Source organism: Leucopleurus acutus (genome assembly GCF_964270905.1).
Source record: "Leucopleurus acutus genome assembly, chromosome: 10".
NCBI classification, from domain to species: Eukaryota; Metazoa; Chordata; class Mammalia; order Artiodactyla; family Delphinidae; genus Leucopleurus; species Leucopleurus acutus.
Window position 1 is genome coordinate 103431208 of NC_139153.1, and position 69749 is coordinate 103500956.

General features: G+C 50.0%; 3 protein-coding genes across 4 annotated transcripts in view; all 3 read left to right on the forward strand.

Moving 5' to 3' along the window:
* Positions 1 to 3236: 3236 nt before the first annotated feature.
* On the forward strand, positions 3237 to 15559 carry LOC309967587 (serpin B6-like). Of its 2 annotated transcripts, none has more exons than XM_082848368.1 (7): positions 3237 to 3317; positions 8993 to 9167; positions 11075 to 11224; positions 11954 to 12071; positions 13220 to 13362; positions 14710 to 14865; positions 15078 to 15559. In XM_082848368.1, the coding sequence occupies exons 2-7, from the start codon at positions 9003 to 9005 to the stop codon at positions 15480 to 15482; spliced, it is 1137 nt and encodes a 378-aa protein (XP_082704494.1). In that variant the 5' UTR covers positions 3237 to 3317; positions 8993 to 9002; the 3' UTR covers positions 15483 to 15559. The 2 variants fall into 2 exon arrangements, with proteins under 2 accessions (XP_082704494.1, XP_082704493.1); XM_082848367.1 differs by lacking the exon at positions 3237 to 3317 and adding an exon at positions 3323 to 3431.
* A 34812-nt stretch (positions 15560 to 50371) lies between these two features.
* Positions 50372 to 59044, forward strand: LOC309967588 (leukocyte elastase inhibitor-like). Its single transcript, XM_082848369.1, has 7 exons — positions 50372 to 50448; positions 51692 to 51866; positions 53545 to 53682; positions 54356 to 54473; positions 55955 to 56097; positions 56183 to 56350; positions 58461 to 59044. Exons 2-7 carry the CDS (start codon positions 51699 to 51701, stop codon positions 58860 to 58862), a joined length of 1137 nt encoding a protein of 378 aa, XP_082704495.1. The 5' UTR covers positions 50372 to 50448; positions 51692 to 51698; the 3' UTR covers positions 58863 to 59044.
* A 9284-nt stretch (positions 59045 to 68328) lies between these two features.
* LOC309967590 (leukocyte elastase inhibitor-like) overlaps positions 68329 to 69749 on the forward strand; it is a 7569-nt gene continuing 6148 nt past the window's right edge. Inside the window, exon 1 of the mRNA XM_082848371.1 lies at positions 68329 to 68508. Coding sequence (XP_082704497.1) covers positions 68341 to 68508 — 168 coding nt within the window. The 5' untranslated portion in view covers positions 68329 to 68340. The remainder of the gene's footprint in view (positions 68509 to 69749) is intronic.

Consider the following 69749-nt stretch of genomic DNA (forward strand, 5'->3'; position numbering starts at 1 on the left):
TCTGGAGCCTGTGCTCCGCAACAGGAGAGGCCGTGACAGTGAGAGGCCCGCGCACCGCGATGAAGAGTGGCCCCCGCTTGCCACAACTAGAGAAAGCCCTCGCACGGAAACGAAGACCCAACACAGCAAAAATTAATTAATTAATTAATAAACTCCTACCCGCAACATCCAAAAAAAAAAAAAAAAGCCTTAAAAAAAAAACAGAAAAACAAAAAAAACCATACAAATACTGCAAGAAAACACTGGTGAACTCTATAATCTGGAGAAAGACTTAATTATGATGCAAAAATCTATAGGCCATAAAGGAAAAATCATTAAATTTGACTACATAAAAAAGATATATGCTAAAATCACCAGAAGCAATGTCAGAAGACAGATGAGAAGCTGGGAGAAAATATGTGTGACATATCACAAAGACTAATTATGCTAATATATAAAGAGCACTTAAGAACCAAGAAGAAAAAGACCAAACAATTTTTAAAAACGAACAGAAGTCATGAGCAGGTCACAGGGTAAAAAATAAATCAGAAAGAGGCAATGGCTTTTAAACATATGAAAAGCATATGATGTTCAACCTCACTCACAGTAAGGGAAATGCTAATTAAACTACCTGAGACAATATTTTTCTGACCTATCAGATGGGTAAAAATCCAAAGATATCCAGGCATCACTGTTAGTAAGTCTGTGAAGAAGCACTCGGATATAGCTGGTGAGAGGAAACAATTCCTAACAATTCCAATTTGACAATAACTAATAAAAATATATCTGTATTTAACTTCTGATCTAGCAATCCCATTCCTAAGAATCTAGGAATCATACAAAACAATATTCACACCAAGTTCTTGCTACTGAACATGTGGTCTGTGACCCAGCAGCATCAGCCAGCAGAGAGCATGTTAGAAATGCAGCACCTCAGGATCTAGTGAACTGGAAGCTTCATTTTCTTTTAACATCTTTGTTGGAGTATAATTGCTTTACATTGTTGTGTTAGTTGCTGCTGTATAACAAAGTGAATCAGTTATACATATACATATGTCCCCATATCTCCTCCCTCTTGCATCTCCCTCCCACCCTCCCCATCCCACCCCTCTAGGTGGTCACAAAGCACCGAGCTGATCTCCCTGTGCTATGTGGCTGCTTCCCACTAGCTATCTATTTTAGGTTTGGTAGCGTATATATGTCCATGCCACTCTCTCGCTTTGTACCAGCTTACCCTTCCCCCTCCCCGTGTCCTCAAGTCTGTTCTCTAGTAGGTCTGCGTCTTTGTTCCCGTCCTGCCCCTAGGTTCTTCAGAACCATTTTTTTTTTAGATTCCATATATAGGTGTTAGCATACGGTATTTGTTTTCTCTTTCTGACATACTTCGCTCTGTATGACAGTCTCTTACAATCATTATCTACAAATAACTCAATTTTGTTTCTTTTTATGGCTAATATTCCATTGTATAAATGTGCCACATCTTCTTTATCCATTCATCTGGCGATGGACACTTAGGTTGCTTCCATGTCCTGGCTATTGTAAATAGTGGAAGCTGCATTTCAACAACACCCTCAGACCGTTTGCACGTGCATTACAGTTTGAGAAGCCCCGCACTAGGTTTTATATGGCAGCGTTATTTGCAATGACGTAAGACTGGAAACAACCCAAATGGCCATCAGCGGCACACAATGAAATACAGTGCAGCCTTGAAAAAGAATAAGGATGATCTCTATGTGCCAAATTAAAAAGAGCTCCAAAATTTAGTGTTAAGTGAAAAAAGCAAGTTGCAGAACTATCGACAGATAACGGATGGACAGATGGAGAGACAGAATGCTACCCTTTTGATAAGAAAGGAGTGGAATATATATACATATATATATATATATATATATTTTTTAACCTGAAGAAACCTTGGAGGCAAGAACCAAACCAAAAGTGATAATCTGAGATCACAGTATTGCAATTTGGGGCACACAGATTCGGGTAGGAACGCAAACCGAGTCACACTGGGAGTAGTAAAAGGAGTCAGGGGCTTTTAAAGGCACGGAAGGCAGGTTGCCGTACTAAGAATTTCAGCTGCCGATGGTGGCAGTAGCTAGTCTTGGCTGACCCTGACTGATCGCTAAGGCTATCACTAGAGGGAGGGGAAGGTCTTACTGTGACAAGTTGCAGGTTGTTCTTGCAGACTCCTTGGAGCTTTTGTGGTTCCGCCCAGTTCAAAGGTTTGTCGTTCTACCTGGTGAGGCCGTGCATAAGTCCACCTCCGTGATGGCCTTCCAGCTCCATTTAAAACCCGGTGACATAGTGACTCAATTTTATTTCTCATGTCACAATATATTTATGTTGCTTATTTCTGCAAGAAGATAAGCTGGAAGGATAAAGCTCAGCTAATAAACTTGGGGTGAAAAGGACTGGAGAAGATAAGGGTAGAAGCGAGATATCTCGAACCTTCGTCAATGTTTACTACTCCAAAAATAAAATTAAAACAGTCACTCTGGGGGAGGGATGGCAGGGTTTGCTGCCGGCATCTAGTGGGTAGAGGGGCCAGGACAGCCCTCCTGCAACAAAGACTTACCCGGCTCAGAGGTAAATATAGTGTCGATATTGAGAGCCCCTGGCTTAGGCTAAGGGCAGAAGAGGCACTAAACTACCTGTGGTTTACAAAATTGAACTTATCATTTTGAAGACGAGGATAGCATTTTCCCCACTGCAGTCACCCGAGCCCTTTCCGTTCTCCAAGACTGCTCCGAGGTGGCAGACCAGGATTCCATAGCATTTGTGTAATCTGTCGGTTCCCTGGAGTCCGATTCACACGGGTCGGATAACTGGGCCCTCTGCACACCCAGGAAGAGCGCGCTCTGCTCTGCGCTGTGCGACTCAAGCCCACGTGCCAGGGGGGGCACTTTTCTGGACTAAGACACAGCGACACCCTGGTCGCCCCACTGAAAGCCTCCGGAGAGCCGGGCCTTCGTTCCATCCACGCCCCAGGCGGCCCCGGGTACGCAGTCACCACCCTGGGAGCGGAAAGGACTCGGCGGCGCACCTGACGCACCTGGAGCCCCGCGCGGCCCCGCCCCGCCCCGCCCCTCCCGCGCGGCCGCGCCTCCTGGCCGCGGTATTTGGGGCCCCCGGGGCCGTTGTCACCTCCGCTGCCGCCCCGCCCGCTCCGGCCGCGCGCCCGGTGAGTGTCCGGGGCGCTCGGGCCCTGGCGTTGGGCCTGCGCGCGAGGCGGGGAGGCGGGCGGGCGGCCGGGTCGTGACCGCTGAGGACCGGAGGGGTGGACGGGGGCGCGGGTCCAGCTGGGGTTCCCTTTCGGATCCGGCGGAAGTGACGGCGTGGTGAGTGTGGCGGCCGCCGCCGCCCGGGACGCAGAGGACCCTCGGTCTCGCGCACGCTCTCATGGGGGCGGCGCCGAGCCTCCCCGGGGGCCACTCCGGGCCCCGCGCGCACAGGTGACCCCCCGCGGGCGGGCGCCGCAGGGCGCCGGGCGTTGGGAGCCCGGGCGTGGGTGGGGCTGGGGCCCGAGAGAAGCCCGGGTGGCTGCCCAGGCGGCCCGGCTGCCCAGCGGTCTCCCGCCCACCGGGTGGCCGGCGCTCAGGCGCTTTCGGGGGCCTCAGTGAGGACCGTTCCGGATCCTGGCACGTGTGTTGTTTGTTAAACTCGCTGCAGGCACGGTGTTGCAAGGTTCGGCATCTTCAGGGCTAAGAGGACCACCGGGGAGAGGTTTTAGTCATACCTGGGGTTGCGCGTGCTGGGTGAGGTCGGCTCTTCAGTTGCTTTCTTCCCCTTACCCCCCCCCCCCCCCCCCGCCATAAAGCTCAGTTTTGAGGGAGAGAGTATGGAAAATTAGTCCTCACATGCCGCCAGGAATACGCGGGTGCTGGGGGAAGCTGGGTCAGCGTTGGCACGGCCCCTCCCGGCCCAGCTGGTGTACCTTACGGCCGAGTGGGGAGGGGGAGTGTGCAAAGTAGCCTCTGGACTGAGGTCCTGTGGCTGCGTGGCCGAGACTCAGAGATGTGCCCCGGCATCAGCAGGAAGGGCTGTGGTTCTCAGGGTTCTCGGCGTGTCCGGCTCTTCCCCACCGCGCGTGAGTGCCTGCATCCCCGGCTTTAGGCCACCCCAGAGAAGGACCACAGTTTTAGTCATACTTGGTCATGTAAGCTGAGTATTTAAAAGCAATATATGAGGCCAGTTCCAATCCACGGCATTTTGTTACAGTTGAGCTTATTGTGGGTAGCTCCAGCCAGCAACCATAGAGTGAAATTAGAGTGAATGGAATCACCATTCTTTTCTGTTTATACAAAGAGTGGCCTCCATCGCACCCAGTGTTTGTCGTTAGACCCCAGGGAAGCCACACACCTTACACTGCCAAGCTTGCTGGACCTGAGATCAGGCCTGGACATCAGCAGAGAGAAAGGAACGTGTAGTTCTACCACCGTTTATTGAATATACCCGCTTGTGCCTCACAGTAAACCTGTAAAGTGGAAGGAATCATCCCGTTTATGTATTAGGCAACACACACACACACACACACACACACACTGCCCCAGAGACCAGGTGGGGACCAAGCAGGAGCCCAGGTCTCCATTAAACCAATCTTTAATAGTAAATCCTCTAGGAAATTAAGGCATCCTAATCCAAGAAGACAAGAAGCACAATTAAATAGTGACACCTTAAAAAATTATTAAGATTTGATCAGTTGAATTAAACCAATTACGTACATTAACTGCCGAAGGTTACTGATGGTGCCACGGGGAAAAAATGGTGCCAAAGGTAGATTGGTTAGACTTGTTTTACACACACACACACACACACACACACACACACACGGCATAGTTCATTAATGAAACCTTAATGCTGGTTTTTATGTTCATGATTAAATATATTTTAAAAGGCATATTGTTATTGAAGCTGTAAATAATTTGGAAATAGATGATGAATTTAGCAAGTGTGTGTGTGCATGTGTGTATACGAAGGACACTCTTGGCTGTCTTATCTACGGAAGCTAAAATGTAGGGGCTCGGAAAGCTGTTGATAGGTGTTGTGTTTGCTGTGTGATCCTGTGAAATGTGTATCGTTGTTACTGGCATGTGCATTGAATGGAGAAGAGCTATCCCTCCATATAAAAACCCCACTAGATTGTCTATAATTTTCTTTGATATCTGGAGTGTCTTCGTGGTAAACTGTTTGAATTTGGTCCTATTTTTCTTTATTTTTTAGGATTAATACCTCTTTAATCTTTTTATGATTATTGTTAAGGATTTCTATATTATCGCAAAGTGATATGAGAATCAGTTTATGATTATGTGGCAGGTTATTATCAAACAGACAAGAAGGATCTTGATAAATGGGACTCGGAGTTTGGACGTTTATTTCACAATTAACAGAGGAACCGGGTAGTGGGCGAAGAAATGGCTTTTAATGTTTTTCTCTTGCTCACAAAAATAGTTTGTGGGTTTGTGACCATGTGGTTAGCATCTTCCTTTCATAAAACCCTGCTAAAACGACAATGAAGGAACCTTGTGAAGCATGAAAAACACAAGGACAGAGAAGGGAGAGAGGAGACAGAGAGTGGACAAGAGAGGTCAGAGGTTTCGGAGGAGGGAAGTGACCAGGGGAGGGGCTGAGTGCCGAGGAGGGGAAACAGACCAGAAGGGGCGGACAGGCTCAACGTTGGGGCCCGAGCGCCAGCAAAGGCAGGGGTGGAGTGCAGGGCTGCAAATGGGGCCTGGGTAGAAAGCGTGTCCACAGACTGATGTGACCCCCGCAGGCCATCTACTCTGCAGCGGACAGCCACCCTCCCTGCCTTACCCAGAGCCCAGTAGGAGAGCAGGTCTCACCCCGGCAGGATCTGATGCGCAAACTCAGGGACCCCCAGGCATCGGACTGAGAGGAGGGGATTATGGGTCCCGCAGAACCCCCAGCCCCTCCCCTGCCTGCAGCCAGACCGGGGGCGCCTCCATTTGCTGGTTGCCCAGTAAAGAAAGCTACTGAGCCCTGTGTCGCACACATCCTGCCATGTGAGCAGATTCCAACCGCGTTTTGTGTTTCCCTCTTAAATATGACTGACATCCCAGGATTGTCAAGCATTTGTGGAAAGCCTGTGTGTGAAAGAGGCCCAAATAATATAAACACCAGCACAATAGCAGAAGACCCCAGGAGAAGAGAGACGATACAGGGCGCAGAAGACAACACCACAGACCGTGATTGACGTTCTCCAGGGAACTGGCGGGGGGGAGGCAGTAAAGAAGGAACAGCAGAGAACAAGGAGTCTTTAGGAATTAAAGATACGATGGCTGAGACTGGAAAAAATCAGTAGAAAGATTGCAAGAGAAAATCATGAGTATCTTCCAGAAAATGGAACAAAACGTCATTGTGATGGAAAATGCAAGGGAGGGGGGTAGAGGAGAGCAGAGCTCTCTACTGCACGCAGAGAGCAGAGAGGAGCCGTGCGATCCCAAGTGCCCGACAGATATCACCTGTGCCTGCCACTCGTGCAGGTACGAGGCCCAGAAAAAGAGAACAGTCGGTCTGCAGGGAACTGACAAGTGCCTTAAAAGTTCCCAGAGAGGGACTTCCCTGGCAGTCCAGCGGTTAAGACTCTGCACTTCCAATGCAGGGGGCCCAGGTTCGATCCCTGGTTGGGGAGCTAAGATCCCACATACCTCACGGTGTGGCCAAAAAGTGGGGAAAAAAAAAAGTTCAGTTCCCAGAGAGGAACGGAAATTTTCTTGATTTGCTAGACTGAAAGGGCCCACCAAGTGCACGGCAAAATGAGTGAACGGGGCCCATCGATGGAGGCTGCCAAACTGGCAATCATATGGGATGGTAGGATAAAGACATTTTCAGACATGCGAGAAGTCAGAATATGTGCATTCTGTCTTAGAAAGCTATTGGACGATTCGCTTCATCAAAGAAGGGAGTAAACCGTGAAGCAGGAAGACGTTGGGCCCAAAGGAGTGTCTGGGGGCTCAGCAGTGCTCAGGCTGAAGAGCAGTGAGTGCACAGTGGAACCGTGGGGAGGGCGTGGCTGGCAGACAGTGGGATCCACTCATCGGTACAACCGAATAGGAGGCTGGGACCACTGCAGCCCGGGTGGGCGTCTCTGAGTCCAGCTGTGTTTGAGGAAAGTCGGGGGCGGGGTGGTGGAGGAAAAGGTGACGTGCTGTCTCCCCTTCACAGCGCGGTGTGTGAGGGGCTTGGGAGGAAGCATCTGCCCAGCTTCGCCGCAGCAGCACCAAGACTCACGCGCTCCTTGAGGAGTCAAGGGTTCGGTTTTGTGCTTTACAACTTTTCCATGAAGCCAAGAGAGGGCCTGACACTTGGTGTCTTTGGACTGGGAAAAAAATTCAAAATGGATGTAAGACCTTGTTGTTGCTGTAAAGGGAGGGTGTTGGAGATCAACATCTCAAAATAAAGTAGATTAAAGAGAAGCCCCCACTTGTGACGATTTGAGCACCAAGAAGAAAACAGACATCGACTCATTGAAATACCTCGTTTGTAAAAGATCATGAGTCTATTAATAAGCTCAGGTGAGGCAAACAAGGTGAGCTTAAAAAGGCACACGAGAGCTTCAGTCCTGTTTCAGTATTTTGGGGTGGCCTGCCCCAACCCCATCAGAACACAGATTATCTGGTGTATCCCCTTCCTCATGGAGGGAGCGGAAATCAGGTAACTGACCCGGGGTGCCAGAGCTGGGGCTGTGAGCCTGGCCTCCGTGCCTTTCCCTCTCAGTCTCCTGCTTTGGTTTTCCCAGTTCAGTGTTGAAGACCAGAGCTGCTTTCTGTGGAAGAACTATTGATCTTTCACCTCCAGTTCCCTTCACACAATACACAGAAGTACACTGATTTCTCCGCGGCCCCAGTAGATGCCGTGGGCTGGCCAGGCCAGTGCTTTCCTGCGGGGGTGGGGGTGGGGGGGGGTGGCGGCGATGAGGGCAGGTGTGCTTTTCGAGATCAGTGACAGAAGTCAGAGCCTGAAACAGGTTTGCTGGACGTTACCAGAGACAGGGTGCTTTGTTCATGGCGTCTCTCAGGCTGGCATTTCCGTTTGAATCAACACTCCTTCGACATCTGAGGGAGAAATGCGTGCAGATGGCAAAATAGAGTCTTGGGTGGGTGGGGAGGGGGCTCGTGGGACATCTCCTTGGCCAGGTGACCTTGCAGCAGACCTAACACACACAGGGCCCTACAGCCCTGTCCTTCCTCAGTTCATGGAGGGCCCTGGGGCTGCAGCGTCTCCTGGTAGACTGGCCGTCTTGGTGGCCCTGTCCCCAGGCCAGAGGATGACCTGTGCGGTGTGTGTATGTTGGGGGCGGGGGGGCCTGAGTCGTGACGTCTGACTGCATAAGGGATGCTGAAGGCGGTGCTTCTTGTGTGAGTCCCCAAGTGCCCTCGTCCAGAGCCGGGCAAGGAGGGCCTGGGCCTGGGGGGCAGCAAGGGCCTGGGGACAGGGCCTTTGATTTGGGCCTTGGCACAAGCTGAGGCCGCATAGAAGGAGCACTGGACGTCAGAGGTGTTTGTTTTTAAGGCTTTCGTGCCTCTTTGTATGTGATGTGATCTGTCTTTTACCTTAAGGCTTCAGGTTACCCTAAATGGGGGCCTTGCTCCCGCATTACAGAAACGTTCAACCATCTTTTCTTGTGTAACTGTGTCGTTGGATTATCATTTTGAATGACTTCTAAATTATGAAATGATACATATAGGCCCTTAAACACACCAGACAATACAGAAATGAAAGCAAAGGCGAATAGCTCCTTCCCCGATCCCGCCCCCAGCAGGTACCCAGGATGGGGGCCCTCCCGCTCCCTCGCTGTGCTATCAGCGTCACTGTTCACTAAGTGTTAGAAACCCACAAAATAATGCTGAGGGCCCCCGCAAGAGACATCGAGTTTTGTGCCTGTACCTATTTGCTCGCTGAACCAGTGTCAGTGGTAACTTTTAACAGCAGAGTGAGACACGGCCGACGCGTAGCCTAGATTTACGCGACGCTGATTTTAAATCCATCGTTTCAGACTCGCCGCCATGGATGCTCTGTTGGAAGCGAACGGCACGTTTGCCTTGACCCTTCTGAAACATCTGGGTGAAGACAGCTCGCAAAATGTGTTTATCTCACCCATCAGCATCTCCTCTGCCCTGGCCATGGTCCTCATGGGGGCACAGGGAGACACCGCGGCCCAGATGTCCCAGGTACGTACCTGAAACCAGTTCCGGGCGATGGCAAATGCTGTTACTTTCTCAGTTGAGTTGGTCCTCCGTGTTTCAAATCCCAAAGGCCTTGCTCTTGACACATAACCCCTCTGTGCTGCCCCGTCCCCTGGGCCTCCCACACCATGTCTCTTTGGCAGGTGGCCGGGCCTTCCTGACAGCTCAGTACCTGACTTCCAGGAGGAGCTAGTGCTCATCCAGCCTCTGCTCTGATGCGCGGGCCAAGGCCCGGCTGGCGAGGCCAGCCCTGCAGTGAAGCCCAGACCAGCCCGAGGCAGGCTGCGCGGGGCATGAAGGTCCAGCTCCTGCGGCCACCGATGGCAGCCATAGTGTGTCCTCTGGCCCCGCCCAGCATTCACAGCCCGCCCAAGGCCCAGGGTCTCATCCCTTCTTGGGGCCGGGCTTGGGCTCCAAGTCCAGGAGGAACAGGGCTGTTGAGGCTCCTGGGTGCAGAGCTCTGCGAACTAAAGGCCGCCCCACTCCTGGCACACCCTGGAGAGACGGGGAGGGATCACCCTGCGCCGTGGGGAGGTGCCAGCGTGCTCAGGCTGACGAGGCCCACACTGAGTGGCCTAGGCAGGAGCCGTTTCCTTCCTCACAGCTCTGGAGGCTGGGTGTCTGGGATCCAGGCTGCTTCTGAACCGTGTGGGTCTCTAACAGCAGCTTAAATTCTGCTTCCCTGAGCAGGGGCACGGGCACAAGCTCGTGAGGCAGGGCTCCGTTGGGCTGGGGGACGATGTCCTGAAGCCCGTTGTCTGGCTGAGAGGCTCTCGGGGCCCTGCCTCAATCTCCAAGGTTTAACCAAGTGTCCTGATCCTGCCCGAGGCCTGTGCTTTGCGTTTGACCTTTGCCCTGAGGCCACCACTTACTTTCAGAATCATTTGCTGGCTGGAGAGGCTGGGAGGGAGAAGCATTCTCTCTTTCCACCCAGCAAGTCCTGGGTTGCAAATATTTCCTTCAATTCTGCTTGACAAAGAAATAGCTCCCTCTTCAGCTCGTCTTTCTCTTCCCTCACGCTTTCCCAGGCGGCTACCGACGCCGCATTCTTCCCGGGCATCTCCTTACGATTCCCCGGGGAGAGGGCCAGCCTTCCCGCGGCTGCAGGTGGCAGTGGTGTCCGCACTGTCCTCCCAGCCTCGGCCAGCTGCTGGGTCCAAAGCCAGCACCCACGTTCTAGCTTTGTGTTACAGGAGAACCATGCCTGGACGGCTGCCTGGACCTTCTATGGCTGCAAAAGAAACAGCCCCGCAGCTGAGTGGCTGCGAATGACGACGGTAGCTTTTCAGCCTCTGGCCTGGCCCCATGGTGCCCGCTGGGCTCACTCGTGATCTAGGAAGGGCCCTGGTGCTGGCTGTTGGCTGGGGCCTCCGTCCTCCCACAAGGAGCTCTCCCCGAGCAGTGTCAGCTCCCCAGGGCTGTCCGCGACGCCCCCAACGGGTAGCGGGGACTTTCCTAGACCGTAAGGGCTGGGGGACGAGACAGCGAACGTGGAGCTGCCGGGCCGTTTTCGGCCCAGGCCTGGAAGAGTCACCTCTGCTGTGTTCTGCTGGTCAGAGCACGTCCCAGGGCCAGCCCAGACCCGAGGACGTGGCGTGTGTGTGCGGAGACGGGAGGCCTGGCGGGCAGCCTTGTCTGCAGACAGACCACAGGAGTGGGCGCACGGAACTGAGCTTGCAAAGGGCCATTTCCGCTCCTGCCGTCACTGCTCGGACTCCCTGCGGGAGGGAGGCCGGGTGGCTTCCAGGAAGCATTGTGTCTTTAACTGGGTGAATCTCGTTTTAAGCTGCAGTGAGGGTCAGTGTGGCCCTTGGGCTGACTTTAGTGTTGCATCCATTTCCTGTGGTCAGGGCACACGGAAGTTGTGTATTTTTATCTGTTTTTGATTTCAGGCACTTTCTCTAAGCAGAAGCAGCGGCGGAGGTGGAGACGTCCACCAGGGTTTCCAGAACCTCCTCGCCGAAGTTAACAGGACCGGCACACAGTACTTGCTCAGAACCGCCAACAGGCTCTTTGGAGAGAAGACTTATGATTTCCTCCCAGTAAGTCATACTCGCTGCTTTTACTAAGAAGGTAGAGACCAAGGCGGCGGGGAGGTGGCTGGGGGGACCTTGTGGTGCAGCAGAGGGCCCGTGGGCTGAGACACACACGGGTGGGGTGACGCAGGACCCCGCGCACTGCCGTCCGCGATGGCAGCCACTGGACACGCAGCTACTTATGTCCCAGTGTCGTTAATTCAGTGCAGGTGAAGTGAAGGATTCAGTCCCCCAGTGGCACCGGCTGCAGTTCAGGTGCCCGTAGCCGCAGGTGGCGCCCTTCTGAACGGTGTGGATTTAACACCTCACCACGAGCGCTGAGGAAGTGGTGGCGTGGGGTGCAGGTTTCCCATGTTACTGTGGGACAACGGGCCCTGGTTCACGGCCGGCGGTTCCGAAACACCGAGGGAGCAGTGGCCCTCACCACGGTAGGAGCCCGCTGGGCACGGCCGTGGCCCTGCAGTTGCTGCGTCTCAGTGTCAGCGTCCTGACCTCGCTGGTGCGGCGTCCATGGCATTTATTTGGCATCTAGACCATGACTTTTCTTAGTTTGTATTTATTATTAAATGGAGCTGAAGACTGAGAAAGGATTTGAGGTTAATTCCTCGCGTTCATTTGTACATTCCTATGTAAACCATAAAATTATCAACGTTCTGATTTGGGGTGGTGAGGAAGTAGGCTCTTGGCGTTGATTGTTTTTGTAGCCACGCGACTATGTTGCTCTGTGTCTCCTAGTCTTTCAAAGATTCCTGCCGCAAGTTCTACCAAGCGGAGATGGAAGAGCTGGACTTTATCAGCGCTGCGGAGGAATCCAGGAAACACATAAACACCTGGGTGGCCCAAAGGACAGAAGGTGAAGATACGTTGTTATTTCTGCTTTCCTGCTATTTTCTAATTAATTTTATTGGAGTAGAGTTGATTTACAGCGTGGTGGTAGTTTCAGGGGTACAGCAAAGCGAATCAGTTATACCTATACATAGATCCACTCTTTTTTAGATTCTTTTCCCATATAGGTCATTACAGAGTATTCAGTCGAGTTCCCTGTGCTGTACAGGAGATGTTTTCATAGTATTTTTATTAATCTTATTGTCAGTTCCTTCACAAGAGCATCAAATGTAAACAGGAATGATTTTTTCTCTGAATAACTGTAAACTTTAAAAATCTACTTTTGAAATACAGTCAGTGTCTAATTATTTTCTCTAGCGTTTTCCCTCTCCTCATCAATGTTTGGTGCACCTCTTCCAGAACAATCTTTTTTTTTTTTTTTTTTGCGGTACGCGGGCCTCTCACTGTTGTGGCCCCTCCCGCCGCGGAGCACAGGCTCCGGACGCGCAGGCTCAGCGGCCATGGCTCACGGGCCCAGCCGCTCCACGGCACGTGGGATCTTCCCAGACCGGGGCACGAACCCGTGTCCCCTGCATCGGCAGGCGGACTCTCAACCACTGCGCCACCAGGGAAGCCCCAGAACAGTCTTCACTTTAATTTTGTTGTTGTCGTTGTTAATGTTAATATAATCTTTATCTTCACAAATAGTGTAAAGAAAAATTTGGTTGCGGGTCTCAAGCTGCCTGCCTGTCCATCACCGCTTATGCTCTGCGGGTGACTAAGTGTCATTGCAGGACACTTGGTTAAGTCCTCAGCCACCTGCGGCTCTTAATTTAAATGTTCTCCACACAAGCTACAGCCTCTCACCTTCAGGACAATCCCTGAAGCGCAGGCATCCAACATTCCTTTCTCTCCCCCTGGGAATTATCCTGCACATATTACTTGGTTCATTTTTATGTTTTATTCAACCGGTGGTGTTTTTCTGACCAGAGCTTTAAAAGCTTTTGTCGCTGCCTTTGTTTTAGGGGCCAGTCTCCCTGTACATGGTTGTTTGGAGGACGGCGAGCCCCTTGGTCTGTGCACTTGACCCCTCAAGAAGACGGCCCAGTGAATGTCGTCCCGATGCCTCCGTCAGGAAGCCCTTTAGCTAACTGGTTCTTTAATTCTTCTTTTCAGGAAACATTATAGACCTGCTGTCTCCAGGTTCAGTGGACTCCATGACTTCTCTGGTTCTCGTGAACGCCATCTACTTCAAAGGAAACTGGGAGAATCAGTTTAACAAACAGCACACCAAGGAAAGGCCGTTCAAAGTCAGCAAGGTGAATATGGGTATTTCGCAATAACAGAGGAGGTTCTTGGAAACAGTCCCTGTGTTCACATTGGTTTATAGAACGTGCGAGAAGGCTGACCTCAAGTAACTGGTGCTTCGTGTGGCCTTAGGCAGCCCAGCATCCGGTCTCCCAGCAAACCTGGGGCCTTCTTCTCGCCCTGCCCGCCCCCCGCACTGTGTCATCGAACGTGGTCCATGCTGCCGCTGGGCATTCTGTCTGTATCGCACATCCCACGGTGTAGCTCTCAGGCTGAGGGGCCTTCCTGGCTTCCCAGAACTTTTGAGATCAAGTTCAAACTCCAGACTATGGCATGTGAAGCTCTTTGTGGCCCTGGATCCTACCCATGTCTCTGTCTTCATTCTGTCAGTACCTGTATATCCCCCTTTCCTCTCCAGCGGCGTCTGGAAGCCCCCCTAGCAGTGCCCCCAGCCCGGTTTCTGTACCCCTCCTCTGAGCTCTCACAGAGAGCTGTGGCACCGATCTCCCGGGACCCCTCTAGCCCCTGTGCAAATGCAGGACCAGAGAGGTCACTTGGGAGTTGTCACGATGACCAGGGCTGGGCTGACAGCAGCGGGGGTGGGAAGCACAAGCTTTGTGTCTTAAAGGTGGAGCCAGGGCTTCCCTGGTGGCGCAGTGGTTGAGAGTCCGCCTGCCGATGCAGGGGACATGGGTTCGTGCCCCGGTCCGGGAGGATCCCACATGCCGCAGAGCGGCTGGGCCCGTGAGCCATGGCCGCTGAGCCTGCGCGTCCGGAGCCTGTGCTCCGCGGCGGGAGGGGCCGCAACAGTGAGAGGCCCGCGTACCGCAAAAAAAAAAAAAAAAAAAAAAAAAGTGGAGCCAGCGCGGTTTGTAATGAGTCAGATGTGAGTGTGAAGGACGGGGGCCAAGGACACTCCAGGGTTTTTGACCCCGGGATGAATGGTGTTGCCATCAGCCGAGATGGGGAAAATTATAGATGGAGCAGCCGTGGAGGGGAACACGAGGAGCCAGCGTGAGAGGTGACGCTGGAGGTTTCTGTTATGTCCAGATGCACGTGTTGAGTAGGCAGTAAAATTTATGCCTCTGGAGTATCGGGGGGAGGTCCCGGCCAGGAATATAAACGTGGGAATTCTGTTTAAAGTCACGGGACTGAGATCACCGCAGAAAAGCAGCACGAGGCCTGAGCCCTGGGTGCCCCAGGGTTTGGAGGCGGAAGCAGTGAAGGTGAGCTGGCAAGAGGGAGGGGACTGGTGTGGTGTCTGGAAGCCACCAAAGTGTTCCTGGGCCCAGAGGGGCCGGCTCTGCTGACTCGTCCAGTGTCTTGTTTCAACTTCTTGTTTATCCATTCCTTTACAGAATGTGGAGAAGCCTGTGCAAATGATGTTTAAGAAATCCACCTTTAAGATGACCTACATCGAAGAGATATCCACGAAGATTCTCGTGCTTCCCTACGTCGGCAGCGAGCTCAGTATGATCATCATGCTTCCCGATGAAAGCACCGATTTGAAAACGGTAACTAAGCGGTAACCGCGCCGTGGGGGAAGGGGGTCCCGTCTGAATCCCCGCCCGGCAGGCTCCCCGCCTCCCAGCAGGAACCCTTTCTGCAGCCAGCACAGCTCCCCTGGCCGCCCCCTCGAACCCACGGTGCGGTGCGTGTGGGCCACGGCAGACGGTCCCACTGAGCGTTGCTCTGGACCCGAAGCCCTTCTACTCACCTCTTCTAGGTGGAAAAGGAACTCACTTATGAGAAATTCGTCGAGTGGACGAGGCCGGACCTGCTGGATGAGGAGGAGGTGGAGGTATCCCTGCCCAGGTTTAAGCTGCGGGAGAGCTACGACCTGGAGGGCGTGCTCCGCGCCCTGGGCGTCACCGACGCCTTCGAGGGCGCCAGGGCCGACTTCTCCGCGATGTCGGCCCAGAGCAACCTGTGCCTGTCCCGGGTCGTGCACAAGGCCTTTGTGGAGGTCGACGAGCAGGGCACGGAGGCAGCCGCCGCCACCGCCGCAGTCCTGATGCTGCGCTGCGCCAGGATCACCCCCAGGTTCTGTGCCGACCACCCTTTCCTCTTCTTTATCCAGCACAGCAAGACCCGCGGGCTTCTGTTCTGCGGCCGGCTCAGCTGCCCGTGAGGAGGCGGCGGCCGCGGGCAGCCCCGCTGGGTCCTGCCGGCCCGCTTTCCCGGGTGCTCCGTGACGCGCCTGCGACCCAAAGTAGCCTTGGCGACAGTCCAGAAATAAAGGGGCTGATCGAGAAGGCCTGTGTCTGTGTGTTCGCATGTCCCGTGCCCCCTAGGACCTGCATTGCCATTCGGGGGAGGGCGGTCACGCCCGGCAAGTGCCCCTGCTCTGAGGGGCGCCCCTCGCCCTCCACGTCCAGGCCCTCAGGGAGCGCAGGCGCTTCCTCCCTCCTCTGCTCAGGGGCCCCTGTTTGCGAGAGAACAGAGGGAAGCAGAGGCTGCGGCAGCCACGGGGAGCAGGCTGCAGAGACCCTCAGCGGGGTTCTGTTCCAAGAACCCCGCTGTTGTGAGCCCTCCAGAAACCAGCATAGAGGTGGGGAGAGCCAGTGACCCAGACCCATGAGAAGTCAGTCCCATTTCCCACTGTGTCTGCACTTCGAGGGGTCTGCGGTCACAGACCTCTTCAGATGCACAGCCACCCACTTTCCCTGAAAATGCTTAATTGCCACCAGGGGCCAGAGACGAGCAGACAAGTCCTGTTCACAGTAGCGGAAGAGTTTGAGACCGCTTTACGGATACACGCCAGGTGACTTTCTATCCTGCTGCAAGTACTAGGGATAAAGAGGGGGCTAAGGTTTCTGCGGCCACTTGTGTTACCTGCTGGAGACGCGATCCCGGCTCTCAGCTGACGCTGTGGTTCAGGTGGAGAGCTGTGCCGTGTTCCAGGCGAGCCACCAGGCCTCCTCCGCTGCCCTGACTGCCATCATTAGGAGCTGGGCTCCCGCTAACATAACGATGCGATGCATATTTCATTCTGCCTCCAGTCTGCTTTCCCTGTTGAGCCCAAGCCAGCGACTTAGCCGTGGGGAGAGACAGACTGAGGAGACGTTGCCATTTTGAGTGGGATGTGTGAGAAGGGGAAGGGCCGTGTCGTCAGCGCCATCTCCCTGCCCCGCACAGCTCTGTTTGTACCTGCGGCGTGTAGCGCAGTGGTCTGACCATCCAGGTATCGAGGCATCTGTCCTTCCTTTCCCTGGATGAGAACCCTCGGGCCCATCAGCAGGAAGTTGTGAAAACGAACGCAGTGGTCCCGTCTGTCGCAGACCTATAATACAGGTAGACCTCTGCCAGGTGAAGTCCTAACTCGCGTGGAATAAACCATGTGCTGCTGCTCGAAGGGGCTCTTGGGTCCCGCTGAGTTGTTCCACTTTGTCTGTCGGTCAAATGGCCTTTGAAAAGTTATCCCCCAACGTATGATTTTAGTAAAAGGCACAGCCGCCTGAATAATGCTCCCACGTCTTTTATGAAATTCCACCAGAAGACAGTTCCATTACGTTGTGCAATGTTTCTTGTAAAGACCTAGAGAATAGAATCCTCCCGGGATTTAAGTCTGGGAAAGAGCTGGTCTCACCCCTTCACAAATGTTTACTGAGCAGCTGCTTAGCATTGACGATTTTATTTAATCCTCAGCAAGGAGTAAGCCCGGGGGGGTCTGAGGTCCAGGGGGCGTCAAGTAACTTGAACAAATTCTTGCAGCTGGCAAAGCGGTAGAGCCAAGGTCTCAGGCCAGTACTGACAGCTCCACATCTGACCTTCTTTCAGAGGGGCCACAGGACCACGGTCACAGAGGGGTCCAGGCAGGGGATTCGTGGAGGCCCAGGGCCTGTAGGCAGTGGCTGGACGCCAGAGCCTGGGTGGAAGGGGATGGAGGAGGGGGGCTTGTGCACAAGATGACCCTAATCTCACACTGACTAGTGGGCAGCACGGGGCCGGGGCCCCAGGACTTGCCTAGGGCATCCCTGCCAGGTGGGGACGGGGAACAGGGAGGGGTTGGGGAGTCCCGGGAAGGGCGGGCACAGGAGCTGGGGTTTGGGTGCCCCTGCAGAGGGCTCTGGGGTCTGTGCCCAGCTGGACTCCCTCACTGGGGTTTCTGAAGGCCTGTCCACAGTGACAGGACTGAGCATCGGGCCGTTGGGACCATCGCGAGCACTGATCCAAAATCCTCTTGGGTCCCGGGTGAGTAGAAAAGCTGCAAAAAAATTAAACAACTTTTTGAGGAAACTTCACACTGTTCTCCATAGTGGCTGCACCAATTTACACTCCCACCAACAGGGCAGGAGGGTTCCCTTCTCTCCACACCCTCTCCAGCATTTATTCCTTATAGACTGTTCGATGATGGCCATTGAGAGATGTACTTTTAAACCCCATCCACCCACTTTGCTGCACCCCTTCCCCACTTCCGGTAACCGCCAATCTGTGTATCCAGGAGCTTGGTGTTCTTTCTTTGTTTTTGTTATTTTAGATTCCACACGTAAGTGAGATCACACAGTATTTGTCTTTCTCTGTCTAATTTACTTCACTTAGCATAATGCTCTCAAAGCCTGTCTTGTTACAAATAGCGGGATTTCCTTCTTTATACGGCTAAGTAATATTCTATTGCATATGTACCACATTTTCTTTATCCATTCATCCATCTTGTTTCCATGTCTTGGCTATTATAAAAAATGCTGCAGTGAAGATAGGGGTGCAGATATCTTTTTGAGGCAGTAATTTCCTTTCCTTCAGATAAATACCCAGAAGTGGAATTGCTGGGTCATATGGTAGTTCTATTTTTAATTTTTTTGAGGAACCTCCATACTGTTTTCTATAGTGGCTGCACCAACTTACATTCCCACCAACAGTGCACAATGATTCCCCTTTCCCTATATCCTTGCCAATACTTGTTATTTCTTGTCTTTTTGATAATAGCCATTCTAAAGGTGTGGGGTGCTAGCTCACTGTGGTTTTGATTTGCGTTCCCTGATGATCCGTGATGCTGAGCACCTTTCCATGTCCCTATTGACCATCTGTGTGTCTTCTTTGGAAAAATGTCTATTGAGATCCTCTGCCCATTTTTTAATCAGGCTGTTTGTATTATTTTTTTTTTTGTAATTGAGTTGTGTAAGTTCTTCATACATTTTGAATATTAACCCCTTATGAAATATGTGATTTTCAAATATTTTTCTTCCATTCCATAGGTTGTCTTTTCATTTTTCTGGTGGTTTCTTTTGCTGTATGGAAACTTTTTAGTTTGATGTAGTCCCACTTGTTTATTTTTGGCTTTTGTTGCCTTTGCTTTTGGTGTCAGTTCCAAAAAATCATTGCCAAGACCAATGTCAAGGAGCTTACCACCTATGTTTTCTTCTAGGAGTTTTATAATTTCAGGTCTTAGGTTCAAGTCTTTAATCCATTTTAAGTTAATTTCTGGGTATGGTGTAAGGTAGTGGTCCAGTTTCCCCAACACCATTTATTAAAGAGACTATCCTTTCCCTATTGTATATTCTTGGCTCCTTTGTTGTAAGGGAACCATATATCTGTGGGTTTATTCCTGGGCTCTCTATTCTGTCCATTGATCTATGTGTCTGCTTTTATGCCAATGTTATACAGTTTTGATTACCACAGCTTTGTAATATAGCTTGAAATCAGAAAGTGTGATGACTCCGGCTCTGTTCTTCCTCAGGATTTGTTTGGCTATTCAGTGTCTTTCGTGGTTCCATACAAATTGAGGATTGTTTGTTCTTTTTCTGGGAGAAAGTGCCATTGGGATTTTGACAGGGATTGCATTGAATCTCTAGATTGCTGTGGGTAGTGTGGACATTTTAACCATATTAATTCTTCCAATCCATGAGCATGGAATGTGTTTTCATTTATGTGTCTTCTTCAGTTTCTTTCATCAGTTATAGTTTTCAGTGGACAGGTCTTTCACCTCTTTGGTGACATTTATTCCTAGGTATTTTATTCTTTATGATGCAATGGTAAATGGGACTGTTTTCTTACTTTCTCTTTCTGATAATCTGTTATTAGTGTTTAGTTCCATTCAGGGACCTTGCTGAGGACTGTAGCTTGGGAGACTGCCTCTCAGAAGCTTCGAGGGAATTTTTCTGAAGAGGGAGGGGAAGAGATGTTTTCTAAACAATTTTTGGCTACAGGGAATGCATGCAGCAAGCACACATCTTGGTGAAAGTCACGAAGAACAGATATTTCGAGCTAATGATTTTAGTGCTTTTCTCTGTGTGGGAAGATGCAGGAATCTGGGGTCATTACAATTCCTCCTGAGGTATGTGTCTATCTAGGGGGCCAGTTTTCCAAAGCACAGAGTGCCCACCCCGTTTTCCCCCTGAGCCCCTCTCAGGGTGCACGGTGGTGGGTCGGCCAGGGGTGCAGTGTCTGACGATTTAACCCTTGTAGACCTGGTGGGGAGCAAGCTCCCTGTTCTTTATTTGCACCTTCTCCCTGCAGCCCGCGGTCCCTAGGCTCCAGCACTGGTCTGCAGACAGGCTCCCAGCTGCTCTTCCTAAAACTCCAAAGTGCTCACCTCCAACTTGGTTTAAACTCTGCCTGGCCTTCCAGGTGGCAGATCAAAGGGCCTCGTTGGTGTCAGCACATCTCTTGCAGGAAACCATGCAGACTCCCTTCTGGCCACCCCAGGCCAGAAGACGCAGAGTGCTGGCTCCCTGGCAGCTTGTACTCACCTACCTGGCCTCACCGGGGGTCTGAGCTCCAGGTCAGGACCTATGGCATCTAGCTTTCATTTTCTTCCCCTTAAACATATAAGGAGAGCTCTACGTGTGCTCTTTATTCAAACTTCCCCACAAGTTTGTATTCTACATCTGTGAGTCTGTTTCTTTTTTTTTTTTTTTTGCTGTACACGGGCCTCTCACTATTGGGGCCTCTCCCGTCACGGAGCACAGGCTCCGGAAGCACAGGCTCAGCGGCCATGGCTCAGCGACCATGGCTCATGGGCCCAGCCGCTCCGCGGCATGTGGGACCTTCCCGGACCGGGGCACAAACCCGTGTCCCCTGCATCGGCAGGCGGACTCTCAACCACTGCGCCACCAGGGAAGCCCTGTTTCTCTTTTGTAACTAAGTTTGTGTCCTTTTTTAGATTCCACATGTAAGTGTGTCAACTGAAAAAATACGCACAACCTAAAAGTTGAGAGTTATGTTTTATTGGGCGGAAATGTTTAGGACTTAAGCCCGGGAGGCAGCATCTCAAGTAACCCTGGGAGAACTGCAAGGCAAGGAGAGACCAGACGTGGGCAACCGCGAGGGACTGACAGCAGTTAAAACGTGAAGCTGAGATGGACGGGATCCTGCAGCTCAGCCCCTTACCTGTTGGACAGGACGATCTCACATGTACGCGCACATATGCACACACACGGGCACACGCACGCACACACCGGCCCAGGTCTGTGCCTGCCTCATCCGGGTGGCAAGGCGCTCACGCTCAGGTAGGTCAATGCACATTCCGTCTGTGTCTCTGTCATCTCTATTTTGCTGAATCCTCTCCCTCTTTGGGTCTCTTCAGTTGCTGTCACACAGCTGGTGGGCCCAGTGCTTCCAGTTTGACTCTGCCTCTCTGGCCCCAGCCCTTTATTTCCTGAAGTATCTTCCAGTGTAAGGTGAGGTGGGAGTTCCCAGGGCCCTCAGGCCAGCCTTCCAGTTGCTGCAACACCCTCTCCCCAACCCCGACCAGGCCCCGCTCACCCCGAGCAGCCAGGGGCTCCAGAGAGGCTTAGTGCCCCGAGGACACCGAGGAGCTGACCGATTACTGGCGGGCGCAGCCGTGCAAACAGTGCCGCCATTGTGCTCTCTTGGTTGACATTTACACACACTTTTGTAAAACTTAAAACAATTTGCACTGGTTTGGGCTGCTGTTATATATTTAGAGAGTGGCCTTTACACTTTATTTTTCTAATGCGAGACACTCCCTCTCAAACTATTTTAGGAGGAAGCTTAAAATAAAACATTGAACAGCGGAGATGCTCTGGTTGAAACAGTTGTGCCCCAGCCCCCAGTCGTACCCGTCCAGCTCTGCTCTCCTCCCATGCGGCCCCCAGAGATGCAGAAGGCCCTCCCCAGGCTTAAAGGAGCAGTTCCAAAACTGCAGTGCCAAGCGCCTTGCTGTCCACGGGGAAACTAGAAGAAAGATCAGATGACGATCCATCTGCTTATGAAAACGAATCTATAACAGTACGGCAGTTCCTCAAAAAATTAAACACAGAAGTACCATGTGAGCCACAATTCCACTTCTGGGTATGTTCCCAGAAGAATTAAAAGCAGGGTCTTAAAGAGATATCTGGGGCTTCCCTGGTGATGCAGTGGTTGAGAATCCGCCTGCCGATGCAGGGGACGTGGGTTTCTGCCCCGGTCCGGGAAGATCCCACATGCCGCAGAGTGGCTGGGCCCGTGAGCCATGGCCGCTGAGCCTGCGCGTCCGGAGCCTGTGCTCTGCAATGAGAGGGGCCACAACAGTGAGAGGCCCGCGTACCACAAAAAAAAAAAAAAAAAAAAAAAAAGTAAAAGAGATATCTGTGCACCCGTGTTCATAGCAGCATTAGTTGCAAGAGCCAAGAGGTGGAAGCAACCCATGTGTCCTTCAAACGGTGAATGGGTTAGACAAAATGTAGTCTACACATACAGTGGAAACTCATTCAGCCTTAAGAAAGGAAGGTGAATCTGACACCGGCTGTAACGTGGATGAACCGTGAGGACATGATGCTCCGTGAACTAAGCCGGTCACAAAAGGACAAACACCGTGTGATTCCACCTATGTTAGTATGTAGAGTAGTCAAATCCAGAGACAGAAAGTCGAGGCTGGTTTCCAGGGTCTGGGGAAAGGGAAATGGGGAGTAAGTTTTTTTTTTTTAATAAATTTATTTATTTATTTTTGGCTGCATTGGGTCTTTGTTGCTGCGCGCAGGCTTTCTCTAGTTGCGGCGAGCGGGGGCTACTCTTCGTTGTGGTGCGCGGGCTTCTCATTGCGGTGGCTTCTCTTGCTGCAGAGCACGGGTTCTAGGCGCGTGGACTTCAGTAGTTGTGGCACGTGGGCTCAGTAGTTGTGGCATGTGGGCTTAGCTGCTCCGCGGCATGTGGGATCTTCCCGGACCGGGGCACGAACCCGTGTCCCCTGCATTGGCAGGCGGACTTTCAACCACTGCGCCACCAGAGAAGTCCCGGGAGTTAGTTTTTAATGAGGACAGATTTTAAGTTTTGCAGGATGGAAAGACTTCTGGAGAGGCTGGAGGTGATGGTTGCACAACACCGGGAATGTACCTAATGCTACAGTGTCTCAAACTGTGTACTTTCAATGGTTACGGTGATAACTTTTGTTATGTGTATTTTACCACAATCTAAAAAAATAAAAAATAAATGAATCTGTGTGTGATGATCCTTGTCTCTGGGTGAAGTTTCCAGTAACTTTGTTTTGCTTATCTTCTAAATTCCCAAGCGGGAACATGTATTTCTTACCTGGCTTTAAAACTATGAGCTAAAAATATGTCTCTGCATATAAAAAAGGATCAAATAATAGAGAAAAACAGCTTGTAGGTTTATGGGATTATGGGTGATTTGTCTCTTCATTTCCCAAAACGCCCTCAAAAGCAAGGTGACTCACGGAAACAGGAGGGCATTGATGAAATTCAATATTTTATCGAGCTGTAGCCCAGTCAAAAAAACACCTTACTCTTATTAAGTAAGGTTAATGGAAATAAACATTAGTGTTGGACTTACCGTAATTTGCTAAGCTTATAATAACCAAGAGTAAACTGTAATAACTTTTGAGTTAGTAACAAAGCTTCTTTCGGGGCACCTTCTCCCCTTTTCCTATTCTCCAGGGTACATACACAGATGGGTCCTTTGCTTCTTACCTGGGCGCATGCATCAGAGCTGCCAGGAGAGTGCTGGCGGCCGGACCCCGATCAGCACCTCTAGAGGAAGCGCCCTCCCCAGTGTTGCAGATTCGAGCTTGGCTTTTGTCATCCCTGCCAGGCGCCCCGGAGGCCACCCAGCCCAGTTTCAGCCCCTCGAGCAAAAAACGTATGTCTCTACGGGGTCCCCCAGATTCAAAGTAAAGTTTATCTTTTCCTTGTAGCCCCATTTTACGTTGGACTGGCTCAAACCTACCCTCCAGGTTTGGTGAAATCTGCCCAGCTGGTGACATGGGGATCAAAATGTAGTTTTTATTTGCAGAGAGCGATATTCTTTATTTGTAGAACACTGTTGATGATGATAACCCAGACACCAAAGTGAAGGCGAGCCAGCCACTCGTGGGTTTTATGTCATGGTTTGGGCTCTGGAATCACATGGCAGGTTCATTACTGACATCTCCCCGTAGCTAAAGCAGGGTCACCCCTGCACCGCCCCCAGTGTGTGCTTATAGGGGTCCAAGAGATGAGCATGTACGACGCTGGCACAGAGGAGTGCTATAAAGGGAAGGGGGTCTCCAGTCCACAGGTGTCCTGTTGCCCAGGGTCACCAGTCATGAGCCCAGGCAGCTAGGATTGGCTGCTTGTGAATGAACAGGTATATTAGTTTCCTGTAACAAATTACTGCAAACTTCCTGGCTGAAAACCACTGAAGTGTATCATCTTACAATCCTGGAGCTCAGACAGTCAGAACAGCCTCCTTCTGGGGGCTCCCGGGGACGAGAACCCATTTCCTTGCCTTCACTGGCTTTTAGAGGCTGCCTGATTTACTCACGTCACTCTGACCTTTCCTGCTGTCCTCACGTCTCCTTCTCTGCCTCTGACCCTCCTGCTTCTCTCTCATAAGGACTCCGTGACTGTATCAAGCCCCCCAGACAGTGCAGGACCATCTCCCGCTCTCCAGATCCTTGACCACATCCACAAAGCCCCTCTTGCCACGTAAGGTGACCCAGTCACAGGTTTGGGGGGTCAGGATGTGGACATCCTTGAGGGGCCCTTATTCTGCTGGCCACGCCCCGCGTCCACTGGCAGGGGTACTGATGGCCAGGCGACCACAGCAAAGCATGGCTCCAGACCTTTCCTGCTGGTCCTCAGGGTCACTGACGTGCCTGTGTGGCAGGCGAGTGCCGTCAGTTTCTGAAGAATGCTGGGTAGAGAGGACAACTCAGGAAACCTGTTTTCCCTGCCCCTGAGTCTCTCCTCCGCCCTGGCCGTGGTCTTCCTGGGAACAAACGGAGACAAGTCTGCCCAGATGGCCCAGAAGTGTGTACCCATCACACAGGAAGAACCAGGTATGTTTTTTCCTGTGATTCCATAGGGCTGATCTTTTCACACTTTCACACCAGCTCGTGAAAGCCAGTGGGGCCTGCAGGTGGCAGGAGGGGCACCGTGGTCATGAAGAAAGGGCAGCCTTGGGTGGAAAACTGAGCTGTGGAGGACAGGGCATTTCCCGGTGTCACGGGAGAAATCAAGTCACAAGTTACTTTCTCTGGACCAGAACCTCAATGTATTATATAGCAAATTGCATCTCTGATAAGGAAGGTAAGAGTACAATTCTGTTTCACAAAAAGGCCAAGGATTTCAACCTTGTTTTATTTTAAACTTTGGCTAAAAGTGTACTTAAAACTGAAATGCAGCTGTCCAAGTGAACTTTTTGAAAAATGGGTCATTTTTTGTGTGTGATTGTGCAATAGTGAAAGAAGAACACAACACAAACGGGACCTTACGTCTTCTGGAATTATTTAGGGGGAATATAGCTCATTGCTCTGAAGGGTTATGTGGCCTTATGTACAAAGGAAGTAGTGGATCCTACTTTAGGGAAGTGGTCCTTAGCGTCTTTCTGTTTCAGGTTTCTTTGACGATCTGGTAAAAGTGTCCTGGAACATTGCCATCTGTACAACGTTAATATAATTAATATATGATATATATAATTAATATGGAATATAATTAATAATAACAATAATATGGGGGGGGCACTCCCCCCTGAAGTGCATCCGTGGATCCCAGTCGGGCTTCCTTCCGGCTCGCTGGAGCACGTAGTCTCTGGGCTGGTGTGGGATCAGGGAGGGTGGGATCCAGGAACAACGTAAATTCTCGTTCTGACTTGACACATACTCACAGTCGGGTCTGGAGAACTTCTGTAAAATTGCTCGTGAAACATTTGCATTTTTATTCATGCTCTCTCCTGTATTCCCTGGGCCGTGGTAGATTCAATCCCAAAGGCTTGTTTTTTTCTCTCTCTCTCTCTGTCTCCTGCTATCAAGCTCTCCTGGCCTGAATAAGTCTGCTACACTGGGTCTCAGCTGGGGGCCACTCTCCCCCCTTGAAGGCAAGTGGCGATCTCCGGAGTCATTTTTGGTTGTCATAATTCAGGGAAGTGCAACTGGTATCTAGTGGGCGGATGCTAACCGGCCTGGTCTTGCAGAGGCAGCAGTGAGCGGCGGCGTGAGGCGAGACCTTGATTCCCTGCCCAGGAATTGAACCTGGGGAGCCTGGATGGAAACCAGGAATCCCAGCCACCAGACCCCCTGGCTCTTGCCCCAAGTGAAAAAGGCATTTCTCACGGAGGCAAAAACTGCAAAAACAGGTACAGAGTTTATTATTAAAGACATAGCACAACAACAGGTGGGAGAGCACACAGAGAAACAGTTTGTTTAGTTAAGACAGAAGCAGGGCAGGGATGCACACGGGGAGAGCAAGGGTGTGGGCGCCCCCTCTAGCGACGAGGACCCCAGTGAAGAGGCGGTGAAGTCATTCATATAGGTCGGTTCTTCCGGGTCTCTGTTCACCTTTGGCCAATCACCTGGTTTCTTTTTCCACACCTGCCCTGCCCTAGGACCCTCCCCAGCATGTGTGCCCAACTTTTTTCCAAGATGGGATTTCAGCCCAGAGGCCTATGGGACAGCCTTAGCATCACCTATTCTGGGGTGGTGCCCCCTCCTTTGTGACCCCCAAGGAGCCTTTCTGCACATGTGCAGTGTCTCCCTTGCCCCAAGGATGGGAATTATGTGACCTGTTGATCTATTACTCAAACAAGGGTTAGCCCCTCTCTGCTCCTGCCACGACTGCTATCTTAAGGCATCCACAGGAGACAGAGCCTGGCTACTTACCCTGTTTCTGTTGTTACTTCCATTTTGGAGAGCAAACAGGAGGCTGATTGTAAATGTCTAAGCTGGAGCCCATCTATCTCCTGTCTCAGGAAATGCAAACAGATGGCTAGTTGTGTCTGGCCTGAAGCCCACTTTTTCCTGCCCCATGAAATGTAAACGGGAGGCCAGTGGTAAATGCCTAGCATGGGGCCCATCTGTCTCCTTCCTCTGTCCTACAGTGCACAGGGCAGCCCCTTCAAGGAAGGGTCATCGGACCCCAAATATCAATAGTGCTGCTGTTGAGAAAGGCTGAGCTGGACAATTAAATCAATCCCCTATTCACGTAGGAACCCACCAAGTCTTCAGTACAGAGACCTGTTTGGAGGCTGCTCTTTGGGGGATTAGCGGGCGATGCTCAAAGCCGGTGGTGGTATTTTCTGTTAACAAAGGTGGAGACGGTCACCAAGGTCCCCATCATTTCTCAATGAAGTTAACAAACGCAACACGCAGCATTTTCTTAGAACTGCTGACTGGCTCTGTGAAGCAAGTACGTGGAGCTGCTGTCGGGAAGTAGTGTTCACACATTCCTGAAAAGGAAGACAAAGGAAGAGAAGAGAATGAAGCAATACTCTACTGCCTTAAGCATGTACTTGGAGACACACATCTGCAATTACAATTTTGAATTTTAATATTGTTTCTCAACTATGTCTTCTCTTTCTTTTTTATTGTTTCTGTCTCCCTGGTATCAATCCCAATATGTCCATCCTCCTGCACCCAAACCTGCATCTCCCCCTTGACTCCCTGTCACCCACCGTGCTGGAGAAGGACCACCCTGGATGCCCCCCAATCTTACCTCAGTTGTTGGGCAGGTTCCCCGCCAAGATGTCGTAAATGTGCCCCCTTCGGAGCTGCACTGCTACTGCCTGGATTCAGAGTCTCACTGTACCTTCTCCACTACCATTTTAACTGCTTCTTAACTGGTCTCTCCAGGTCCAGTCTGGTCCTCTCCTGTGTCTCATAAATCCACACTCTGACAGAATAGTCTTTCTAAATAAAAATCTCTTCATGAAACTGAAGCTTTAAGTCTGCATAGCTTCTATGAAATTCCTTAGTCCAGAGAAACCCCTCCATAAGGCAATACTTGAAGTCACCACATTTTGGCCGTGGAATACACGGGGTGGTGCTGCTGTGAGATCAGCGAGCTGACGGGGGGCTCCCGGCCCTCCGACTGGTCAGCACTGCCAAGCGTTCCTCTGCGGGACTCAGACACACCCTTCATCACGGCTCTTGGTACCATCCCGTGGAGGTCACCTGCTCTGGGCTTGATCTCACTGGGGTGATGCTGGGCCCTTTGGTTGGCTGGGTCTTCCTGGACAAGTGCTGGTGATCCCAGGAATCTCCTGGTTAATTGATGTTCATTTTTGAACACCAGCCTGATCTTTCTTTCAACGTTGGGGAACATTGGGACGCAGGGAGCCTCCCGCCACCTTCTTGGTCACATGGCTCCTCCTTCCCGCCACCTCCTGTTTCTTCTACGGAAGCTAAACGATTTGAAAGCACGAGGTGCGCAGAGGACGGGAGCTGACCGCCACGCACTTTACATCGGAAACCAAGGAATCGCGGGGCGCTTCTCTCTCGGTTTCAGTGTGTTGGGTACCCTTCCTGATTTGGCCCAACTTACGTGTCGAGGCTCCTTCCCTGCCCCTGTGCTCTCCCCAAGCCCCTCCCTGAGAGGCGTCCCCCCGAAACCTCCAGGCCGTTCGCAGAGGAGCTTCCTTGCTCCCTGTGCTCTTCAGTTACCGGGAAGAGCTCTCTTTCCGACTGAAGAGCTACAGCGTTATTTGATGATCACATCCCCCCTGAGTCCTCTCAGTCATTTAACAAATACCTTTCGGACACTGTGGTTGATGCTGTGGACACAAAAACGAGTCAAGGAGAGTTAGGCTGTCCTCAGGCTGGGCATCTCGTGCGGAAGACAGAAGATTCTCCAGAAAGTCCCTCTGGAGTTAAGTGTCTGACGGGGATTTTCTTGGGGGGTGTTTGGGTGTGGCTGCCACCGTCTGTTTTCTCATAACATCTAGAAAGTACCTCTGAGCGTGTGTCTCATCAGACTGTGAGCCACCTCAGGTCCCAGGTCACGTCCTCAGCTGGGACTCAGCCAGCGCCCGGCACATGGGAGGGGCTGAGACTCCTCTGCTCACTGAGTTAACGAGTCTTCATTATGACAGGACGCAGCCCGACTTGGGGAAGCACTCATGGAAGAAACATGTTAAGAGGGGCAAAGAGGTCTTCAACATTACGGAAACCTTTGCAGAATAGGGCCAGACTCAGTGTGTGTGCTTCGTAGGCTGCTGAGAAATCCTGTCTGAGTGCCTGCGGAGCTGTGATTTGCTAACAGTACCTGTAAAGGACACAGGAAAGGCTGCCAGTGCGACATGTCAGCCTCACTGGACATTACAAGGGAAAGAGGGACTGACCTTGGCTGTGGTCTCCCGGCGGCTGCTGCTGTGACCTAGTTACCGAGGCCTGTTTGTGGGCGCTTGCCAGATTTTCAGGCCAGCAACACAATTGTTATCTCTCTTGGGCCTGTCAGATCATGAAACAGGTACTTTGAGAAACACGTAAACCTCCTCCCTTCTGGACAGTGCTGGAAAATTCCCGAAAAATGCTTCCTTTGGGGGGGCCTTGTTTTTCCCTTATCTGGCAGGATCCTTAACATTCAACCGGATAGGGAAATACTTTTCAGATACAATCGTACTTTCTTAAAATAATAAGACGGGGAAGATTTTGACGGGAAAAATAAATAGCATTTCAAAATCTCTCCACTGTTAATCTATCGCTGAAAGGACTTCACATCCCCTATGTATCTTTTATTGGGAGGAGAGGGAGAAGAAACGAAAAGCGTTTTCATATTGAGAGTTCTGTTTTTTTGTCCTTGGTTAAATCCATCTTCTATCCCTGGGGATAGTATCTGTATGGGAGGGAAGGTTCCTCGGGTCTTGGCGCACAGAGGCTGCCCGCATCTGTGTTAGAGGAGAGAAAAGGCAGAGAGCTGAGAAGGAGAGAGGAAGCTTGCAGGAGGGGCTGCAGGCTCCAGGGCAAACTGGCTCTGCAAAACCGGAGCAGGTAGGGGTGTGGGCCGGGGAGGATGCCCGATTCGTGTTTGCTGGTTCCGGGTGTAAATGAGCTCACCGCGGCTGACTTGAGGTTACCACATGTTTAACAGCTCGCCTGCGGGAGCCAGGTCCAGCTCATCACTGCACAGGACGCTGCAGCGGGCCTGCCGATTTCCCTGACCCTCCTCCTGGGATCAGAGGCACTTCCCTCATGGGAGCACGGATGAGATCTGCCCTGGCTGTTTAGGAGAGGCTGGGACTAGAGTTAGTGTCCAAGCAGTTGTCACTGGGAGAAGCGCTCACCTGGACTCCAGGTGGCAGGAGACGCCCAGAAGAAAGGTCCTCTGGGAATGGCCTGGGAGGTCTGGGGGGCAGGGGAGGGGGTGCCTCAAGGAGGGAACTGGGGAGAGCACAGTGGCAGGGAAGGAGCCTCGAAATGCAAGAAATAGCCCCCTCTCTCCTTTCTTCCTTCCTCGTGGACGGTAGAACAAGGCAGGGCTCAGACGGCTGGACGCTAACTCGCGGGCAGGCTGTTAGTTGGTGTGTGTGGGCAAACAGGGATGGCAGAAGCTGCACCCTGTCCTTCCTGTTCCGGGGATCCCCGAGGCCCTTCTCTTCCTCAGTCAGAGACCTGCGTCTGTCCTCTATCAGACCATCCTCTGACTCACAGTGATGTGTATGACACGAATATAAATACAGCAATTGGCTATGAGAATACTTGAAATTAAAAAACATTTTAAATGAGTTTAGGGCAAATCGTTCTTTTTAAAATCTCTGCTTGTCTCGGGTGTTTTCTACCTGTTTTACTCCTGTGTCCATAGGGCAGGGAAAACCCCAGAATTGGGGCAGAGTCTTGGTGTATTTATACAAAGAAAAAGAAGTCTGTGGATTTTCTTGAACCAGAACTCAGTGCCTAAGCGCTCTGGGGCACGGGCATGAGGAGTGGGGTGAGGGTAATAGGTGCGTGTGTAGGCTCACCTAAAGTTCAAGTTTTCCTTCCCAGATTAAAGCTGGAGGAGAGCTGTGCCTTGGAGTCTTTCCTCTGCAGTTCAAGAATGACTGGTGTGTTTGAGAAGGCCAAGGCCGACTTTCCTGGGATGTTCACTAGGGAGCGTCACCCAAGGTTGCGCACAGCGCTCAGTGGAGGCCAGCGAGGGAGGCAGCGCTCAGCACCTGGGTGCTCGGCTTCCCTCCCTCCATCAGGTGCCGCAAACCAGCAGCGTTTCGCTCTGCGGCAGGTTCTCTTCTCCAGAAAGAGGTACACTGGCTATCCACACACCTTCCCCTCTGCCCACCTTGCCTTAATTGAAATCAGGGATCCAATGAGTGCAGCAATTGAAATGGCCCAAAAAGTGTGTGCTCAGTGCTTTCTGAACGTTCGTGCTGAGCAACCCGCAGCTGCTGGGAGTAGCCGAGGCGTCAGAGGTGTGACGGGTGTGGCTGAAAAGGTTGTGTCTGTCTTGCAGCATCTGGGGCACCCCTGAGTGGTCCTGCCCTCCCCACATACCCTGGGAAGGCTCCCTTCCCAGGCTGTGCCCACCGTTTTGGGGCGTCCTTGGAGCGCCTCAGTGGTCCGTAGGAGCTTATGACAAATGCAGGGTCTGGGCCTCACCCTCAATCTAATACACTTTGATGAGACGCCAGGTGAATCACAGGCACATCAAAGTCTGGGAAGCGCTGTCCTGAAGGAAGCAGCATTGTCTTCCCCTTGGTTGAAGCCCTGAGCCTCTCCGGGCGGTAGCTGCTTGGAAAAACTGTTTCCCCTGCCCCTCGCATTGAGGCCGGCTTCAGACTGTCCTTGGAATTTGTGAAACGTCCACACCTATACTTTATGGGCTGTTCCTCAAATTTGCGAAGTGTTCTCAGCAGGGAACAGCTACGGCTTCATATTGTCTGAAAGGCAGTGGCTGCCTTTACAGTGCTGGGGGGACGGGTCCCCCACTGGGAGGCATGGGAGGGGGGCTGGGCTGGAACCGGCCCCTGCTTTAGCAGGATGGGGAAGAATGGATGAGTAATGCTGTTTCATTTCCCCTCGTAATCTGACATTTCTCCCCAGTTCCTTCCCTATGCTGCTCACCAGCCCCCCCAAAACACACACACTCCCAGCAGTTCTGATTTGCCCCATCTTCTTCACGGCGCGGCTTCTCCTTTCTGTAGAGACACGGAGCCAAGTAAGTAAGCAGAGGGTGAGCTGCTGAATCTTATTTACATGTGATGTATTTATTGTCTTCCATGTCCTGTAGGACTTTTAAAATATATAACACTTTATGCCACTTTTAAATGAATCATTGGGAATTCATGTCATGCTGGGTCCTGTAATCACAGGTTTTCTAGCTCAACTTTTTGTCCAAGACCTTATGGAGATGGAGAAAGGGAAAGGCGGGAACTAGAAACACGTGATTAGAACATAAGCAATGATTTTAAAGCATTGTTAATGTGTGATAACTGATATGCATTCAAAACACTGAAACCCTGAAGTTTGTAACCCCTTCATATTCTGGAATGATGCTGGAATCAGAAGACAGGAGTGATACCTAAAAGGATAATATGCAAAGCGATATTTTAGCCTTGTGCATGATTTTATGTTTTCAATGTACTACATACGTATAGAACTGTTCAAGTTGTTATTTCCAATATTTATATTAGAAAAATTATATAGACACTTGATAATTTTCACCAGCTTTTTAAATAACACTTGTACTTACTGTATTGTAATAAATTTCACTTTTAACAGAAAAAAAGAAAGAAAGAAAGATATCATCCTGTCAACATGCTTCTGGTGGCTGGGGCCTCTGGCCGCCGGCCTGGGGTGAAGCTGACACAGGAGGCATGGGAGGAGTGTGGGCCCTGATGACCCTGAACCACTGAGACCCGCTGGAAGCCTGCCCCCCTCGGAGGCCCCGGCCGAGCCCCTCTGACTCCGTATCTGTTCTGCCGCTCGGCTTACAAGCCAGCACCACAGCCCAAGCCCGGCGGTGGGCAAGGGCTCGGACCCCAGGGACGCTGGCCTCTGCAAGTGGGCTCGGGTCCGCTGATGAGCGGCGGGCCCTGGAGGACAGGAGTCCTCCGTCCTGGCTGAATCGGCCCCGCTACAAAGAGCCCCAGGCCCTCCGCACCTACAGCAGAAGCGCGCCTCTGCACCTGTGTCCGCTTCGTGCAAGTGCAAGAACCCAGGGGTTCGGGTCCTCTTCGCCCCTCTGCACGCGCCCCTGGTGTCCCTTCTCACTGGACACAGAGCCACCGGCAGCCGCGCTTTCCCTTTCAGAACCTCGCCTGTCTCTGCCGCCGTCCCCGTCCCCGGTCCCGTCCCAGCGGTCGGGGTCCCAGCGGAACCTTGCGTCCCGGCGGTGCGGGGCTGGGCGGGGCGCGGTGCGGGCGGTGCGGGCTGGGCGGGGCGCGGTGCGGGCGGGGCGGGGCACGGCCGCCCGCGGCGCCAGTTCCCGGCCGCGCCCCGCCCCGCCCCGCCCGCGGAGCCGGGAAGTCCTGGGCGGTGGGCGGCACTGGGCGCTGCAGCGGCGGGGTCTGCGCCTCGGGCGGTCGGGGTCCCGCGGAGCAGAGGAGGCAGGTGGGCCAGCGCGCGCGTGGGGGCCCCTCCCGCAGAGCGCGGGGCGGGCGGGGCGGCCTGTTTACCGGAGCGCTGGCTGTGCGGCTCGGGCCGGGGCGCGCATCCGGGGCGCAGGGTCTGGGAGAGTCGCGCAGGGTGGGGACTCAGACGCCGCCTCAGGCCGTGATGCTTGCGTGGAGAGGGAAGGGTGAGCGCCCTTAACCGGAGTCGGGCAAACAGTGCTTTCGGAGGCTCACACGTGGCTTGGAGGGGCTGCAGGGGTTCCAGAGGCCGGGGCAGGAGGCTGGGTCGTTTAGGGCAAGTGCTCTTTGAGCTGATCCCAGGGGCCGTGGGCGGGTTAAGAGCTGCGTGGAGGGCCAGGACGACGCCTTCCTCTGCGCAGAGTGTATGTGGGGAGAGGTGGGGGACCCGTTCTGTCCTGAGGCTCTCAACCGGCGGCGCGGAGGCAGCAGGCAAGGCTTGGTGGTGACGCGTGTGATGGATGAAGGGGGCCTGAGGCCATTGGTTGGGTGAGAGAGGGTCTCATTTCCAAGGTGGGCCGGAGAAATGTGGGCTGGGGGACGATGGCCGTGCCTCGTTCAGTTTCAGATGTGCCCCCAGTTTCAGACGACCTGCCCACCAGCGCGAACACCGCCGACCTCCCTGCTTCACAGACACAGCCTCCCCGTTCTCGCTGGCTGTACCCCGTCACCCCGACTGTCCTTTCCTGGACCCCCCCCCCTTCCTCCTCGCCTTTCCACTCCGATGTCTCCCAGGCACTCGTTTCCCCTGTCATGCTCAGCCTACTCTGGAGGCTTTGGGTGGGAGGAATGAGGGAAGCTTCCAAATCCGTGTTTCTGAGTCAAAAACAAAAAAAACAGAACAAAACAATGCACACTGTCTCGGCCCCATTTCCAGTGACCAAGAGTCACCGGAGGTCTGGAGAACAGGAAGGGCAGGCGCTCTGAGCTGGGTTATGGGTTATGGGATAATGCTTGGCCAGAGGGAGCCGAGGGCCGTCCCCAGACTGAGCAGCCACTGTAGGTGAAAGTTGTTTGCCTCCCAGCCCATTTTATACCCGTTTCCAGGCTGTCTGGATACAGTTCGGCATCTCATACATTTTTCAAGTATCAGCTGGCACATGGGGAGACCATGGCCTGAGTCACAACTGAAAATCTCACGAGGAGTCTTCACGTCTGCAAGAAGAGACGTGGTGGGCTTCCCTGGTGGCGCAGTGGTTGAGAGCTCGCCTGCCGATGCGGGGGACGCGGGTTCGTACCCCGGTCCGGGAGGATCCTACATGCCGCGGAGCGGCTGGGCCCGTGAGCCATGGCCGCTGAGCCCGCGCGTCCGGAGCCTGTGCTCCGCGGTGGGAGAGGCCACAACAGCGAGAGGCCCGCGTACCGCAAAAGAATAGACGTGGTGTGTGGGGACCAGGCAGAGTACCTACCAGTTTTTCATCTGGGGTTTCCTCCCCTTCCTCCTCCCTGACCCTGTCCTCCTCTTCAGATGGGAAAGGATTGGACTTCACTGCTCCCAGGAGCCGTGTGTGTGCGCGCGCGCGCGCGTGCGCTAGTGCACCTGTGAGTGATTTCTGTTGATTTTCCCAAGGCTCTCGAGCTGGCTTGACCTGCTGCCAGCACCACACTTTGCTAATTACCTTAATATTGGACTTATTTTTTGGATGGAGAGCAACAATAAGTGGATCTTCCTCCATAAAATATTTTTGAGCTTTAAAATGAAAAAAAAGTACAATTCTAAAATTGCCATGTGTTAGGTCAACAGCATTCAGGGTTTATTGAGGTGGCCTCCTTCCTCTTCGCTCTCTGGCTCCAGACCCAGCATCTTTTCTGGAGGCTTCCAGAAGTTCATCAATGCACTCACGCTGTCCATGGCTGGTGATTTCCCCTTCGAGCCATTCGTTGTGGCTGCCTGTGCCGAGTCGTGGAATGTTTGCCCTGGACGTAGCTTTGGGGCATTTGACCACATGAGATGACGTAGTCTCTCCAGCCCATCCCTCATTTCCTGTTTGTCTTGTTCTCCCACCTGGAGCAGAGTTTTCCTTGAGTGACCGGGAAGTGGTTCACATCACTGACTTTGCAGATGTCCCGATGTCACCACCCGCGTGTGTGATTTCTCTGTATACCAATCCAAACTCAGCAAATTTGAAAAAAGAATGTTTGGTTCTAGACTAATCATCAAGGATGTTCCAATAAGCCCTATCATGGTTGATTCATCATGCTTTGTATTCTCTACTTTTCCCTGAAGGTAGAATTCCAGAGTTGTTGTCGGGTAACTCAACTGATGCACAGACCAGGCTGGTCCTCCACGTGTTCAGCGTCCTGGGAGCTCTCAGAAGCCGCCACTTAGGAATTTTCATGGAGCGTGATCGATTATTAATTTGTAGCCCCCCTCCCCTCCCTGGAGCCTGGGGGATGGGACTGAAAGTTCAAGCATCTCATCGTGGTTGGGCCTTTCTGGAGAGCAGCCCCACCCTGCAGCCATCCGGGAGCCACCAGGATTGGCCTCCTTAGAACAAGTGATGCTCCTGCCACCCAGGAAGTGCCAAGGGGTGTAGGAGCTCTGTGTCGGGATCTGGGGGATGGGCAGAGACCAGTACATATTTCTTATTATATCACAGCATTTATTGTATATATGGCCAAACTGGTGAACTCTTAGTCATTTAAGAGTTTTCAATACATTCTCTTGGGTTTTCTGCTCTGTGGTTATGCAAGAGGCAAATGACCTTAAGAGGGAGCACATCCTTCTCATACACTCCTGGTTCCTGTTTTTAGAATTTGTTTTTTGTTTTGTTTTGTCTTGGTCTTTTTTGCACTATCCAGGAATTCTGAGACAGAGTGTGCAATCACCATAAGAATCCTTGTGCTGCCCTTTGTTATAATTTAGAGCTTGGTAATTCCCAGTGCCCGTCAGTCTATGAAGAAGTGTGGTATAAATTCGGCTTTTTGGAGGGAAGTTAACAAGACTTTTTGGAAGTCTTTCAATTTCAGATGAATGTTCCCTTGGGGCCAGCACTCTCACTTTTAGATTATCTGTTGTACAGAAGCATTTGCACACATGCTCAGATATGTTCCTCAGATATGAGGAACAAGTCGACTTGCAACGGGAGAGGCCACAACAGTGAGAGGCCCACATACGGCAAAAAAAAAAAAAAAAAAAATGTATTTTGCAGTACAATGTATATAGTATGTTGTCATTTTTGTGAACAAAACCCTGTATGTGTACATGTGAATTTATATATGTGAATCCATAAGAAACAGTTTAAGGGGCTACATCTTTCCTGCACAGTGGTTATCTCTGGGATAGATTGGAGTAGGGGGTATAGGAGGAAAACTTACATTGTTTTACTCTCTATATGTCCATTTATTTAAATTTTTAAGTAAGAAAATATAATTCTGGGGACTTCCCTGGTGGCACAGTGGTTGCGAATCTGCCTGCCAATGCAGGGGACGAGCCCTGGTCTGGGAAGATCCCACATGCTGCAGAGCAACTAAGCCCGTACGCCACAATTACTGAGCCTGTGCTATAGAGCCCACGAGCCACAACTACTGAGCCCACGTGCCACAACTAGTGAAGCCCTTGCACCTAGAGCCCACGCTCCACAACAAGAGAAGCTACCTCAATGAGAAGCCCACGCACCGCAATGAAGAGTAGCTCCCACTCACCACAACTAGAGAGCCCGTGTGCAGCAATGAAGACCCAATGCAGCCAAAATAAATAAATTTTAAAAATTAAATTAAAATTTAAAAAACGAAAATATAATTCTGTAATCTGCACATAATTTAAACAAGATCTCCAGAATACAACCATTTGTGTAATACTGAGTGACAAGGTACTGAAATTGAAATAAAAGCTACATAAATGGTTTTAAAAATATCCTTTTATCCTTGGTTTTTATAAGAGTTTTTAACAAGAATGCCAGTCAAACATTGACCTTTCTCTTTTCATGAGTAAGGTTTATTTCCATTTTTTCCTTATTTTTCAGAGCCGTTTCTCATTCCCTGGTCTGTGAACTGACTTCATATCCTTCACCCATATATTCCCTAGGGTTACGTGCATGAGTAGGGGCATTTTATATGTGAACGAAATTCACCTTTTGTCCAGGAAATGAGTTTTCAGTATGTCCCTAGTTTGTCTTTTATTTTACATGGTGTTTTCACCATGTTAAAAATTTTTAAAGTTCATACGTGGTTAAATGTATCAGTCTCTTAGTTTCCAGGTTTTGTGAATGCTTAGAAAGTCTCCTTTCCTCCAATATTTTAATGATTTGTTTTCAAGTTAAAACTTTGATCCATCTGGGAATTAATGTGGATAAAGTGTGAGGTCAGTACCCACCTTTCCCTGCAGACTGCAGCCTGGCCACAAGAGGCGTCCATAGAGCACCTGTGTACACGGTCTCTTTCCACTGCCCGCTCGAGCTGCACAAATGGTCGCCACCGCCCTCCTTGTTCCTAGATTCAAGAGGCTCCTGATTCCTGGGCAACATTTGCTACTGTTGGTGACTTCCTCCTCCCAGGGCTCCCGATCGTCCTTGCACCTTCCTACCACTTCCTGCTTGGTCTCACGTCAGGCGCCATCCTCTGTCCAGCCTTCCAGTGCTCCTGCTGCTCACAGGGCTGGCCTGGCCCTCTCCCAGCTGCCCCATCCCGAGCTGACGTGCTTCACGTCTCTGGTCTACCTGCCCGCCCAGAGCTGACGCGTTGAGCTCAGGTCTCTCTCCTGAGCTCCCACATCTCCAGGTGCCCACTTCCTCCTCCATTTGGACACCCTGACAAGCGCTTCTGTGTCAGTTCATGCAAAGGGGACATCATCGCCTAGGTTCCCAACCCTCTTTTGTTTTCAGCTCTGGGACCGTAAGATCCACGAGAGCAGCAGTGGGGTTCACGCCATCAAGTCTGCATCCCGGGCACTGATGCCTGGTGCTCCTCGTCAGATACCAACTGGAGAGACCTGAAGGCTACCAGGCCAGAGGCAGGGCACCTTCTCCCCTCTGTCACCCCGGCTGCAGATTTTGAGGCTGCAGACAGGCTGCCGTCCTTGCTCGGCGGGCGGACTCCTGCAGCGGCCTCCCCTCTCGTCCTCCTTTTCTTCAACCCATTCTCCTGATTGGCAGGGAGGTCTTGCCCACAGTAAATCTGGGTAATTCCAGCTGCTACAGCCTAAGCCCACAGTCTCTATAGCTAAACGCAGTAGAAACTATCTCTCGCCCACTGTAAAGTCATGGAAGTGTTATTCAGGTGGTGGATCGGAGACCTAGATTTTGGTACAGTCAGCACCCACCTTCCAAGGACGCTGCAGAATAAGGAGTGTGCAGGGCGGTGCGTGGAAACGGCATCACATCCACTGCTCCTGCCAGTGAGACTCAACCTCACGTCCACACCTGACTGCAGGGGGGAGCCTAGAACATGTGGTCCTGCTGTGCGCCCAGGTAGAACACCTGAGACTTGAGATGAGCTTGGGTGGTTGCCCTTTGCCTTTAGGATAAAGATTAACAAGGTGTGTCATGAACTGAGTTGTCCTCCTCCCAAAGTTATATGTCAAAGTCCTCACCCCCAGGAGCTCAGATGAGACTGTATTGGGACATAGGGTCTCTAAGGAGGTAATTAAGGTTAAATGAGGTCATGGGGTGGGGCCCTAATCCGATAGGACTGGTGCCCTTATAAGAAGAGGAAGAGATACTGTGGCACACATGCACAGAGGAAAGGCCACATGAGGACACAGTGAGAAGGCGGCCGTCTGCAAGCCAAGGAGAGAGGCCTCAGGAGGAACCAACCCTGCTGAGACCTGGATCTCAGACTTCCAGACCTGAACTGTGAGAAGTAAATTTCTGTTGTTTATGCCCCAGCCTGTGGTCCTTGGTTATGGCAGCCCCACAAAGCAATACAGGGCGCTTCCTAATTTAGCCACTCTCCTCCTCATCCTTCGCCATTCCTCTGAGGACAACTCTTGACTCCATCCCAACTGAACTAGTCATAGTTTCCTGACTCTCCCATGCTCTGTCTTTCCTCTGGGGCTCTGCCTTTCCACTTTCTACGCTTTCCCTTTCCACCCCCCTCTCCCTCCACCAGGCTCCCCAGCTCCGCCCCTGGCATCACTGGCTGACCCTCACTAAGCCCTGAGGGTTAAATGTTCCCCCTGTGTGTTTAATTCTTTGAAGCTGAAGCATTTACTACACTGGATTCCAATGAACTATTGTATCTCCAGAGCCCACCACCAGCACCAGCTGTATAATTTATGAGGCCTGGTGCAAAATGCAAATGAGAGGTCCCTGGTTTGAATTTCAGGACAGGACAGCCGAACTCGGATCAAGGGCGGGTCCTTCTGAGTGCGGGGCCTTTTGCAAATACACAAGGTCATCTGCTTGCGAAGCTGGCCCTGCCTGGAGAACTCTCATGTCACAAGCCAAGTACACGCTCTAGGTTTTGTAACACTTGAGCATTCCAACTTTCTAATTTTTGGCTAAAAAGGGAAAGAGAAACCACATTTTTTTCCTGATTCGTGTCACAACAGGATGTTAGAGTGGAAATCTTTCTGTTTCAGTTTTGCTTGAAACACCAACATACAAGTTGTTAAAGGCAAAAACAAAGAGTCATATAAATATTCACCGATATTTTTCTTTAGAGTTTTTATAATTTTATTTTTTGTTATTAATTCATTTTGGACTTTATTTCAAACTAACATATGAGAAACCAAATTTTTAAGGTAATAGGTTTTTTGTGTTTATTAAAAATAGTAAGAGGTTTTCTGTGTTTATTAAAAATAGTGAAGATATTAGTTACTTCAGTTTTATTGAACAAAGACATGGTAGGATTTCGCCCAAATACCCTGTGTATGTAGCTCTGTCTTGAGGAACAAGTCGACTTGCATGACTGGAGCAGGGAGCCCACAAAGTGCTCCAAACGTCCTTTTATTCATTAACCACAAATGATTCACACAAATATGTGAACATAACACTTTTATGATAGCTTATGCTCAAGGCACTTCTGTACATATTCAGATCGGATGTTCTAATCGTCGATTTATTCATGGTTGATTACTCATGAAGAGAGCACGTTTCAGTCCACCAAATATTAACCCTGCTGCTTGGTCTCTTCCTACTTTTGTCACGTGATCTTTCCCCAAAGGTAGGACTCTCCCAGACAGGGCCAACCCATCTCTCTGCTAAGACAGGAAGAGACCCAGTGGAGCTGAGTAAAAAGCTTCCTTGGTGAACCATCACTGTTCTTGGAAGCTAAAGGGCAACACAACAAACTGTATTTTTCTTTCTTTGAAAGGTACTGTCTGTTGATAGAGGTGAAGGCTTCCAGTCATTTCTTACTGACGTTAGGAAACCGGGAACTGAGAACTTGCTTAGAATGGCTCACAGGTTTTTGGAGAGAAGACGTATGACTGGTTTCCTCTCAGTAAGTCTTGCCTAAAGAGATCACGACTAATAAGAAAAAACAGCTGTGAACTTAGCAACGCTATGAGTAGGCAGGAGTAAAGACACTTGAGAACCTCCAGGTTGGTTCACCAACCAATTCTCCAACACCAAGTGTCCAAATCTTCAACTCAACTTTGTACTAACTACCCAGCGTTAGCTCAGCTCTCACAAGTTAAAGGGCTCAGCCCCACCAGACTGCCCCCGGAGGGGTGACTCCAGCTGCTAACGGGGTGCCCAGGATGCCTGTATTTCTACCCCGCTTCCTACAAACTCAGCGTTCCCACAGCCCACCCTACATTTGATAATTGGCGAGAATGACAAACGCAGGAAGGCACCCTACGTACAATCACTGGTTTGTTACAAAGAATGTAACTGCATAGCCAAGGTATGGGGGAGGGGCACACAGCTTCCTAACCTCTCGGGGCACCACCCTCCCAGAACCTCCATGTGTTCACCAACCTGGAGTCCCCCGGTCCCCACCGTTGAGGGTTTTATGTGAGCATAATGGATTCATCATCGGCCATGTGATGGAACTCGGTCTCCAGCCCCTTTTCCTTCCGCAGAGGTCTGTCGGTGGACCTGAAACTTCCAACCCTCCAATCACCCTGGTTTTAGGAGCTCTGTGCCAGGGACTGGGAACAAAGACCAAATGCATGATTTTTTTTATTATATCACAAACCTCAGCGAAAATAACCTCTTCGGGAGCCTGGAAAAGGGCGGGGTGACTAGTGAGGAGTCCAGCACTAAGCGAGCTCCACGCTGGATGTCAAAGGCAAAGCACATGACAGAATCCCACCTTTAAGGACCGTGAATCCAGCCACAAAACAAAAGTGACCACAGGGCCACGGTGGCTGTCCCTATGTCCCCTGGTGTAGCGGCCAGTCATGCCACGGTCTCCATCCTCTTTACGGCGTGGTCCTCTATGGACGACAGTCTGCGACAGTCAGTCGGAAATGCACTATCTCGTCAGCATGATTTTTAGGATTTTCATTTCTCAGAAAAGTTATCAACCCTTTAAGGATCAGAAAGATTGTTTTAAGACTGGTCTTTCCCCTAGAGGCCTTTAAGGGGTCTTGCCAGGGGGCTTCCCTGGTGGCGCAGTGGTTAAGAATACACCTGCCAATGCAGGCGACACGGGTTCGAGCCCTGTTCTGGGAAGATCCCACACGCCGCGGAGCGACTAAGCCCGTGCGCCACAATTACTGAGCCCGCAAGCCACAACTACTGAAGCCCACACGGCTAGAGCCCATGCTCCGCAACAAGAGAAGCCACCGCAATGAGAAGCCCGCGCACCGCAAGGAAGAGTAGCCCCGGCTCCCCGCAACTAGAGAAAGCCTGTGCACAGCAACGAAGACTCAACGCAGCCATAAATAAATAAATAAAAGGGTTTTGCCAGATATTTGATCCAGACGAGCCGGAGGCGTCCACATAACACATACATGCCTGGGAGGCAGAAAGGGCTGCAGGGAGAGATTTAATTCTTCTGTTGTTCTTACGATTTCCGTGGACACTTCTGCCACGCACAAATTGGTGAGATCGTTACATAAGGGAAAGCGCTCTATTTTTAATTATTCTGGGAGAAAAAAAAGAAAAAAAAAGCGTTACAGCAATAATCATCAGCAAATGCATTTCCGTTCGGTTCTCTCTGCACTGATCTGCGGAGCAGTGACACGCCCCATTGTGCAGTAACATGCGCCTAGAAGCCAAACACTGCCTCGTGCTTGAGGCAGTTTCCTCTTTCTTTTTTTTTTTTAAATTGAGTTATAGCTGATTTACAATGTTGTGTTAGTTTCTGGTGTACAGCAAGGTGATTCAGTTATACATATATATATTCTTTTTCATAATAGGTTACTACAGGACATTGAATATGGTTCCCTGTGTACAGTAGTACATTGTTATTAATCTATTTTTTATACAGTAGTGTATATTTGCTAAACCCTCCCTTTTTTTTTTTTTTTTTTTTTGCGGTACGCGGGCCTCTCACTGTTGTGGCCTCTCCCGTTGCGGAGCACAGGCTCTGGACGCGCAGGCTCAGCGGCCATGGCTTGCAGGTCCAGCCGCTCCCCGGCATGTGGGATCCTCCCGGACTGGGGCACGAACCCGTGTCCCCTGCATCGGAAGGCGGACTCTCAACCACTGCGCCACCAGGGAAGCCCAATCCCTCCTTTTTTTAAAGCTTAATTTAACGAACACTTTGAATGTTGACTTTGGCCCAGATGCTGGGGATGTAAAAATGAAAATAAATAAATAAATAAAAGAAATTTGCCCCAGTATGATCTGACATTACGAGTGGCAATGACTCCTGCTTCTAACACTCCTTCCGTAGGGGCTGTGAGAACCCTCCTTACTCTGTGTCCTGTGGGGATCAAGGTAGGACCCTCCTCCCACGGGTCCTGTAGAGAAGATTAACTACGTCTATGCATCTCTGGCCCCGAGGGCAATGCCTGGGACAGGATAGGGCCCGGTGAGTCTAAGCCCAGACACCCTGCCTTCCACGAGGGTCCTCACTGCCACCCCAGTCCCACACGAGTGCCTTTTCCTCCCAATCCCGCTGTATTCCTCTACACCTGCCGAGGCACAGTTCTCATCATTCTGTCCCGAAAAGCTTTCTTCCTAAAGCCAGGTGCAGGGACTCTCTCACCATCCCCAACCTGCCCGTTTATTTTATAGACATTTCTCTATTTCATGAACTATTTAATGTGGTTCTTTGTTCATCCCTAACTTCTTTTTAAAAGGATTACAATTTGCCTCTTGCAGAGACAACGGCCCAAACTCCAAATTGTTAATACTTTCAAACACCCTGTGAAAATGCAGGGATCAGGGTTTCCTGGCAGCGGCCAACGTATGTTAATTTGGCTTCCACGCATAGCGACCATAACACAGTTTGAGAAGGTGGCCCTCAGCTCATGGTGTGTTCCTCTGTGTATTATCCCAGCATGTGTGGTTTAATATTACTTAGACCTATTCTCTTTCTTTTTTTAAAAAAAGACAAAATGTAGAGGTATTGCCTGCCAAGTCAGTTGATTTATTGACAAAACGGGTCCTCAGTAATGCTATATACTTCAAAGGAAAGCAGTTCAAGCAGTTTGATACAAAGTATATTGGGGAACAGCTTTTTAAGTTAGCAAGACAAGGCTATGCCTACCTGTGCAGGAACTGTCTTGAGACATTGGGATCCTGTTACGGGCTGAATGGTGTCCCTTCCAATCCTGTGGGGATCAAGGTAGGTGCCCTGGTTTCTGATTGCGGTGGCTTCCCTTGTTGCGGAGCACGTGCTGTAGGCGCGTGGGCTCAGAAGTTGTGGCCCATGGGGTTAGTTGCTCTGCGGCATGTGGGATCTCCCCAGACCAGGGCTCGAACCTGTGTCTCCTGCGTTGGCAGGCGGATTATTAACCACTGCACCACCAGGGAAGCACCCACATTTCTCTTTTAACTATAGTAAATACACCACCTGGTATACAAAATTTACTTTTTAAGTTTAAAATGTTTCCATGCTCATGGACTATCATAAATTTTGTTTATGTTTAGAGACTGAATCTCTAAAATAAAAGAGCTTGTTATCTACAGTGCACTCCAACATGGAGATAATGTGCTCCTAATAATCCCATTGAACATATTTACAAAACACCACTGTGAGACCTCAACCCCACCAAGCTTCAAGTTGATCAAAAGTATAATAATTCACTTATTTAATTTCTTAAACTGAATCGGAAAACAAGCGAATTCAAAATTACTTTTGAAGAGAGGAAAAAAAATCAAGATTTTTGTGGATGTTCTGGGTGTGCAATAATCAGCAATTTGAAGGGGGGACAAGTCTGAGAGGAGCTCACGTCCACTTTCAGGCTGTGTGAGCAGGATGAATAATTCGGTCATGAGGAAACCCCTTAGAGACCGACCGTCCCCTTATGCTTGTAGGGCGAGCCAGCCAGGAGGACTAGGAGGGAAGCAGTGTTGGTGGCATGCACACATTCCCCTGAGGGGAGGGGGTGAAGAGGTGGTGCCTCTAGGACATCATGTTGGAAGAAAGAGGTGCACGCTGTGTGTTCCCAGGGTGACGCTCTCCTTGTGGCCCTAGACTGGTCCGCTGACGAGGGACGGGGTGTGTGTGCTCACTCTCACGTGTGTCCTATTTAGAATCAATTCACCTTCAACGACTCTGTCCTTATAGCTCCTTCTTTCGTTAATTCACCTTGTTTTGAGCATCTGAGTTTTGCTTTTTCCAGTTCCTTTTCTAGAAGTCTATTTTGCTCTGGGGAGCACAGCCGGGGGTGCTCAGCTTTTCACATGGCGACCTGGTGTTTCAGACGACCCGGACTCAAGGCTGGCAGTTCTTCAAGACGAGTCTAGGTCTTCATACTCTTATAAGAATGCTAAATTCATTAGTCTGTACCATCACTGAATGCAACAAGTGCGTGGCAAGCTTGTCTCCCCTCTAACCTGTTTTATCCGACTAGAAACTTCTGAACAAAATCAAGAGGACTGTAAAATTCCAGCTACTACTGCACAGCACTCCCAACCCTGGGGGACACTCAGGGGACAGGGTCTGTCCTCACGTCTTCAGGCCACCCTGCCAGGGCTGGCCAAGCCCCTTAAGGACCAGCCTTCACCCCGATTCCTGCACGCTGTATTCATGGCTGCATCTGCCACACAGCATTCCGGCCGGGGACCAGCCTCCTGTATGTCACAGGAGGTCGTGGAGAGGACGTGACCACTGGTTGACCATCGAGCTGGACCCGGGCAATGGGAGGCTCCTCGCTCCCTCCCGTCTTTGGGATGTATGTCTGCCCACAGTTCCTGCACTAGGAGCCTCTTCAAGGACTTCTCAACTTGACTTTGCAACTATAATTACAACAACTTACCAGGCATTTTGAGCTATGTTAATCTGGCAGATGACTTGACATTACTTCTTTTGCTTTATTGTGAAATACAATGCACAGGTCATAAGGTTAATTGAACACTTAATTATAAAGCATGCACCGTGGGGCCCAGGTCAGGAAAGCAAGTCTGCCGTGCACAGGAAGCTGCCTCTGCTCCATGTGACTCCCCCTGGTCACAGCCCCTTCCTCTTGTCTCCCCACAGGTAACAACTCTGCTAACTTTGCGAAAATTTCCTTGCTTTCCTCTGTGGTTTTACCCTTCTGCTCTATTCCTAAGCAGTACAGTTTGCTTCAGCCTGATTTTGAGATTTCCATAAATGAACTAATGTTGAAACGTCGTCTTCTGAATCCGGCTTCTCTTGCTCAACTTATGTTTTGTAGCTTCATCCATGCTGTGAATGCAGCAACAACGTGTCCATGTTCGTTACTATATAGTATTCCATTGGATGGATATATCACGATTTATGTCCCCATTCTGCTGTCGCTGATTTTGGGGCTCACCGAGAAAGGTACCTCCAGCATTCCTATAGATGTCAGGATGTACAATGTGAATACACTTCTCTAGGAGAAGGTTGCTGGGTCAACATTCTTAAACAACTGAACTTGAATAATGATCACCAAACTATTTTGCAAAGTACTTTTCCCAGTTTATAATCCCCCCAGGGGTGAGAGAAGCCCAGTGGGTCTGCGTTCTTGGCAACACTTTGAATTGCAGAATTTTCAACGTTTTTGGCAATGTGAGTGGGAGAGATCTCATTATGTTTTAAGCTTGTAAGTTTGTATTTAACACCTTTTTATGCATGTATAAGCCATTTCGATTTCCTCTTTTAAAGTGTTTATTCAAATTGTTTGCTTGGGGTTTTTTAATGTGTTTTTAATGTGCTTTGTAAAAGTTGTACACAAACACGATAACCGTCTGTCCATTGTATGCCTTTCAATTCTCTTTCGGTTGTGTGGCTTGTCTTTTTAACTGTCTTAATGTTGTCTTGGTAATAAAGAGAAATTATTATTTTTAAAGTAGTAGATTTATTAATCACTCCCTTTATAGTAAATGCTTTCATTTTCTTCTTTAAAAACTTCTTCCCTACCCCAAACTCATGGAAAATTCTCCTACATTTTCTTCTAAAATTTATTTCATTTTATTTTTCATATTGCTTTCATAGATCTTAAATACCCTTGGCATTGATTTTTTGGTATAGTGTGAGGTAAGGAATATTTTCCTTCCTTTCTTCCTTTCCCTCTTTCTTCTTTCCTTCCTTCCTTTCTTTTTCTTTCTTTCTTTCTTTCTTTCTTTTTTTCTGTCTTTCTTTCTTTCTTTCTTTCTTTCTTTCTTTCTTTCTCTCTTTCTTTCTTTCCTTCCTCCATCCCTCCTTCCCTCCCTCCCTCCCTCCCTCCTTCCTTCTCTCTCTCTCCTCATCTTTCTTTCTTTAATTTTTTTCATATATTCAATTGCTGCTACCTTTTTAAAGTGTTCTATCATCTCCCCACTGATGCCTTGTCACCTGTCATACGTCAAATGTCAGTACCTGCAAAGATCTGTTTCAGCCTGCCTAGCTTCACACACACGCAAGTGCATACACACACACAAACGCACACCCTTTCTTTGGAATAGTTATTGGGATTGGGATTGATTCAAAAAATCAGTCAGAGAAAAAGGACTATCATTACAATATCGAGTTCCACTCAATGAACGTGATATATTCATTCCGTTAGATTTTTAAACATTTCTGTTAATAATGTTAAATTTTTTTTTGTATAGAGGTTTTGCATATATTTTATTAGCTATATTTCCAGGTACTTGATTTTTTTTGATGCTATTTTAAGTGGTACTTTTCTTTTAATTTCATTTTCTGTTTGTTGCTAGAAATACTGGTATATAGTCATTATCTTGCTAAACATGACTAGTGAATCTAAGTACAGAGTTGGATAAAGTGATTAGTGCACTCATGCCAATGGTCATATAGAGAACACCGCCCGTAATGGATTTAGGATGTATCTGAACACAAGGGGTATTTACACAAATTGACCATATACTGGGTCATTAAGCAAGTGTCAAAACACTTCTCACCATTGAAGTAATATAGAGATCATGTTCCCTAACCACAATACAATTACCCTTGAGGTCAGTAACAGAAGGACGATTAGTTCTCAAACATCTGTTGGTGCCGGTCTGGCGTTTTCTCCTTGCCATGGATTCTACGAACCTACCTGTGGATCTTTGAAAAATTTATTCGGCACCACCTTTGCCATTGGGCGCCTTGAACCAAGGACTGACGTGTCCCCACATGAGAGAGTAGACAGGACGCTTCTTACCTGGACTGGGGGGTTTGAGTGTGGCTGGGTGTAGGAGAACAGGATGGGCAGGGGCTCACAAGGTCCTCTGAGTCCCTCGGGCACACCCAGCACAGTTAGGGGAGTGGAGATGCTGGGTGGCAGAGGGCCCCGACCAGCTTCAAGCTGACTAATCCTGGTCGGAGGGTAGGGGTGGGAGGGGAAAGACAGGAAATGATTACCGATGCTCAGTGTGTTTTCTTGCTACTTTGTACTGATTTCTGTTAAAGTATAACATACATGCAGCAAAGCACACAAGTTATGTGTACAAGTCAGTGCATTATCCCCAAATCCATACCCCTGCGTAACCACCCGTCAAGACATGGCAGGTAGGCAGCATCCCAGAAGCCCTCCTCTGCCCAAGCCAGTCCCACTCACAACCCTTGTGTTAAAAATGAACTGGGGATTTGCTCTAATCCGGCCTCCCAAGTCAGCTGACGTGGACGTGAGTGTCATGAAGGAGGTTTATAGGCACAGATCTCCAGCGACAGGAGGCACACGATGACACGCCACATTGCGTGGGACCTGGGAAGCACCCAGGTGGGCCAGCAAGCAGAGGAGGAGAGGGCAGAGGTGGTGGGGCCTTTACCGGGGCCTTTATTTGGGCTCTTGCAGGAAGGAACAGGCAGGACACGGCAGGTGCACTAGGTAAGCTTGGGGCTGGACTGCATAGTTTGGGTCATTTTGGCGGGCTCGGGCTGCGCGGGTGGGCTCTAGCTGCCTGTTGCTGGGGTGGGTTAGGGCCGGTGGGACTTTGATGAAGGGGAGAATTGAGAGTGAGGGCACTGAGCTGCTTGGTTTGTGTGTCAAGGTGCGCTTGCAGCGGAGTCGTTCCCCATCTCTGGGAACCCACCGGCCCTGGGCCCGCAGTCTCTCCAAGATCAAGGTCCCAAATGCCAAGCATCAAGGACAATGTAGTCAGCGCAATCCGCCTTCCTCCCAAGGGTCCCCTTCTCTCCTGACCTCTAAGCCCACGGGCTGGTTCTGCGCTTCTGAACCCTGTGTAACTCACACCGCTGCGTGCGCGTTTTCCTTTCACGGTGCGCTTGGAGATGCAGCCAAGTTGCTGTGCGTTGCCGCGGTTTGTTCATTTCTGCTGTTGTACGCTGTTCTGCTGTATGATTTCTCCATTCTTCTGCTTGGACCTGACTCAAATCCCGCTGTGATGAACATGCTTGCGCATGTCTCTGGGCGCCCGCCCTCACGTGCCTTCATTCTGTTGGGTTTGTCCCAGGCGACGAAATCGCTGATCTAGCCAGGGTACCACACCTTCGAGCTGAGCAGATACGCCCAACATTGCCCACACGGGCCGTGCCATCCTGCATGTCCGAGAATCTCTGTGTGACCTCGGTCAGGGGCCGTTTACACTCTGAAGCCGCAAGAGCGCACAGAGTGGTTACTCTGCCTCGACCTTGCACAGCACGCGGATTGATGCATGATTGGTGTATAAAGTCCCTTCTGTCCGAACCTTATACAGTACATGTATTGACTTAGGAAGCGGTTTCATTTCATATTTGACTCAGGTTACTAACTCCAGGTGAGTACAAATACAAAATGTCAGGAGCAAGAAAGAAAATTCAGAACCCGTGTTTCCTTGGTTTACGTGTCTGGGATTTTAATTTAACAGCTTTACAGCGCAGCCTCTTTCTCTCGGCTTCCTCACGCAGACCTCTTGCTAGAAGCTGATGAGGGGTCTCTAGCTCTCTGAAACATGGTGGAGACGTTAGAAGTTTTATCAAACCACTCAACTTAACTATGACTGGCTTTCAATAAATGTTGGTTTCTTTATTCCAATCAGCTGTGAAGCACTCTACAATCTTAGTTATTAAAAAAACTATAGAGAGTATTTTTATCTCTCATTACTGGGTCTTCTCTGGCCCTTATAAACAAATTCTCAGAGTCAAAAAGATCTACAAACCCATTTACATTGTAGTAGCCATACTAATTGAAAAATAGGATTTTTCCTTTGTCCCCTTTTCATGCTGAGATTTGCAAAAAAGCACGGGAGAAGTTTCAAGAATGCAGAATTATTACATACCCTCAAGTACTATCAATTTTGATGACATTCCATATGCAGGCATTTAAAGGGGGGAAGAAAAGACCTCACAGAAACAGCTACTGCTTTTCTTCTTCATCGATAGTCATTCTACTTTAACATTACGTATAGGGGAAAAACTGGTCAGTTTACATTTTAGTATAATGGGTGAGACATACTTTATTCGCACGGATGGGCGATCTCATGGTGTGCCTCGGGTATGTGAGTTGACCCAGCCTGCTGGGCTCATCACTTGCCAGGGGAGTCTTGGGGCTGGACTCATGGCTTCCTGAGGGACAGAGACATCAAGAATGCTGTTTGGAACTGATTCTGTTTTATCTCACCCTAGAGGCCCCTCCCCCCACACACACCCCCAGCCCCCAGTAAGCCGGAGTTTGGAGTGTTTGGATAAGATTCCAAAGAGGCTGGTTTGCCCTCTAAGAGCCGGCACCTTGTCATCTCAGTCATTCACACCTTAGTAGGAAATAGCCCATCAGGTCCTTTCCGGAGAGCTGAGTTTGCCTGGAACTCAGAGAGGTACTGGGCCCCCAGGAGCGCGCTGCCTGGAGCCGCGCTGGCCCGCCCTGTGCCCCGCCCAGCCGCAGCCCCAAATCCTAGGCGGTGCATCATCCTGGGGCGGGGCCGCCCCGCCTTCCGGGGACACTCCCTTCTGCCTATAAGGGCCGCGCTCTGCGCTCTGCCCAGACCACGCACCTCGCCCAGACAGCCCAGCAGCGGGTAAGGCCGGGCAGCGATCTGGGCCGGGCGGGAGAGGCTCCGATCCGCGAGCACCCCTCGGGGTCCCGCGTCCGGTGGTCACCCCGCGCCGCCGTGCGCCCCGCGGGATCTCCGCGTCCGGTAGTCACCCCGCCCCGCCGTGCGCCCCGCGGGGTCCCCGCGTCCGGTGGTCTCCCCGCCCCGCCGTGCGCCTCGCGGGGTCCCTGAGTCCGGTGGTTACCGACACCTGCCGTGCGCCCCACCCGGGGTCCCCGACTCTGCGTCCCGCGAGACCAAACCGGGCGGCCTGCGGCAGACAGAGGTCGCTCCCTGGGGCCTGAAGGCGGAAGGCACAGCCTAAGCCGGAGTCCAGAATGTTTCTCTCTCTGTGAGGGTTTCCAGGCAGCCCCGGCGGAGCGGCTTCTCCTTTCTGCGGCTGGAGGCAGGGAAGGGAGGCCAGTGCGATCCTAGAGACTATTTATCAGCAGCAACAGTAATAAGTCAACTTAGCACTTACACGCTGGGCAGCCAGCACGACTGTTCCTCTTCCTCGATTGTATGTGGGCTGAGAGTCGAGGTCAGGTGGGGAGAGTGCTTGGCTGAGCTGAGCGCAAGGCCAGGTGCTTCACCTGCAGCCCCTCCGTGCCCGCGGGAGTGACAGAGGATACTTGTCACCTTCTCCTTGTCGGGCTGCCCTACCTGACCCCGGGGCCTGTGTTGGCTTCCCACTCTCAGATCCTTCACCAGCTGTGAGACTGCGGACCTCTCTAAACACCAGCAAGTGAACCTCAAAAACGAGGATACTTCTGTCTCTTTTGCGGGAATTTGCTTTAATGAGTAGCAGGTAGCTATGATTTTCTAATAGAAACATTCTTTTTCAGGTAAAAGTGGGCAGTGGATTCATGGCTCAAATGAATCAGAGACTTGAACGGAGGGTGGGAAGTGTGCGCTCCCACGTGTGGTAGGGAAGGGCCCAGATGCACCTGTCTGCACGGCCAGGGCCCTTTAGGACACGGAGTCCTGATCCCATGTCACTGCTGAATCCTTGGCCAGTCGCCCCAAGCTCCCTCAGTTGTGCACATGGAGTGTTCTTGCCTTCCGCTTGAGAGAGAGACAGAGAGAGACAGAGAGGGAGAGAGAAAGTACAAGTTCGTTGCAGGGTATTTCAAGGTGGCTGGCGTGAGTTGAGGAGGAGATGGGGAAGTGGCGTTGTCGATTGGCTGGTGTGGCAGGGGGCAGCTCAGGGCTCCGCTCTGTGTTGCAGCCTCACCATGGAGCAGTTGAGCGCGGCAAACACCCGCTTCGCCTTGGACCTGTTCCGCGCCCTGAACAAGAGCGATCCTGCCGGCAACATCTTCATCTCCCCCTTCAGCATTTCATCAGCGCTGGCCATGGTCTTTCTGGGGACCAGAGGCAATACCGCAGCGCAGATGTCCAAGGTGAGCAGAAACTAGCTTTCCCAGCTGGTGCCTACAGCACAGACCGTACCAGAAAGTTGTGCCTTTGAGCTCTTGCAGCGCGTTTGTAGAAAACTGTGTTTCGGTGTTCAGCATTGTGTTATATTATACATTATACTTCATGAAGTCAGACTTTCAGAAAAAGCCCCAGGAAAAATCCACTGGGATGCAGGCTGTCATTCATGACCCAGTCTTTACTGAGCACCTGCGATGTGCCAGGCTCTGCTTTTGTGGGACTGAGGACGGAGCAGGAAGAAAGCCGACAACCCCGTGCCCTGCGCTGCTTCCGTTCCGCAAGGAGTCAGCAGGGCTTTCCTGTAAGCCACGCCCTCCCCCGCCCAGGACTGTCCAGTTTCCGCTTTGCCTGTGATGCTCAGCGACTCCCGTAATGTCGGCTGTGTCTTGGTACTTTTGAGCACAATGACACCTAGTCGAGAAGTCAAGGGGACACGAGGGCCTGTGAGTCCGTGTTCCTACCCCTGGGCCTGGCACCAGGTGTGCCCTGGTGGGCTGTGACCCCCGTTCCCGTGTGAGCAGTAGGGCCCTGCAGGGAGAGGGGGCGGGGATGCTGAGGGTCCTGCCTGTCCTTGGTGGGTGTGGAGGGCACCTGTGTGCGGGGCGTGCTTTATGCTGAGTGGGGAACTCTGGCTTTCCTTGAAAAGAGGGGTGAAAGTGAAGGTCTTTCTAACACACGGGTCACAGATTGCACTGCACTTACAGCCAGGGAAGGTCCAGCCCGGATTCACGTTTATGGGCCTGTTCCAGCTGCAAAGCTTCTATTTCTGTACTTTAGGAAAAACCAACCTTTTTCATCACTGCAGATACAAAAGCGTTTGAAAATTTTAAAAAATCCACTTAAAAAAAAAAACCCCGGTACTAGTCATTGTTAGTTATCCCCTGCAAGGTAAACTGAGCTTGTGTTTTGAGGCTTTCCAGGAACTTTATAAGCTCAGAAAAGAACAGTCTTAAGGTTTTAGCCCCGTTTCCAGTAAAGAGATCCGTCACAGCACCTCCACGCACATTCCACATCTCAGTGAGTAAGTGGCCTTTGTACACGGTGGCGGTTCTTCCTTGTGACTTAAAAGCAAGGAACCAGCCCAGGCCTCATAAAACCAGAAAGGGACTCTAGATGTAACTGATGTATGGGAATTCAACTTTGCCCCATGTTAAGTTTAAGGAAATTATTTTTAAGTGAGTTACTGATGCCAGTACTGCAAGTAAAAGAAATAAAAACCTCTCAATCTGTACCACCTCTGTGTTCTTACATAGCTGATGATTCTTATCTTTACTGTTTATTTCTGAGAACTTTCAGTAAAATTATATTTGTATAGCATATACATATGAACTTACCACTTCTGATTTTTGGGGAAAAAAGCAGACTTGTATAAATATTTAGCTTGTTAACCACTCCTATTTGTGGAACTCTAATTATACCAAAAAAGGGATGGGAAAACAGTTTCCAATGTCCGTATTATGTTTCACCAAGACATACATTTTGAATTTTCTATTACTTGTTCTCCAATGAAAAATGGAATATGAAGATGGCTGGGGATCATCAATAATTAGTAATATTAATTTGATTTGATGGAAGCAAATGCCAAGAAACCAGCTTATAATTTCAAAAGAACTGGTTATAGAAATAATGTGTTCTTTCTTTTAGGCTCTCTATTTCAAAGGGGTTGAAGAGATTCATTCGGGATTTCAGAGTTTGAATGCTGATATCAACAAACATGGAGCTCCCTACATTCTGAAACTTGCTAACAGGTTATATGGAGAGAAAAGCTATGATTTCCTCCCTGTAAGTACTTTGCTCTTCATGTTCCAAAACGCACTAGACAATGCAGACACTTTTCCAGCACAATCAAGTCACAGAAGTCAGCTTTAAGTTTTATAAACATTCAGCAAAATCATCCAGAATGAAAACACGGCAGACAGTTTTCCCGGAAATGGATGTGATTTCATTTTCTAGTCTCCACAGTGAAAAGATTGACCCTGGCTGTTTTGCTAAAGCAAGAGTGAATTCCATGATTCACTTTCAAGTACAATCAGCATTTGCTTGTTTATGAAAATGTTAGTCAAGGGGTAGAAAAGAATTGGTAAATTTTGTTTTATTTTATTTGGGCTGTGCCGCATGGCATGTGGGATCTTAGTTCCCTGACCAGGGATTGAACCCCTGCCCCCTGCAGTGGAAGCACAGAGTCTTAACCACGGGAGCGCCAGGGAAGTCCCCAGGAATTGGTAAATTTTATACAACACTGAAACTACTCAACTGTACACTTAAAAGTGCTTAAGGTCGTCAATGGAATGCTGTGTGTTTTTAACTATAGTAAAAAAAGTAGAAGGGTTAGAATTTTTTTTGTTACAATGAAATATGCCTTTTGGGACAATTTCTGTTGCTTTTCAGGAGTTTAAAAAACCATTTCTGTATGGAGTAGGAGTTACTCACATTTCCTATTTTTTTCCTTAAACAGGAGTTCTTAGCTTCAACTCAGAAAATGTACGGTGCTGAACTGGCCAGTGTGGATTTTCTGCAGGCCGCCGAAGACGCAAGGAAGACCATAAACGAGTGGGTCAAAGGGCAGACGGAAGGTGAGCGAGGGCAGCCCTGGTCGTACACACTGATGCTTCCTTTCCTCTCCCCGCCTGCCCCTTGCAGGTGACTCCCTCTCCCCTTCCCTAGCCGCTCAGCCTCACCCTGGGGTCCACCTTGCACTGGCCAGGGCCAGACAGCTTGCCTTCTTACTTTCTTTCTCTTTCTTTCTTTCTTTCTTTCTTTCTTTCTTTCTTTCTTTCTTTCTTTCTTTCTTTCTTTCTTTCTTTCCTTCCTTCCTTCCTTCCTTCCTTCCTTCCTTCCTTCTTTCTTTCCTTCTTTCCTTCTTTCTTTCTGTCTTCCTTCCTTCCTTTCTTCTTTCTTTCTTTCCTTCCTTCCTTCCTTCCTTCTTAAATAAATTTGTTTATTTTATATATTTATTTTTGGCTGCGTTGGGTCTTCGTTGCTGCGCGCAGGCTTTCTCTACTTGAGGTGAGTGGGGGCTACTCTTCGTTGCGGTGCGTGGGCTTCTCATTGCGGTGGCTTCTCTTGTTGCAGAGCACGGGCTCTAGGCGCGCAGGCTCAGTAGTTGTGGCGCACGGGCTTAGTTGCTCCGTGGCATGTGGGATCTTTCCGGACCAGGGCTCGAACCCTTAGTCCCCTGCATTGGCAGGCGGATTCTTAACCACTGCGCCACGGGGGGATGTCCCCAGACAGCTTTCAAATGTAGGAATTCCTCAAAGTGGAAATGTAAACATGATTTAACTGAAGATGTTAAATGTTTTCTACCCATAAGTTCCCCAAACTACATTTTAAAATGAAAACTAACATTGAACGAAGACTAAAAGAGATGAAAATCTTGTGAATCAATGTTTACAAGCCGCTGTGGCCATAAATACTTTTCGCCAATATGTTGTCTAAGAAACCAGGGTCGGGAGGTGGGGCTGCGTCTCCTCAGGCTCTCTTTCTGGTTTGTGTTACTGTCGTAGTCATGGAACGGTTGAGGCACACAGGACACCTGTGTTCCTTCCATCAGGGACTGTCACGGCCATGCCACATCATGAGTGGGGCCTGTGTTTCAGGGGAGGAACTGTCCTACCTTTTGGATATTTGTTAAAAGCTTTCCTGTGAGAGTTAGGCATCTAACTTGGAAGATTTGAAGAAGAGAGCTATTTATTAGTGACAAAACATTTTGGTTAAGAAATTGTTCTTTTCCTGAAAAAGAATGGCCAGTCACAAAATGAGGCCACTACGTATCCCACGTTCCAGAAAGGAAGAGTTTTCCTGGTTTTAGCCTTTAAACAAATGACTTGTTTAGGAGCATCCGCCCTTTGGGGGCAGATTGTGTCCCCCTGATCTGCCCCTCGAGCTGGTTTATTTAAAGTAGAAGCACCCCAGGGGGGTTGGCTGACTTAGTACCATGTTAAAGGAAATTAAATAGAAGGAAGAATTTGAGTGGCATTTCATTGCTAATCAAAGGTCAGTTCAAATGTGGAATTCTGATAGGTGGATTTTTAAAAAGCTAACTTTGTCTTTTTAGGGAAAATTCCAGAGCTGTTGGCCTCAGGTGTGGTTGATAGCACGACTAAGCTGGTGCTGGTGAATGCCATCTATTTCAAAGGAAACTGGCAGGAGAAATTCATGATGGAGGCCACAAAAGATGCAGCTTTCAGACTGAATAAGGTGAGGGCAGGTGACCTTCTAGATGACTGTGCGCTCTAAAGCCACGCTGAGAACAATGTTAGTGATCTGTGTTTTAATTGTTCAGAAAGACACAAAACTAGTGAAAATGATGTATCAGAAGAAGAAGTTTCGGCTTGGCCACATCAAGGACCTTAAGTGCCAGGTGCTGGAACTGCCCTACGAGGGAAAGGACCTCAGCATGGTCATCCTGCTGCCGGATGACATCCTGGACGAGTCCACGGGGCTGAGGAAGGTGCGCCCCCCCCCCCAGTGATGCGCGGACCCTGTGTGTGTGTGTGTGTGTGTGTGTGTGTGTGTGTGTGTGTGTGAGTGTCTGGCGTAGGTGCTTGTTCTTTGTTTGGTGAGGTGACCCGGTGTTCCTTCCCAGTTTCCCGTCACTCCTTTGTAAAGTAGCCCATCCATGTGTGCCAGTGCGAAGCTCCACATTTATTTATTTATGTTTATAGAGACTTTTATTATTGAGGTATAACGACATGTAACATTATGTTAGTTTCAGGAGTACAACATAATGATTCTATAACTGCATATATTGTGAAAGGGTTACCATAATAAGTCTAGTTAACATCCATCACCACACAGTTATAATTTTTTTTCTTGTGATGAGAACGTTTTTTTCCTGTGCATATAATTTTATTTTATTTATTTTTTTATTGTACATTTTTAAATCTCTTTATTGCAGTATAATTGCTTCACATTGTTGTGTTAGTTGCTGCTGTATAACAAAGTGAATCAGCTATACGTATACATATATCCCCATATCTCCTCCCTCTTGCGTCTTCCTTCCACCCTCCCTATCCCACCCCTCTACGTGGTCACAAAGCACCGAGCTGATCTCCCTGTGCTATGCAGCTGCTTCCCACAAGCTATCTAGTTTACGTTTGGTAGCATATATGCCACGCTACCAAATACCAGTCTCTCACTTCATCCAAGCTTACCCTTCCCCCCATCAGTCCTCAAGTCCCTTCTCTAGTAGGTCTGTGTCTTTATTCCTGGCCTGCCCCTAGGTTCATCAGTACTGCTTTTTTAGATTCCATACATATGCCTTAGCGTACGGTATTTGTTTTTCTCTCTCTGACTTACTTCACTCTGTATGATAGACTCTAGGTCCATCCGCCTCATTACACATAACTCAGTTTCGTTCCTTTTTATGGAAGGCCCACATTTAAATGTTCAGCTACTATCGGTGCACAATGTAGCGGGAACATCTAAGGTACAGACCGAGTGGAACGCTGGCCAGTGGCAGCTCGTGGAGACTCCCTTAGATGAGCTTTGGAGGACCGTGCCATAAATGGGGACTGTTTCATTAAAACAATTTTTTAAAATGAAAAACCCTCGACCATTATAGTTTCGCCATGTGCTGTAAAATCTGGTCGTTCTCACCCCAGTTCACGTAGGTTGTGCATTAAATGTCCAATTGCTACATGACAGGAAAAGATCCACGTGGCCTGTTAGTCTGAGAGAGAAGCCCGCTGCCTAGCCTGAATTTTGTCTGCGGTCTCTCTTATTGTAATTTAAAGGCAATCTTATCTCTTGCCAGGGCGAGGAAGAGGCAAAACTGTGAAGAGTGAGGTTTTGCTTCAGTGTCTCTGGCCTGTTGTGTGGTTTTCCCCTCCCCCATCCCTGACCAAACTTGCTGTTGGATGGCGTTTAATATTAGCCATTTGCAGCTCTAGAGCATAAGTTAAAACCACTGTGTTCCTTCTTTCAATTGTATTTCCATATTTGTCCGTTCCTGATTATCAAAAAGAAAGTCTGGAATGGCCAGCACCAGTAGAAAAGTGGAAAGTGCGTCTGTTCCAGTGCAGTAGCAGTGATAATAGTAATGACAGTAGCTGACCTTACACAGCACTTGCGTAGGGTGACTCATTCAGCACTTACAGCGCTCCAAGTATGTGCTACTGTTATCCCATTTTAGATGAGGAACTAGGTCCATTTCTGTGTTTACCAATGGGCTACATCTATCAGAGATAACTTCAGCTGTGTGAGGTTCCCAGATAAACACAGTGATCACTGGGGTTCAGAATAAACAGAATGAAATAATGGAAGAAAGCTTTAAAACACCCTCTTGCATCACGCGACCAATTAGGGCAATTTTAGCCAGGATGGCCCGTGACCCATGTGGCAGGGGCCTGGTGAGTCCTGGGTGGATGGGCCCCTGGTGGCTGGGAACGCAGCTCTGTTCATTATCACCAATAGCCAGAAAGAAATGAAATGCTCCAAATGGAATCTGTGTTGGTACAAAACATGAAGGAAGCTAGGGAGCCCGTTCATTCAAACAATGCTTCAGTAACTTCCTTCTATAAAATGATTTCAGCTCTTGTTTTTGCCCATTCCGAATCCAGATTGAGCAACAGCTGACCTTGGAGAAGCTGCGTGAGTGGACCAGACCCGAGAATCTGGATCTCCTTGAGGTCAATGTCCAGCTGCCCAGGTTTAAGCTGGAGGAGAGCTGCGAGCTCAGCACTCTGCTGGCCTCCCTGGGTATGCAGGACCTCTTCAGTGGCAAGGCTGACCTGTCCGGCATATCAGGAGCCGGAGGCCTCTCTGTATCGAAGGTGGTCCACAAGTCCTTCGTGGAGGTGAACGAGGAGGGCACAGAGGCGGCGGCTGCCACCGCGGTCACCATCGCCCTCACCGCAGCGTGGAGACAGGAGTACTTCACCGCCGACCACCCGTTCATTTTCTTCATTCGGCACAATCCCTCCACTAGCATCCTGTTCCTCGGCAGACTTTCCTCCCCGTAGAGACTAGAGATACAAGGTCAGCCTTGCAGCATGTTACCTGCCCTTTCAATGGTGACCATGTTCATAGACCTTTACCAGTATAACTGCTATCCAAACATGAATCTTTAATCTCCTGTGTAGCTCAGTCCTGTTGGCTGCTTACACCCATTAACTTGGCGTGGGTATCTGTTCTTCTTTGTTTTTTTTTTGCGGTACGCGGGCCTCTCACTGATGTGGCCTCTCCCGTTGCGGAGCACAGGCTCCGGACGCGCAGGCTCAGCGGCCATGGCTCACGGGCCCAGCCGCTCTGCGACATGTGGGATCTTCCCGGACCGGGGCACGAACCCACGTCCCCTGCATCGGCAGCGGACTCTCAACCACTGCGCCACCAGGGAAGCCCAATCCCTCCTTTTTTTAAAGCTTAATTTAACGAACACTTTGTTGATTTTGGCCCAGATGCTGGGGATGTAAAAATGAAAATATTAAATAAATAAAACAAATATGCCCCAGTATGATCTGACATTACGAGTGGCAATGACTCCTGCTTCTAACACTCCTTCCGTAGGGGCTGTGAGAACCCTCCTTACTCTGTGTCCTGTGGGGATCAAGGTAGGACCCTCCTCCCAGGGGTCCTGTAGAGAAGATTAACTAGCTCTATGCATCTCTATCCCTGAGGGCAATGCCTGGGACAGGATAGGTCCCAGTGAGTCTCAGCCCAGACACCCTGCCTTCCACGAGGGTCCTCACTGCCACCCCAGTCCCACACGAGTGCCTTTTCCTCCCAATCCCGCTGTATTCCTCTACACCTGCCGTGGCACAGTTCTCATCATTCTGTCCCGAAAAGCTTTCTTCCTAAAGCCAGGTGCAGGGACTCTCTCACCATCCCCAACCTGCCCGTTTATTTTATAGACATTTCTCTATTTCATGAACTATTTAATGTGGTTCTTCTGTTCATCCCTAACTTCTTTTTAAAAGGATTACAATTTGCCTCTTGCAGAGACAACGGCCCAAACTCCAAATTGTTAATACTTTCAAACACCCTGTGAAAATGCAGGGATCAGGGTTTCATGGCAGCGGCCAACGTATGTTAATTTGGCTTCCAGGCATAGCGACCATGACACAGTTTGAGAAGGTGGCCCTCAGCTCATGGTGTGTTCCTCTGTGTATTATCCCAGCATGTGTGGTTTAATATTACTTAGACCTATTCTCTTTCTTTTTTTAAAAAAAGACAAAATGTAGAGGTATTGCCTGCCAAGTCAGTTGATTTATTGACAAAACGGGTCCTCAGTAATGCTATATACTTCAAAGGAAAGCAGTTCAAGCAGTTTGATACAAAGTATATTGGGGAACAGCTTTTTAAGTTAGCAAGACAAGGCTATGCCTACCTGTGCAGGAACTGTCTTGAGACATTGGGATCCTGTTACGGGCTGAATGGTGTCCCTTCCAATCCTGTGGGGATCAAGGTAGGTGCCCTGGTTTCTGATTGCGGTGGCTTCCCTTGTTGCGGAGCACGTGCTGTAGGCGCGTGGGCTCAGAAGTTGTGGCCCATGGGGTTAGTTGCTCTGCGGCATGTGGGATCTCCCCAGACCAGGGCTCGAACCTGTGTCTCCTGCGTTGGCAGGCGGATTATTAACCACTGCACCACCAGGGAAGCACCCACATTTCTCTTTTAACTATAGTAAATACACCACCTGGTATACAAAATTTACTTTTTAAGTTTAAAATGTTTCCATGCTCATGGACTATCATAAATTTTGTTTATGTTTAGAGACTGAATCTCTAAAATAAAAGAGCTTGTTATCTACAGTGCACTCCAACATGGAGATAATGTGCTCCTAATAATCCCATTGAACATATTTACAAAACACCACTGTGAGACCTCAACCCCACCAAGCTTCAAGTTGATCAAAAGTATAATAATTCACTTATTTAATTTCTTAAACTGAATCGGAAAACAAGCGAATTCAAAATTACTTTTGAAGAGAGGAAAAAAAATCAAGATTTTTGTGGATGTTCTGGGTGTGCAATAATAAGCAATTTGAAGGGGGGACAAGTCTGAGAGGAGCTCACGTCCACTTTCAGGCTGTGTGAGCAGGATGAATAATTCGGTCATGAGGAAACCCCTTAGAGACCGACCGTCCCCTTATGCTTGTAGGGCGAGCCAGCCAGGAGGACTAGGAGGGAAGCAGTGTTGGTGGCATGCACACATTCCCCTGAGGGGAGGGGGTGAAGAGGTGGTGCCTCTAGGACATCATGTTGGAAGAAAGAGGTGCACGCTGTGTGTTCCCAGGGTGACGCTCTCCTTGTGGCCCTAGACTGGTCCGCTGACGAGGGACGGGGTGTGTGTGCTCACTCTCACGTGTGTCCTATTTAGAATCAATTCACCTTCAACGACTCTGTCCTTATAGCTCCTTCTTTCGTTAATTCACCTTGTTTTGAGCATCTGAGTTTTGCTTTTTCCAGTTCCTTTTCTAGAAGTCTATTTTGCTCTGGGGAGCACAGCCGGGGGTGCTCAGCTTTTCACATGGCGACCTGGTGTTTCAGACGACCCGGACTCAAGGCTGGCAGTTCTTCAAGACGAGTCTAGGTCTTCATACTCTTATAAGAATGCTAAATTCATTAGTCTGTACCATCACTGAATGCAACAAGTGCGTGGCAAGCTTGTCTCCCCTCTAACCTGTTTTATCCGACTAGAAACTTCTGAACAAAATCAAGAGGACTGTAAAATTCCAGCTACTACTGCACAGCACTCCCAACCCTGGGGGACACTCAGGGGACAGGGTCTGTCCTCACGTCTTCAGGCCACCCTGCCAGGGCTGGCCAAGCCCCTTAAGGACCAGCCTTCACCCCGATTCCTGCACGCTGTATTCATGGCTGCATCTGCCACACAGCATTCCGGCCGGGGACCAGCCTCCTGTATGTCACAGGAGGTCGTGGAGAGGACGTGACCACTGGTTGACCATCGAGCTGGACCCGGGCAATGGGAGGCTCCTCGCTCCCTCCCGTCTTTGGGATGTATGTCTGCCCACAGTTCCTGCACTAGGAGCCTCTTCAAGGACTTCTCAACTTGACTTTGCAACTATAATTACAACAACTTACCAGGCATTTTGAGCTATGTTAATCTGGCAGATGACTTGACATTACTTCTTTTGCTTTATTGTGAAATACAATGCACAGGTCATAAGGTTAATTGAACACTTAATTATAAAGCATGCACCGTGGGGCCCAGGTCAGGAAAGCAAGTCTGCCGTGCACAGGAAGCTGCCTCTGCTCCATGTGACTCCCCCTGGTCACAGCCCCTTCCTCTTGTCTCCCCACAGGTAACAACTCTGCTAACTTTGCGAAAATTTCCTTGCTTTCCTCTGTGGTTTTACCCTTCTGCTCTATTCCTAAGCAGTACAGTTTGCTTCAGCCTGATTTTGAGATTTCCATAAATGAACTAATGTTGAAACGTCGTCTTCTGAATCCGGCTTCTCTTGCTCAACTTATGTTTTGTAGCTTCATCCATGCTGTGAATGCAGCAACAACGTGTCCATGTTCGTTACTATATAGTATTCCATTGGATGGATATATCACGATTTATGTCCCCATTCTGCTGTCGCTGATTTTGGGGCTCACCGAGAAAGGTACCTCCAGCATTCCTATAGATGTCAGGATGTACAATGTGAATACACTTCTCTAGGAGAAGGTTGCTGGGTCAACATTCTTAAACAACTGAACTTGAATAATGATCACCAAACTATTTTGCAAAGTACTTTTCCCAGTTTATAATCCCCCCAGGGGTGAGAGAAGCCCAGTGGGTCTGCGTTCTTGGCAACACTTTGAATTGCAGAATTTTCAACGTTTTTGGCAATGTGAGTGGGAGAGATCTCATTATGTTTTAAGCTTGTAAGTTTGTATTTAACACCTTTTTATGCATGTATAAGCCATTTCGATTTCCTCTTTTAAAGTGTTTATTCAAATTGTTTGCTTGGGGTTTTTTAATGTGTTTTTAATGTGCTTTGTAAAAGTTGTACACAAACACGATAACCGTCTGTCCATTGTATGCCTTTCAATTCTCTTTCGGTTGTGTGGCTTGTCTTTTTAACTGTCTTAATGTTGTCTTGGTAATAAAGAGAAATTATTATTTTTAAAGTAGTAGATTTATTAATCACTCCCTTTATAGTAAATGCTTTCATTTTCTTCTTTAAAAACTTCTTCCCTACCACAAACTCATGGAAAATTCTCCTACATTTTCTTCTAAAATTTATTTCATTTTATTTTTCATATTGCTTTCATAGATCTTAAATACCCTTGGCATTGATTTTTTGGTATAGTGTGAGGTAAGGAATATTTTCCTTCCTTTCTTCCTTTCCCTCTTTCTTCTTTCCTTCCTTCCTTTCTTTTTCTTTCTTTCTTTCTTTCTTTCTTTTTTTCTGTCTTTCTTTCTTTCTTTCTTTCTTTCTTTCTCTCTTTCTTTCTTTCCTTCCTCCATCCCTCCTTCCCTCCCTCCCTCCCTCCCTCCTTCCTTCTCTCTCTCTCCTCATCTTTCTTTCTTTAATTTTTTTCATATATTCAATTGCTGCTACCTTTTTAAAGTGTTCTATCATCTCCCCACTGATGCCTTGTCACCTGTCATACGTCAAATGTCAGTACCTGCAAAGATCTGTTTCAGCCTGCCTAGCTTCACACACACGCAAGTGCATACACACACACAAACGCACACCCTTTCTTTGGAATAGTTATTGGGATTGGGATTGATTCAAAAAATCAGTCAGAGAAAAAGGACTATCATTACAATATTGAGTTCCACTCAATGAACGTGATATATTCATTCCGTTAGATTTTTAAACATTTCTGTTAATAATGTTAAATTTTTTTTTGTATAGAGGTTTTGCATATATTTTATTAGCTATATTTCCAGGTACTTGATTTTTTTTGATGCTATTTTAAGTGGTACTTTTCTTTTAATTTCATTTTCTGTTTGTTGCTAGAAATACTGGTATATAGTCATTATCTTGCTAAACATGACTAGTGAATCTAAGTACAGAGTTGGATAAAGTGATTAGTGCACTCATGCCAATGGTCATATAGAGAACACCGCCCGTAATGGATTTAGGATGTATCTGAACACAAGGGGTATTTACACAAATTGACCATATACTGGGTCATTAAGCAAGTGTCAAAACACTTCTCACCATTGAAGTAATATAGAGATCATGTTCCCTAACCACAATACAATTACCCTTGAGGTCAGTAACAGAAGGACGATTAGTTCTCAAACATCTGTTGGTGCCGGTCTGGCGTTTTCTCCTTGCCATGGATTCTACGAACCTACCTGTGGATCTTTGAAAAATTTATTCGACACCACCTTTGCCATTGGGCGCCTTGAACCAAGGACTGACGTGTCCCCACATGAGAGAGTAGACAGGACGCTTCTTACCTGGACTGGGGGGTTTGAGTGTGGCTGGGTGTAGGAGAACAGGATGGGCAGGGGCTCACAAGGTCCTCTGAGTCCCTCGGGCACACCCAGCACAGTTAGGGGAGTGGAGATGCTGGGTGGCAGAGGGCCCCGACCAGCTTCAAGCTGACTAATCCTGGTCGGAGGGTAGGGGTGGGAGGGGAAAGACAGGAAATGATTACCGATGCTCAGTGTGTTTTCTTGCTACTTTGTACTGATTTCTGTTAAAGTATAACATACATGCAGCAAAGCACACAAGTTATGTGTACAAGTCAGTGCATTATCCCCAAATCCATACCCCTGCGTAACCACCCGTCAAGACATGGCAGGTAGGCAGCATCCCAGAAGCCCTCCTCTGCCCAAGCCAGTCCCACTCACAACCCTTGTGTTAAAAATGAACTGGGGATTTGCTCTAATCCGGCCTCCCAAGTCAGCTGACGTGGACGTGAGTGTCATGAAGGAGGTTTATAGGCACAGATCTCCAGCGACAGGAGGCACACGATGACACGCCACATTGCGTGGGACCTGGGAAGCACCCAGGTGGGCCAGCAAGCAGAGGAGGAGAGGGCAGAGGTGGTGGGGCCTTTACCGGGGCCTTTATTTGGGCTCTTGCAGGAAGGAACAGGCAGGACCCGGCAGGTGCACTAGGTAAGCTTGGGGCTGGACTGCATAGTTTGGGTCATTTTGGCGGGCTCGGGCTGCGCGGGTGGGCTCTAGCTGCCTGTTGCTGGGGTGGGTTAGGGCCGGTGGGACTTTGATGAAGGGGAGAATTGAGAGTGAGGGCACTGAGCTGCTTGGTTTGTGTGTCAAGGTGCGCTTGCAGCAGAGTCGTTCCCCATCTCTGGGAACCCACCGGCCCTGGGCCCGCAGTCTCTCCAAGATCAAGGTCCCAAATGCCAAGCATCAAGGACAATGTAGTCAGCGCAATCCGCCTTCCTCCCAAGGGTCCCCTTCTCTCCTGACCTCTAAGCCCACGGGCTGGTTCTGCGCTTCTGAACTCTGTGTAACTCACACCGCTGCGTGCGCGTTTTCCTTTCACGGTGCGCTTGGAGATGCAGCCAAGTTGCTGTGCGTTGCCGCGGTTTGTTCATTTCTGCTGTTGTACGCTGTTCTGCTGTATGATTTCTCCATTCTTCTGCTTGGACCTGACTCAAATCCCGCTGTGATGAACATGCTTGCGCATGTCTCTGGGCGCCCGCCCTCACGTGCCTTCATTCTGTTGGGTTTGTCCCAGGCGACGAAATCGCTGATCTAGCCAGGGTACCACACCTTCGAGCTGAGCAGATACGCCCAACATTGCCCACACGGGCCGTGCCATCCTGCATGTCCGAGAATCTCTGTGTGACCTCGGTCAGGGGCCGTTTACACTCTGAAGCCGCAAGAGCGCACAGAGTGGTTACTCTGCCTCGACCTTGCACAGCACGCGGATTGATGCATGATTGGTGTATAAAGTCCCTTCTGTCCGAACCTTATACAGTACATGTATTGACTTAGGAAGCGGTTTCATTTCATATTTGACTCAGGTTACTAACTCCAGGTGAGTACAAATACAAAATGTCAGGAGCAAGAAAGAAAATTCAGAACCCGTGTTTCCTTGGTTTACATGTCTGGGATTTTAATTTAACAGCTTTACAGCGCAGCCTCTTTCTCTCGGCTTCCTCACGCAGACCTCTTGCTAGAAGCTGATGAGGGGTCTCTAGCTCTCTGAAACATGGTGGAGACGTTAGAAGTTTTATCAAACCACTCAACTTAACTATGACTGGCTTTCAATAAATGTTGGTTTCTTTATTCCAATCAGCTGTGAAGCACTCTACAATCTTAGTTATTAAAAAAACTATAGAGAGTATTTTTATCTCTCATTACTGGGTCTTCTCTGGCCCTTATAAACAAATTCTCAGAGTCAAAAAGATCTACAAACCCATTTACATTGTAGTAGCCATACTAATTGAAAAATAGGATTTTTCCTTTGTCCCCTTTTCATGCTGAGATTTGCAAAAAAGCACGGGAGAAGTTTCAAGAATGCAGAATTATTACATACCCTCAAGTACTATCAATTTTGATGACATTCCATATGCAGGCATTTAAAGGGGGGAAGAAAAGACCTCACAGAAACAGCTACTGCTTTTCTTCTTCATCGATAGTCATTCTACTTTAACATTACGTATAGGGGAAAAACTGGTCAGTTTACATTTTAGTATAATGGGTGAGACATACTTTATTCGCACGGATGGGCGATCTCATGGTGTGCCTCGGGTATGTGAGTTGACCCAGCCTGCTGGGCTCATCACTTGCCAGGGGAGTCTTGGGGCTGGACTCATGGCTTCCTGAGGGACAGAGACATCAAGAATGCTGTTTGGAACTGATTCTGTTTTATCTCACCCTAGAGGCCCCTCCCCCCACACACACCCCCAGCCCCCAGTAAGCCGGAGTTTGGAGTGTTTGGATAAGATTCCAAAGAGGCTGGTTTGCCCTCTAAGAGCCGGCACCTTGTCATCTCAGTCATTCACACCTTAGTAGGAAATAGCCCATCAGGTCCTTTCCGGAGAGCTGAGTTTGCCTGGAACTCAGAGAGGTACTGGGCCCCCAGGAGCGCGCTGCCTGGAGCCGCGCTGGCCCGCCCTGTGCCCCGCCCAGCCGCAGCCCCAAATCCTAGGCGGTGCATCATCCTGGGGCGGGGCCGCCCCGCCTTCCGGGGACACTCCCTTCTGCCTATAAGGGCCGCGCTCTGCGCTCTGCCCAGACCACGCACCTCGCCCAGACAGCCCAGCAGCGGGTAAGGCCGGGCAGCGATCTGGGCCGGGCGGGAGAGGCTCCGATCCGCGAGCACCCCTCGGGGTCCCGCGTCCGGTGGTCACCCCGCGCCGCCGTGCGCCCCGCGGGATCTCCGCGTCCGGTAGTCACCCCGCCCCGCCGTGCGCCCCGCGGGGTCCCCGCGTCCGGTGGTCACCCCGCCCCGCCGTGCGCCCCGCGGGGTCCCCGCGTCCGGTGGTCTCCCCGCCCCGCCGTGCGCCTCGTGGGGTCCCTGAGTCCGGTGGTTACCGACACCTGCCGTGCGCCCCACCCGGGGTCCCCGACTCTGCGTCCCGCGAGACCAAACCGGGCGGCCTGCGGCAGACAGAGGTCGCTCCCTGGGGCCTGAAGGCGGAAGGCACAGCCTAAGCCGGAGTCCAGAATGTTTCTCTCTCTGTGAGGGTTTCCAGGCAGCCCCGGCGGAGCGGCTTCTCCTTTCTGCGGCTGGAGGCAGGGAAGGGAGGCCAGTGCGATCCTAGAGACTATTTATCAGCAGCAACAGTAATAAGTCAACTTAGCACTTACACGCTGGGCAGCCAGCACGACTGTTCCTCTTCCTCGATTGTATGTGGGCTGAGAGTCGAGGTCAGGTGGGGAGAGTGCTTGGCTGAGCTGAGCGCAAGGCCAGGTGCTTCACCTGCAGCCCCTCCGTGCCCGCGGGAGTGACAGAGGATACTTGTCACCTTCTCCTTGTCGGGCTGCCCTACCTGACCCCGGGGCCTGTGTTGGCTTCCCACTCTCAGATCCTTCACCAGCTGTGAGACTGCGGACCTCTCTAAACACCAGCAAGTGAACCTCAAAAACGAGGATACTTCTGTCTCTTTTGCGGGAATTTGCTTTAATGAGTAGCAGGTAGCTATGATTTTCTAATAGAAACATTCTTTTTCAGGTAAAAGTGGGCAGTGGATTCATGGCTCAAATGAATCAGAGACTTGAACGGAGGGTGGGAAGTGTGCGCTCCCACGTGTGGTAGGGAAGGGCCCAGATGCACCTGTCTGCACGGCCAGGGCCCTTTAGGACACGGAGTCCTGATCCCATGTCACTGCTGAAGCCTTGGCCAGTCGCCCCAAGCTCCCTCAGTTGTGCACATGGAGTGTTCTTGCCTTCCGCGAGAGAGAGAGACAGAGAGGGAGAGAGAAAGTACAAGTTCGTTGCAGGGTATTTCAAGGTGGCTGGCGTGAGTTGAGGAGGAGATGGGGAAGTGGCGTTGTCGATTGGCTGGTGTGGCAGGGGGCAGCTCAGGGCTCCGCTCTGTGTTGCAGCCTCACCATGGAGCAGTTGAGCCCGGCAAACACCCGCTTCGCCTTGGACCTGTTCCGCGCCCTGAACAAGAGCGATCCTGCCGGCAACATCTTCATCTCCCCCTTCAGCATTTCATCAGCGCTGGCCATGGTCTTTCTGGGGACCAGAGGCAATACCGCAGCGCAGATGTCCAAGGTGAGCAGAAACTAGCTTTCCCAGCTGGTGCCTACAGCACAGACCGTACCAGAAAGTTGTGCCTTTGAGCTCTTGCAGCGCGTTTGTAGAAAACTGTGTTTCGGTGTTCAGCATTGTGTTATATTATACATTATACTTCATGAAGTCAGACTTTCAGAAAAAGCCCCAGGAAAAATCCACTGGGATGCAGGCTGTCATTCATGACCCAGTCTTTACTGAGCACCTGCGATGTGCCAGGCTCTGCTTTTGTGGGACTGAGGACGGAGCAGGAAGAAAGCCGACAACCCCGTGCCCTGCGCTGCTTCCGCTCCGCAAGGAGTCAGCAGGGCTTTCCTGTAAGCCACGCCCTCCCCCGCCCAGGACTGTCCAGTTTCCGCTTTGCCTGTGATGCTCAGCGACTCCCGTAATGTCGGCTGTGTCTTGGTACTTTTGAGCACAATGACACCTAGTCGAGAAGTCAAGGGGACACGAGAGCCTGTGAGTCCGTGTTCCTACCCCTGGGCCTGGCACCAGGTGTGCCCTGGTGGGCTGTGACCCCCGTTCCCGTGTGAGCAGTAGGGCCCTGCAGGGAGAGGGGGCGGGGATGCTGAGGGTCCTGCCTGTCCTTGGTGGGTGTGGAGGGCACCTGTGTGCGGGGCTCGCTTTATGCTGAGTGGGGAACTCTGGCTTTCCTTGAAAAGAGGGGTGAAAGTGAAGGTCTTTCTAACACACGGGTCACAGATTGCACTGCACTTAGAGCCAGGGAAGGTCCAGCCCGGATTCACGTTTATGGGCCTGTTCCAGCTGCAAAGCTTCTATTTCTGTACTTTAGGAAAAACCAACCTTTTTCATCACTGCAGATACAAAAGCGTTTGAAAATTTTAAAAAATCCACTTAAAAAAAAAACCCCGGTACTAGTCATTGTTATTTATCCCCTGCAAGGTAAACTGAGCTTGTGTTTTGAGGCTTTCCAGGAACTTTATAAGCTCAGTAAAGAACAGTCTTAAGGTTTTAGCCCCGTTTCCAGTAAAGAGATCCGTCACAGCACCCCCACGCACATTCCACATCTCAGTGAGTAAGTGGCCTTTGTACACGGTGGCGGTTCTTCCTTGTGACTTAAAAGCAAGGAACCAGCCCAGGCCTCATAAAACCAGAAAGGGACTCTAGATGTAACTGATGTATGGGAATTCAACTTTGCCCCATGTTAAGTTTAAGGAAATTATTTTTAAGTGAGTTACTGATGCCAGTACTGCAAGTAAAAG

Bases quoted from the DNA above. Each gene is read 5' to 3' on its own strand.
- LOC309967587 (XM_082848367.1), top strand. From the start codon at position 3,379: ATGGGGGCGGCGCCGAGCCTCCCCGGGGGCCACTCCGGGCCCCGCGCG. The intron at 12,072-13,219 runs GTGAAGATACGT...TCTTCTTTTCAG, and splicing joins GGTGGCCCAAAGGACAGAAG to GAAACATTATAGACCTGCTG. The intron at 13,363-14,709 runs GTGAATATGGGT...ATTCCTTTACAG, and splicing joins GGCCGTTCAAAGTCAGCAAG to AATGTGGAGAAGCCTGTGCA.
- LOC309967588 (XM_082848369.1), top strand. From the start codon at position 51,699: ATGGAGCAGTTGAGCGCGGCAAACACCCGCTTCGCCTTGGACCTGTTC. The intron at 53,683-54,355 runs GTAAGTACTTTG...TTCCTTAAACAG, and splicing joins AAAGCTATGATTTCCTCCCT to GAGTTCTTAGCTTCAACTCA. The intron at 54,474-55,954 runs GTGAGCGAGGGC...TTGTCTTTTTAG, and splicing joins GGTCAAAGGGCAGACGGAAG to GGAAAATTCCAGAGCTGTTG.